The sequence below is a fragment of the Saccostrea echinata genome, unplaced genomic scaffold (genome assembly GCF_033153115.1).
Source record: "Saccostrea echinata isolate AGI-Se365-2 ecotype Australia unplaced genomic scaffold, CSIRO_AGI_Sech_v1 ptg000043l, whole genome shotgun sequence".
In the NCBI taxonomy this organism is placed as follows: Eukaryota; Metazoa; Mollusca; class Bivalvia; order Ostreida; family Ostreidae; genus Saccostrea; species Saccostrea echinata.
In genome coordinates, this window is record NW_026889792.1 from 1,722,271 (window position 1) to 1,794,359 (window position 72,089).

Sequence of the window (72,089 nt, forward strand, 5' to 3'; positions counted from 1 at the left end):
GGTTATATTTGCTAACAAGGTTATTATAACGACCATAAAAATTTACTGACATTATATAATTTATAAAGAATTGATGACTTTAAACATGGTTGTTGAAATCCCTGTAACATCGACTTATGTCAGTAGGGTACCTCGGTTTAAAACCATATATGGCGTACTTTTGATAAGTTCAGATAACCAAAACTAAAAAGATCTTTCTATTTGTTTTATTACTTTATATAAAGATAGAACTTTTCTGTAAATTGCACAATTTAAATCAATCGCGTTGCAAAGATATCAAGAATTTAAAACGACAACTGATCTACTTACCGAGTCCACATTAAATAGCAGACAAATTGAGTCATTTTTTTAACTACAGAAACTTGAGGTTATTCACGTTCAAAATCGGTGAAAATTTAAATTTGAACATAAATAACATTTAACATGTACATATGTATATCTACATTCAATCTCGTATTATTATTTTTTTTAGCTCAGTTACGCCATATATAGCTCTAAAAATTGATCGTACTCAGAGTGTGCTTTTGAGTAACGAGTAAGATGGGAGATACAAACACCATATGCAGATGATAGCGGAATATTACTACATAAATAAATAAACTTATCGTTGGCAATTAACGCTACTTATTGGTTGGCCCTTAACATCTATAGTCAGTAAAACATGAAAATTTGAAAATGATTTGGCAGATTCTCAGGTGTCTTCAATCTAGAGTTCACTGGGCTATATCGAGTACATTTTGACAAGCAAAGAAAGATTTTAAAAGGTTGGATGTAGCGTCAAGTACGTGTTATAAGTTGAGTTTTGCTACGAAACAGTTTTAAATGCATGGAGAAGATAACCTAAATCAGGAACAAATATTTCCTTAAAAATACTCCTGTCTACCGCCTTGTTCGTCCGTCAGGAAGATTCTTTTTTTCTTTTTTTTTTAACGGATTTAATAAAAATATACAAAACGTGTGGTCAGGACATCGCAATGATTGACAACTCTGAGACAGAACAAAAACAAATATGCAGAGCATGCAGGGCCTTCCCCAACAAACATGTGTCTTTGGGAGTCCTCTAATTAATTTAAAATGTGGACATGTAAGACGTATATATGACAACCAGAGTGTGTATTTATATCTTTATTATAAACTTAACAATCTTTAAGCAATATGTTTATAAAAAGAAAAACAAAGTATGGTTATGAGTCATGAACGGTGCATTCTTCAAACGTTAATAAATAATCACAGTAGAAATGGCGTTACCCTAAGGGTTCTAGTGAAGAGGAAAAGAAAACGTGTCCTCAATATCATCTAAGCCAATGGCGTTGGCATATGGTGATGCAGTACTGTGGAGACCAAGTTCTGGTGCAGTACCAGCACAATATGGCCGCTACCCTGTCTTTTGTTCGCCAACCGTTTTCGTCTTTTTCTGTAAAAAAAAAAAAAAAAAAATCTAATAATGATCTTATGGAAAATTACTATTTGAAAAAAGAGCAGGCAAAACAAAAAAAAAATGTGAAAATACATACACACACACACAAAATTACTTCTACGCTTTGCAAATGTTTGAGTGATCAATAAATTTCCAAAAAATTTCAAAAACGCAGGTGTAATCGACAAAAATACGTGATTAACAAAGCTGTTTGAAGGAAAATAACTCCCTTTAGTAGTATAGTGTATGTTTAATTTTAGATGTTGTTTTTTTATTACTTTTAAATACATGTAGCTTACAAATAGCAACATACTTATATGTTTTAATTAACAAGGACCAAGTAATTTTTATTTCTTTATTCGACTATTTTTAAGAATTATAAGCGTAACTATTCCTATCTTCTACAATCCTCTTCCCTCCCCTGTTCTCTACACTCTGTTTTCTCTCTTCCTTGCTCTCTAAATATATTTCTGTACATTCGTAATCTGTACATCACGTGCAGTTATAGCTCATTTTATTTGTACTGGAGAGGAAAAACTTGTGTCCAATTTGATTGATTATATTAAATAAAATATGTTTAAATCAACTTATTATTTTTTGAAATCCCGTAAAATGGAATTCTCAAACTTACGCTTCAATTCACCTTATACTCATTGACAGTTTTATTTAAACGAAGTGACTTGAAGTGACTTAAACATGACCAAACCCACAAGTTTCCTCTTTATGATTAATAATCATTTGCACAATTGTAAAATAATTCCATTCTGCAGACAAAAAAGGCAATTAACGCAAGATTAATTGCTCGCTCGACCCTATGAATAAATAGGTCGTTGCAGTGTTGTACGAACGTACATTCCACTGTTCTACATTAATAATGAAGCTTCGTGTCATTTCAGTCTTACGGAATGCACATTCCTTCTTTTCCTTTACTTTTACAACGAATTTCACATATACAACAATGTTAACCCCCCCCCCCCCCCCCAAGAAAAATGTGCGATTTTGTATTCTATTTTTTCAAATCATCTATACTTATAAATTAATAAATTTTGCAATTAACTGACAACAAGCAATCATTTATTTATTTCCAAAAACGTCATTAGTGATTTATTCAATCAAAACTTGATTTAAATGATATAAAAAAAATAATTTGTGATAACCGATTAAAAAGGGAAATGTGCAAATTATTTTCGTCATTCACCGATCTTACTATTGACGGAAGCTTCTAGAACATCATATAGCATCGAGTCCGATGTTAAAAATGAAAACGAGGCGATTATAGCTACATAAAAAAAACAACTTTTGTGTCAATGGTCATTGAAATAATGGTAAATCATAGATAACACTGTAAGTTGTGAATATATTTATACATCGAAAGACTATTAAATATATGTTGTAGGTTTTCCTAATAAATTTATCGGTAAAATTTGTATATCTATTTTCCTTACTGAGAGCATCGTGGCAACAAACCCGAAGTACAATTTGTACTTCGTAATAAACTTGCTTACATGAAAATAGAAAATTAATGAATAAGTTATTGTTCAAATACATTTAAAGCTGTGAAATTTTGTGCTTTAATCGATACATTTAAGTTTTTTTCTGAAAACAGTATTTTGTATCAAATACTCGGCCTATTCATAAGGCGTTAAAAGCTAATTTTTACAGATGGTACTTGGATCTTGGTTTATAAATATGTATGTACCTTATTGGTATGTTAAAAAAGTGAAGTACATTTTTTTTACATATCAATAAGGTACATACATCTTTATAAATCAAGACCCAAGTACCTATGAATTTTTACCCCCCCCCCCCCCAATCAATTTATCAGTAAAATGTGCATATTCGCTGCTTTTATCCTTGGCGGAAATGAAATAAGAGCATCTCAAGTACAATATCCATAACATAGCATAACAGGTCTCACATTAAACGTGAATAATGAAATTTTTATTTTTCAAGTTTTTACAAAAAAGGGGGGATGGGGTGGAGACGTAAATCTACTTCATTTGCTTATCATATCAATGTACTTTGTTTAAATAATACCCAGGAGCAGAAACAGAAGGAGATTTTTAAAGAATTAATGCATTTTCACTATATAATCAAAAGAGTCCCGCCCTAACACTAGAACCCCTGACCCTGGGGCCCTGAAATTCACAATATTTTGGAAGAGACATTCTTGATCATCATAACTATGTACGTAGATTGCTTGTCTAATATTTAGTTAGTTTAAATCATATCCAGGAGCAGAGAAGATTTTCAAAGAATTAATGCATTTTCACTATATAATCAATAGAACTCCCGACCAATGCAGGGGGGGGGGGGGCACAAAATTCACAATTTTGGAAGAGGCACCCTTCCTTATCATAACTATGTACTTAGATTGCTTGTTTAATACCCAGAAGAAGAGCAGATTTTCAAAGTAATAATGCACTTTCACTGTATGATCTATATAGCCTCGCCCTAGCACCAGAACCCCTGACCCTGGGGCCATGAATTTCACAATTTTGGTAGAGGGATCAATGCTTGTTACAATCATGCGAACAGTTTGACTGCTTGATGTCCTGGAGTAAAGAAGAAGATTTTTAAAGATTGCATTAATTTTGGTGGTTTTAGCCACATCCTTCAGGCCCAGGGGGCAGGGACCATGAAATTCACAATTTTTGTTCCCCTTCCCCATAGATGCTATATGCCAAAATTGATTGAAATTGGTTCAGCAGTTTATGAGGAGAAGATGAAAATGTTTAAAAGTTAACGACCGACAATAAAGGATAGCAATAGGTCACCTGAGTGACTCAGGCGACATAAGTGCGTTAATATCGACCATATTAACAGACTTTGAAAAAGAACGTGCATGGCCTAGTCAATATTCTTGCAAATTTTAGGCATGATAAAAAATTATTTGAATCTGGTTGGTTAACTTTTCGGTGATGACGTTACTTCCGGATCTGAGATCCGGACGTTTAAAAGATTTTTAGGAATAATCTTGTTCACAAAGGTTCTCGAAAATGTTATAAAACGGAAATCGGTCTTACAGAAATAATGGAGGAATGATTGTTTAATAGCACAATTTCGTTTTTTTTTTAAATTTTATCCAGTCTGTAATAAGTTCGGTAGGTGTAGGACTTGAAGCATCGCATTTTCTTAGGGAAAAGGGAGCAATTATGATTTCCACTGAAAATAATTTCCCCGCACAATATGATGGGCTTTTTATAGTAATTTGATAAGTATTTAGAAGTATGACAAAAATTGTTTATTCTCGTTCAATATGATGGCCTTTTCTACAGTTATTTGATTAGTATTAAGAGGTATGAAAAAATTATCTATGCATTTTATACAATTTTTTTTAAATTTGTATTGCATTTGATTTTGTAAAGCTTCTTTGGCCAAAGTATAGTCAGTTGGCTGTTGTTGTTTAGATCAGTGACATGACCTTTGAGTTATTATTTTTTTTAGGAGAGTTTATCTCAATTTTTTCATCTAATTTACGTAAACTAAAATATTGAAAATATCAATCTCATTCAAGATATGTTAATACATATATATGGTTAGGAAAGATAAATAGTTGAACTGAAGAACCTTCTACCTGTCTTCTACTCGTTCTTGATGAGGATAGATTAATTCATCAGTTTTCGAAAGAACTACATGTATAACAAACTAATACTGTCTATTACTAAGACCTAGAAGTCCAGAATTTTTGTTTTGTTTTGTTTTTGTTTTTTTTTTTTAACAATTTTTTTAAAGTGCGTTAAGTGTCTCCATGGTAAAAACTGTTGATGTACACGCTTAACACACTTTGAAAAAAAAATTTCAAAGTGCGCATTTTTTATCGAAGTGCGTTGCCACACACCGCACTACAAAATCTTTAAAATAGAAAAATAAGATAAATAATTATTTTAGCTTGTGATAGTGTTCTGCAGTGTTGTACATATGAACATTTTACCAGTGTATCTCACACAAGGAACTATTAAAGGGAACGTTTATATATAAACAGACTAACTCTCTTGAATAGAGAAAGTATATTTTCATTTGGAAAAATGAATTTGAATGAAGAAATGCTTATTTAGTTGTCAACAGAAAGATGAGAACATAAAAATTCGGTTTCAAGTTTGCATCCGAGTGCATCGCAGTCTGCAGAAAGTACAAGAACAAAAATTGTTAGGAGTTTCATATTGAAAATTAAGGGCAACTCCGCTAGTTCTGAAACTGTACTTGTTTTAATTAAAATTTTCTTGTTTGACTAAGTCAGAGGAGTTAACAATAATTCTTAAGTACAGTTAAGTACAGCTACCTCGTAATTTTACCAGTGGTCATAACTCACAACAAAATTACACTGTTCCTAGTAATTGTCAGATTCGCTTTTAAAATAGAGACCTAAAATGAACGAGCCATCAGAAAATGCAGATAAGTTGTATTAATAATGCGACATTAAAATTAATTTGAAATTATTTCAAAATATTGGTCAATTGATAATTAATATTGGCATTTCATTTAAATGTCTGCATGCACTGATGAGGGCCAGCCCCTCATTGAATAATATGCAGAGGAACACTGAATAAAACATACACTGAATAAAACATTTTAACAAGAAAAAAAAACTTCTCTTCATCATTTAAAATCAGGATACACGTGCTTAACAGTTTCACACAAGTTGCACAAAATGGCACATTTTACCCAAACTTCTCGTCGCTCGCGTGGCGTATTGGTTGAGGGTTTGCTCTAAAGAGTTGATCCCTAGTCGCGGGTTCGAATCCCACTGCGGGTCTTGAATACCGTTCTTCGGATAAGACCGCGAAAACCGAGGTCCCGTGTCGCAGTATGTGCTGGCCGGAAAAAGTTCCATCACTGCTAAAGGCCGGAAGTGCAGAGTACAGGCCCAAATTTGCAGCCCTCCACCGGTAAGTGGCGTCGTCTCAATATGAGTGAAAATTCTCAGAGGGACTTAAAACAAACAAGCTTATAAGTTCAAATGAGGCATAACTCCGAGATTTTTTTTTCTGAAAATTCCTTTGAAAATGCAATGTACATATGTTCTTATTCACTACAAAGTTTCACGAAATGCTGTTCAGTGGTTTCGGAATAGTTCTGAAGAAAGACAAAATTCTAATTTCAAGCATTCTGAGAGTATTGATTTGGCAATACTAGTCCCCTACCGGCAAGTGTAATCTGGTTCCCATTAAAAATTGAAAATGCCATAATTCCGTCGAAAATCATTGAAGCGAAACGAAATGCAAACTTGATCTGTAACTCATCAAGATACACTCACATACCAAAAATCAGCTCAATATCTCCAAGCGTTTAGAAAAAAATCGCGGAAAACCCTTAAAAATTGAAAAGGTCATAATTCCGTCAAAAATCAATAGAGCGAAACGAAATGCAAACTTGATCTGTAACTCATCAAGATACACTCAAATATAAAAAATCAGCTCAATATCTCCAAGCGTTTAGAAAAAAGGGCGGAAAACCAAGTGGTACAGACTGACAGACAGACAGAGGGACAGACAGACCGACAGACTCAGAGGAAACTTATACTCCCCTCCGGTTTCACCGGTAGGGGACTAAAAAGGGCATAACGCCCAGAAAAAAATGAGTAAGAATTTTTTGCAAATTTGCACATCTACACATTATGTCCACATGAACTACAAAGTTTCAAGATATTCTGTTGAGCGGTTTCAGAGGAGTAGCTGCCCTTTTATGGTCAAGATTAAAGTTTTTCAAAAGTAAGACATTGTCCAAGCTCAAAGTCATGAGGTCAAAGATATTGGTACATGTACCCAAGCGAAGATCTTGTCACACGGAATACACGTGATATACATGAAAGCACTATCAGCAATCGTTCAAAGCTTATGGCCAAGGTTAACTTTCAAAAAGTAGGTCAAACACAAAAGTCAAAAGTGTTGGTGTCAAAAAGAATGTCTTGTTACAAGGAATACACATGTGAAATATGAGAGCTCTAGCACCAACCGTTCAAAATTTATAGACAGGGGTAAAGGTTTTTTAAACGTAGGTCATACTCCAAGGTCAAGAAAAATTGTTGGTACTCAATGGTCTGGAAAAGGATAGTCTGCAATATGATAGCCATAACACTAACCGTTCAAAAGTAAGTTATATCCAATGTTGGAATTTTTCAAAAGTATGTAAAATTCCGAGGTCCAGGTCAAAGATGTTGGTACCCAATGGAAGGCCTTGTCGCAAGAAATACAGATGTGAAATATGAAACCCCTAACACCCAACGTTCAAAAGTTAAGGCCAAGGTTAAAGTTGTTTAAAAGTAGGTCAATTCCAAGGTCAAGATCTTAAGGTAAACAAGCTAATTCAGAGACTTTGTGTCCCCCGCTTAAGGAAAAAAGAAGAGCATGCGCAGATCTAGGGGTGGGGTCGGACCCCTCCCCCATCCTGGATTTGCAGAATTGTTAAATGTATACATGTATAATGAAGCAAATAAAAAATGCCAATTTGATTTAGATTTGATTGTTTATTCTTTAATATGTGTACAGAAGATTCTTTCTATATTAAATATTTATTACACTGTAATGATTATTTGAGAAGGTTGTACACGCCAGATGTCGTAACTTCTTCACTTCATGTGTTGAATAATGAATACTATCATTTAGTAAATCGAAAAAAAACTTTTTCAAAAAAAAACAACAACAACAACAACAACAACAAAAAGGTATCTTCTAGAATTTGAACCCGGGACCTCTCATATGCTAAGCAAGAATCAAACCCCTAGACCAACGTGGCTCTTAATTATAAAGCAAATTAAATGTAAACATTAGGTCACATATACATGTTTATATTCACGTTCGATATTGTCAAAACACCTGGTGTTTAATTTAGCCTTTACTAACAGCTCTTATAGATGTAATTAGAATATAAAATCCGCCGACAACCTGCATTATATGTAATAACTCTCCACATGCTCCTGTGCTAAAAATAGTGCCACGCGACATTTATTCTAAAAAAAAAAAACGGGGCGGGACACGTTGAGAGGGGCCATAGGGAGTTATGAAATAAAATTTACTTGCAAAAGCTCAAAAGCTTCTTGAGATATCGCCCGGAAACGAAAGTGTTACACACAGCCAGAATGTATGAATTTACTACCTTAACCTTTGGACCTCAAAATCAATAGGAATCTTCCTTAGGCCACAGTAAGTTGTTATAAGTTTTTATTGCAAAAGCTCAAAGGCTTCTCGAGATATCGCGCGGAAACGAAAGTGTTAAACAGACAGAATTTATGACCTTGACCTTTTGACTTCAAATTTTTAGGCTATAGGGAGTTGCTATATAAAATTTCATTGTGAAAGCTCAAAGGCTTCTCGAGATATTGCGCGGAAACGAAAGTGTTACAAAGAGGCAGAAATACAGACAGACGGACGGACAGACAGACCGAATTAATATCCCTCACTTTCAGTGAAAGCGGGGGACAAAAATGTTAGTACCCAAGAGAAGGTCTTTTCACAAAAATGCTTGTGAAATGCGAGAGCCCTAGCATTAAGCGCTTAAAATTATGGCCAAGGTTAAAGATTTTGCGGACAAACATACAAAAAAAACATTGATAAGGGGGCATAAAAATAACAAGAGATGTTTGTGAAACACTAATCCCCCCCCCCCCCCCCCAAATAATTGGAATTTTTGTAAGTCAAAGGGACATAACTCTGTCAAAAATTGTTCGACCGATCCCAAAACAGAACTTGACCTAGATATTTTTATGATAATTCTGTATACCAAATTTCATTTCAGTATGTGCAACCTCTGCAAAGAAAATGAACGGAAACTGCAAATAATTGTCCAAGAAGCATAAATCTGTCAAAAATTGCTCGATCTTAACCAAATCAGAACTTGTCCTTGACATTTCTATGATAAATCTGTTTACCAAATTTCATTTCAGTATGTGCAACCTCTGCAAAAAAAATGAACGGAAACTGCAAATAATTGGAATTTTCTTAAGTCCAAGGGGCATAACTCTGTCAAAAATTGCTCGATCGTAACCAAAAACAAAACTTGACCTAGATATTCTTATGATAAATCTGTATAACAAATTTCATTTGAGTATGTGTAACCTCTGCGAAGAAAATGAACGCAAACTGTTGGTAGACCGACAGACAGACCGACCGACAGCAGCAAAGCAATATGCCCTACCTTCTTCGAAGGGGGGTGGGGGGCATAAACATCCACTCTTACAAGCAGAAAAAAGCATTTTGTGGAAACACCTTCGAGGTAATCTTAGTGTTTTAACAAACTACGCTCTGTTCAGTTATTAATTAATATGTAGCAGGTTTGTACTTAGTTCTAGTTCGTTGTTATGTATTTTTCATTTTTATGTCCTGAATTACACTGCACCTGAATGATGAATTTAAAATGTCGTCAAAATTGCTAATAAGCATAAAGCTAATTATGGTTAAAACACTGAATAAAAAATATCTTAAACAGAAGCCATGTGTAAACTGAATTAGACTAATAAAGTCCCTGTCTCTTTCTACGAGATTTCCGTTAAGAAAATGTATGAAGCCTTACCTCGAAGAATGAGCCTGTCGGGAAAAACAACCCGAGGAGTTGTAAAACTGATTCTGTTTGATTCTGAAAATGAGAACTGTGTTTAGTTATGTTAGATGCATGCAAACTAGAGTTTCATAGAAATATTTGTAATGTCCGAGCTGAACTTTTTTTTTCTAAGCTACAGCTGATAAAAATGAGTCCACGTGTTCGAAGCTATTCATCATGAGAACATGTATTTGTCATTATATACATATATTCTCATTCCAAATGTATTTTGCTTGTAAACCGTGTGTGGATAGCTACGGCATTCAAAATTCCAGAACCCGAAAGGTGAGGTCAAAAGAATAAAGTTTTTGATTTGACGTCACAAACGTTGAACGCCGTTCAAGTGCAACGTCATCAATCATAATTCACGGGCACATTGAACAGTTTAAAAGTAGTAGCTGTTGCAATGGTTCTTCCATGAATTGTAACTTACCCGAAGGATAATATAAGAATTTTTATGAATGATATTTGCAAACGAGGCAGGAAGTAAAAAAAAATGTATATACATGTATAAGAAATGAATTATTATTTTTAAAAGATGTAGTCTCATAACCGCAACAGTGTGTGCAAACAAATCTTCATAACGCGCTTACATGTACATACACAATTTGTTTGCGCACACTGCTTAAATATCTGCAATTCCAAATTTCAGATAATAAATTCCTGGGGATTTTCTACATTAAATTTATTTTTTCCTTACTAACGTCCAAACAAAATATTGAGAACAGTACCTCTTTGCTGTAGGCTCTTTGAGGTCGCTTGTCCAGCTAAATTGTTAATTCCGTTTGATTCTCTGGTTTCTTTACCTAAAAGACAGCCATTTCTTGACACACCCACACCCATGCATATATATATATATATATATATATATATATATATATATATATATATATATATATATATATATATATATATATATTAGGGATGTCAAAATATTTATTTTCCTTAGTCGATTATTCGATTGCATTATTCGAACGATAGTCGAATAATCGGAACATTTTCTGAATATAAAATTTTATTTCAAACTTCACTGGTACATGGCGTACTTATAACTCAAAAACCTTTTTACTTAAATCTATGTAAAAAGTAACATCAAAATTAATGCAACGTAACGCGTGAATAGCATGATTATATGAAATAAATTAAGAAACCTACCCGGTAATTTTCCAAAATCTGTGATTTACCCGTCAATCGAATTCATAAATCGGTTTGTACATGCAGTCAGTTTTTATTTTAGTAACATTTGCCAATAGTATGTTTATTTGAGCTTATTATGAAATAATGAAGGGGGGGGGTGTTAATCTCACACTATCCACATGTCAGGTGCTTTTGAAATTGTTAAGCAGTTAGATACTGTTTATTCAATTATTGATTGCTCTGGCTATCAAATTGTCCTTAAATAGTTTAAAATGTAAGCGATTTGTTTTAATTATTATCGAAATGTCAAAATATGACACAGCCATGATTTGTTCCTTGCATTTGAGCAATCTTAAAATAACAAACGGTAATTGGTACATGGTATGAGATCAAGTTCAGTTCACTATTTTACAAACAAAGCCCAATATATTCGTGGGTAATTTATTACAAAAACAACACAGGCAGTTACTAAAAAATAATTCTCGCAGTAGTGAATCGAAGCACTTATAATTACTGTACTTTCTATACATACATGGAAAAATCAAGCGTTTTTATTGAGGAAAATTATCTTATCGACTGTCTCTGAGGAAAGACGGTTTCTCAATTTTGTGATGAGGATTCCATCTCGTTATCACTCTTTTATTGCATTTAATTATAATAATATTCGAATGTTGTTACATTATTCGATCGTCGGTCTATTCGACTGATAGTCGAATAGTCGACTATTCGTTGACATCCCTAATATATATATATATATATATATATATATATATATATATATATATATATATATATATATATATCTCGATCGAAAATTACCTCAACTGAAATTGAGTAAGGTAACTTATGTTAAAAATAAGCAAGGGGTGCCCTGTATACAAATTAGGTGCCTGTGGTTGGACATTGCCTGAGAATTCATGATACTTAGGCGATAGTCTTGCCTCTCAATAAGTTTTTACAGAAATACTCATATTGCTAACAATAAAAGCCTTTGTCTAGAAGCGTTTTGACATCAGCGTGTGGATAATGCGCCATTAAAGAAAGTAAATTAATTAAAAATTACGATGTAATTGCCAAGACTGTATAAGTAATGAACGGAGGCTTCTAACTTCGTCGACAAAATAGAAAATCAGACTGTAGCTTATTCAGTACCTTCATATCAATCTAAGTTAAAAGTTGAACCAGCCTTTTACCAGTTCTTTTTGGGGTTTACATTTACAAAACATACCAAAACTAGAGTAGAATTGTGAAAGAATTTAACAAAGCTCTCTTCATCTAGGGTAAAATTAAAACGATTTTTTTCTGCTTCTACGTGTGTTTTTGTCCCTTGGATAATATTTCACATATAGGACGTGGTGGATGGCTGCTAATTTAGACCTATATTCGGCACTTACGGCCATTGAGCGATGAGGGATCCATTTTCGTGCAATCAACTTATCAACTTCTCAACTACGAATAATGGACATCAGTTTATACGATATCATCTGGAGGACAAGTCTCCACGTTTTAGGATTCAATCCTGCGACGCTTGGAAAAAAGTAACAAATATAACTAATAGTACTAGTTACCATAGTGTCAGGTTCATCGAAATCAAAATCCCATGGTTGAACGAATTCGCCTACCATAAATAATTTTATATTTGCTCAAGCTTCAAGAGAGATCAGATTGAAATAAAAAAATTTATTCACCTAAAATGTATGTACCTTGATGTAGTCAACTTGTATATACATACATACAAACATATATATATATATATATATATATATATATATATATATATATATATATATATATATATATATATACGTGTGAGGGGGTGTGTGTGTGTGTGTGTATACCAACTTTTAATGATGTGATTTAATAGAAATGTAAGATTTTGAATCATATTTATAAGTGATTTTTTAGATAAGTTGTCAAACTCAAAAAGCAAACATGGACCTCTAAAAACATCAGAAGTGGTGGGATCAGGTACCATGGAGAAGTAAGCATTCCCTCTCGGCCGGTCACACCCGTCGTGTGCTCCTTTCATGATCGGGCAAGCATCCTACGAGGAAGCATCCTCAGGTAGGGTAGATTCACGTTTGTTCAGATCATGACCCCTGAGGGTAGGGTGTGGCAACACTAGGCGATTAAACTTCAAAACTCTTTTCAAGAAAAGATAGTATATGATTAGTCATACTATCATCTAAAAGGGTTGTCACATGTCATGTACATGTCAAATATGAAAGGACTATTTTCTCTCAGTCATACTTTATTACCAAGTTCCAGCTTTTGAGAAGTACTAAACACAAAGATTAAACGTCAAGATGAATAGGTAAAAAACATAGTACATTCTCAATTCTCAAAGATATGGTTACAATTAATATACATGTCAAATATTGATGCCCTTCTTCTTTCATTCAAAAGTTATCACCAATGTTAATCTTTTTGAAAAGTAGGTCAAACTTCAAGGCCATGGTCAAAAATCATACTTTTTAGGTAAAAAAAAGTATGTCCTCAGGTAATCAACATGCCAAATATGGATGCCCTATCTTTTTTAATTCAAAAAGTATCCCTAATGCTATAATTTTTGAAATGAAGGTCGAAGCCAAGGTCATGGTATATTTCAAAATGTTTTGCCACAGGTAATATAAATGTCAAATACGAACATCCTATTTGCTCTTTCAAAAATAGTCGGCCGCGTGGCGCAGTGGTTAGAGCTTTCCTTACGTCGCAGTTTCGAATCCCACTGTTGGACGTGTAGACCGGTTCTTCGGATGAGACCGAATAAACCGAGGTCCCGTGTCGCAGTAGGTACTGGCACAAAAAAGATCCCTCTCTGCTCAATGGCCCTAAGTGCCGAATATAGGTCAAAATTTGCAGCTCTCCACCGGCAAGTGGTGCAGACTCCATATGAGTGAAAAATGCTCGAGAGGGACGTTATACAATAAACAAACAAATACTCAAAATTTATCGCCATGAATTTTAAAGTATTTGAAAAGAAGGTCAAACTTCAAGGTCAATGACACGGGGTAAAAAATCACAGTACTTGTCAAAGGTAATGTACATTTGAAATATGAAAGTCCTATCTTTTCTCAATCAAAAGTTATGACCCGGGTTAGAGTATTGTGACAGACAGAGAGAATGACTGACGAATGAGATTTAATGTCCCCTCACTTTCGCAAAAACAGAGACAAAATATCTGCTGAAGAATACCAGGACGAATGTGCCACAGGTGAGCGTTCTTCACCCAAAGAGTTTGGTTGAAATTGGCCCGGTGGTTCTTGAAAAGTTGAAAAATGAAAAGTTTACATACGAATGAACAGATCAAATGTGATCAGATAAGTTCACTTGAGCTTTCAGCTTACGTGAGCTTATAACACTTAAGCTCCAATTGATCAGATTGAAGATACTGGTAACTGCATTGAAAGCCCAAGGTAAAAAAAATTACAACTAGAACACATACATTAGCATTAAGTTAATTAACACAATTTGTATACTGCAACTGGTACACTGTACATAAATTAGACAATTAAAATGGACCGACATACCTACTGGTCGTGTTGGTATGCTTCGGCTGATGTTGTCTTGAGCGTAAATCACCACTAATGATAAGCACACGCTAACGAGAATTACCCACACCGAGAAATAAGTCATCTTCTCACAAGTCCTCAGTGGAATCTGAACATCGTCCGAAATATGACAACTTTAATATATTAACAAATAAGTTATTATCGTCGAGGTGTATACACTATAAATCATCAAATCAAATTTAAGTAAATTATCTGTTTTGATCATGGAATAATTTATCTCTCTTTGAGCAATCGCCATGCAGGAAGGCAGAACAGACACTGGATCCAAACATCATGACAGAAAAAAAAACGCGGGAAGTAACACCCCTGTCGTCTGATACGCAAGAAATCACTGTCAATTCATTACAGACCAAAAGTTTCACATTCTGATCTGTCACGCGTCATGTCTTTATCATTCATAAATTAATTTTAATGTGACAGAGGAACAATGTTTTCTTCCTATCCTGCCATATATTTTCACAATTTTCAATATACTTTAATTTTTCTCAAATCGTGTCGTTTAAAAAATTTTCCTGTCTAACGGAAGGTGTGTAAAACTCATAAGAACGCAAACTTAACCCTACTCCCCTCTCCCATCTTTAAACACACAACTAGCGAATAGCACAAAGTACATTTTTATGAATTTCAAAACAGATTCGTGACCCTGTTTCAGTTTAAACTCTGCTATCCTCTCACTGCTCTAATTTTACTCCGCCTCATTAGCGCATGTGGTGACGAACTGATTTGCAATTTTAATGGTTGTTTATGGTCTCGTATGACAGTTATTTTCATTATAATACGTGAAAAAGTATTTTCGCTTATTTTACATTGAAATCTAAAGTAAAAATCCTCTAAGCAAGATGTCGAAAATGACAGATATACTCATCTTTTGATCTACTGAGTGCATAAGAAGTCTCAGTAAAATTTTATACTTATACTGGCATTTGTCAAATTTTCGATGACAAAAAACAATTAAATTGTTAAATTTTGCCGACTCTGGCAATTTTACCAAGGCTATTAAAAAAATCAAACGTATTCCGGCCTGATATGATTGAAAAAGACACAATATTCTCCAACCAACTTCTTAATTACAAAAGAAGCTAATATTGATTTAATGAGTGGCGGATTTAACACCCTTTCAAGTAAGGCTATTTTTTCTGGAAATATTTCGCAACAATTTCTACTTAGAGAAGTCATACAACAACCTCATTCTAAAATAATCTTTCATGGACGTTCAGTTTTCGTGGACACCCTTATTAACCACAAATTTAAACTCTACACGAATTTTGAATCGTAGGTGATATAATTATAAGGAGACGTTTATCCATGAATTCATGTCCTAACGAAATTGTGGACGATTCTGAAGAAGTTCCCCTTTCTTCAGGATCGACCAATTTTTTGTTTGCAGTTATTCAAAATTTATATTTAAACATCTTTCATTACTAAGAATAAAAAAATTGCTTGCTCTAACATTGCTTTTAATTTTGACAGCTGCTTTGCATTTTCCCTTACTATCAAGTGGCCCTCCCACTTCTGGAGTCTTATTGGTTGAGATTCAATTATATATGGCATATTGTCTATCCATCATGCTAAAAAAGTTATACATTAAAATACTTTCAATGTTCTTGCGCAAAAGTTACAGCCAACCATTTGAATGTCAGACTTCGAAGTGTAGGTCAAGAGTCGAAAATGTGAAGAAATACGAAAGTCCTGTCTCCTCAGGTGCAAAAGCTAAGGCTAAAGTTAGATATTTTGAATAGAAAGTCCAACTTTAAGGTTTCGCACTCTTAGGGTATTCGGAAAAGTATCGAGACAGATAATGTACATGTGAAAAAAGAAAACCTTATCTTCTCTCATTGTAAAGTTATTGCCCACCTTAATTTTTTTTTTAAAGTAGTCCAAACATGGTGGTCGAGAGGTCTAAAAGCATGGTAATTCCGAAAGGTCTTGACACAGGTAATGTTCATGTGAAACTTCTACCTTGAAAGCCCAAGCTTCAAGTGTTCAAAAGTTATGGCTAAGTTTGAAGTCTCATAAAATTTTTCAAAAGTGTGTCAAACTCCAAGGTCAAGATCAAAAGGTCAAATATGATGGTACCCAAAGAAAGGTCTTGTCATAAGGAATACACATGTGAAATATGAAAGCCATAGCTCCAACAAATCAAGTTATGGGCAAGGTTAAAGTTTTTCGGACAAACAGACAGACGGACGGACAGGGCAAAAACTATATGCTTCCGAATCTTCGATTACGGGGGCATAAAAAGCAGGTCAAGCGTCATTGTGTAGATGTTGAGGAAGCGGGGGATAATAAATGAAAGTATTGTACCATTTATCAGACCTTAAATCAATCCCTCCTAAAGGAAAGGATGCATAGATCTCGAACTTAAAAGAGATTTAAGGAAGTGTTAGGTATGATGTCGAATACTAAAAGCTGTCTCTAGAATCATTAATGGTAAAGTGCTGGTATGATTTACGTGTGAAGAGTTAGAATGCCCATGAACCTAAAAACCAATCAGTCCCTCTATGTCATAAATTGATTTATAATCCCCAGCTTGCTATGATTTCCTGATTGATCTCGTCTAATGGGCTCCATATTTCATTGTTTCATCTTCTAATATTCAAATTAAGTAAATTGATACATTTTGGCATTTTATCATGCTTCCTTGAGGACACATTAAATTTTACCCTTTTTCAAATACTACGATCTTAAATTTCAAATCGATTAATATTCTCTTCTTGCAGTAAGTCATTTTTTTAAAATTTCATTTTTAATGTGCAGATGAAAAAACTTTGCACTTTTGTTTGAACAAACTGAAACCTGATAGATAATAATTCGGGGTTAATCAATACTCTGTATACACCTCTTTATGTATACTCTTGATATGTAAACCCTAAAAACTTTATCAATCAATGGTAAATAGTAAATTAAATTAAATAGTTATTTAATTTTTAGGTTAAAAAACAGATTCCACATATTTATTAAACTCTTTTAAAACGTTCCTGGTGATCGGAAGGTAGTGTGTTCGATTCACGGGCGCGACTGACCTAAGTCGTTAAAAAATAGGTAGCAACTGTTCCTTCGCCAAACGCTCGGCACTTTGAAGTTGCAGGTCTTTCGGATGAGACCTGAAAAACTATGGCACCGTGTCACGGTAGGCGTTGGCACGATAAAGAACTCTCACTGATCAATAATTAGCATCATAATTCTACAATGGTGTTGCCATAGTTTCAGGTTCGAGTGCCATTTTTCTCTTTGATTGAAGTAAAATCCAATAAGGCTACAGTTAAAGACAGAGGCGTTCGGCTAAATTGTAAACCTGGCATCTGTCGATGTTGATGCTTCGGCCTAATAGGAAGTCTTTCGGAAGATGTGGTTGACAACTATATACATCAAGTACAAGAAGAGTAACCAGTCGATGCGTTTGGTGTGGCACTGTAATAAAATACTAACTCCTTTATGTACTCTGGCCACTTCCGTTTCCTAGCTGGCGGTAAAGAGTGAAGTAGGTCATGTAGAGTTCTGTTAAAACGCTCACACTGACCATTGCCTTGAGGGTGATACGCTGTAATTCTCGACTTCTTGATATTATAAAACGAACACAGTTGTTACATTATTTCTGCTTCAAAGCACTTTCCCTGACCAGAATGAATTCCCTTACATGCACCAAATGTACAAAATAATTCCTTCACTAACGCTTTAGCCAACGTTTTATCCTCGTTGGAATTGCGATGGTCCATTTACTGAATACATTTGTTATCACTAACACATTCTCCTATCCCTGAAAATTTTCTAAGATGGAAAAGTCTAAAGCAACACATTCCCCTGGTTCTGAAGCACTTAAATGTTCCATGCTAGTGTGTATTGTTGGGGTGTTGCTAAAACGCGGAACGGAAAGCGGAACGGAACGGAAAGCGGAAAATTTAATGTCAAGTTTTCACTAAGAACAGGTATAATTCAGACTTAGGAAGCAATATTCTTTATCTAATAGATATAAATCATATCTAATTAAAAGTTATCGTAACAATGTGATTTATTCATGATTTTTTTTCCTCAAAACATGCGGCATATATACATGCAGTGGTCAATAAAATACACATTAATTAGACTCACATCCCATTATCTATCAGAATGTCTCACTTCATGCGCGGATCTAGAGGTGGGTGGGTTCGGGGGGTCCGGACCCCCCCCCCCTTGACATTGACAGTTATTAAATGTATATACTAAACCAATTAAAGTGAACTTGGACCCCCCACCCCCACCCCTCGAAAACGCGGACCCCCTTTGAAAACACGGATCTGTATAAAGTTGGTACGAAAAGTTATAAGTATTGAGCTTTAGAAGTCAACGACTACCCCCCCCCCCCCCCCCCGAAATAGGTTTTTTCATTTCACGTTTGGGAAAGGACTTTACAGTTTTGTTTTTTTTTTTTTTGTTTGTTTGTTTTTTTACTTGTCAAAAATTTTCTAGGTTGGAATTTTTTTTTGACTGGGGTGAACCCCCCTGGAAAAAATTCCTGGATCCGTGCCTGCACTTATCACTCATCCAAGGCTGAATTTAAAAAATGGCTTATTCGTCAAAGACAAAATCATCATTATTGATTATAAAAGGGTTTTGAAACAGACAGTAAGAAAGCGAAAAACAGAGTATATATACATTTGTGTTAGAGACAACTATCACTGGCATTAAGGAAACAATTTTTATTACAACTACAGGAGTGTTGATGCAGTCCACAGGGACCCGAAACGGGGATTTAAGAAAGATGGCATACATGTATATGGCCAAATTGTGCAAAACAGCACAAACTGATTGCGCAGAATAACGTCAAGATGAAATTGATGGGGAAGTTACATATTTTCGAGAAAACATAGAGTTGTTATTTATATTTTAGTAGGGGGGGGGGGGGGTTGCAGAGATGTAGGTTATCCACACCTATCTTTCACATTTGCGGCCAGTAGCATCGTTTTCTGAAGATGTTGAAAGTTAAATTTAAACTAGTTGAAAATCCAGATGCAGTTCAGAGTGATGAGGCAAAATTCAGAATCAGGTCAACAACGTAAACGATGTGCCTTTGATGTCCTCATGATAGCCTACAGAAATCAAAGTACTGAAAATACTCATGGGAGTTGAATATTGTAATGTACAAGATAGCACAGGAAGTGAAAGTCTATAGTGTCGGAACATTTCATGCCTTTAGATACTGGCGTCAAAATTTCATAAAGATTATAGATTCTGTGGAAGATTACGCCAGGCGATGGGCTAGACATGAAAAAGAAGGCATTGACACGTTGTCTGAATGGATTAAATGTTTGCTTGTTTGTATGGTGTTTAACGTCCCTCTCAAGAATTTTTCACTCATATGGCGACGCCACCACTTGCCGGCGGAGAGCTGCAAATTTTGTCCTATACCTACGGCCACCGAGCAGTGAGGGATCTTTTTCGTGCCAGCAACTACTGCGACACGGGACCTCGGTTTATAGGTCTCATCCGAAGGACCGGTCTCCACGTCCCACAGTGGGATTCGAACCCGCGACGTAAGGATCAACTCCTTACGCCGCGACTCTAGAGCAGACGCTCTAACCACTGCGCCACGCGGGCGACGAATGGATTAAATGTATCGGATGTATGTTAAAATCTCGCATTAAGCGATTGAGTGGCAAAATGAAAACAAAGTATCCTTCTGTGTTCAATAATTCAGAAGTGAAAAAAAAGAATTAAATAGATTACCGATCAGTATGCACTGGTCCCTGCTGACAAAGCAGGTAACAACATTGTCTTTGTTTGTAAGGCTCATTATTCAAATTGCTTTTAGAGGAACTGGAATTTAATTCAACAAGTGGTAATCCAACATATACCCATAGTACCCTTTCTAAGGAGGAAATTCTTCAAAATCATATGTCAGTTTTAAATATTTTTAATATTCCCAACAATCAACATGAATTTGAATTACCATATCTATATATTGGATTCCGAAACTTCATAAAAATCTTTACAAACAAAGATGCATAACGAGTTCCAGTAAATGTTTTACCAAGCCTCTTTCTTTACTCCTCACTAAAATATTAACAGTAGTGAAGGAGAAACTTCAAGAGTACTGTGCAACAATATATTCGAGAAGTGGTGTGAGTCAGATGTGGATATTTAAAAATTCCAAGGAACTTTTCGAAAATTTGAAATCCCAAAATTTTACAAAAATCAACATCATCAAAACTTACGACTTTTCAACTTTATATACAACCATTCCCTACGATAAATTAAAGTCCAAGCTTTTTGATATCACTGACAGCTGCTTTTTCAATAAAAATGGAACTCGTAAATTTACTTATCTTGTCATTGGTCATTTGCAAAATTATTTTGTTAAAAATCATACTGATTGTACACACAAGTACTCTGCAGTTGATATTAAAATGATGCTCGAGTTTCTGATTGACAACATCTATGTGGTTTTTGGAGACCAGGTCTCCCAACAATCTAATGGAATACCCATGGTTACCGATTGCGTCCCGCTATTAGCAGACCTATTTTTATATTCATATGAAGCAGAATTTGTTCAAAATCTTTTACGTAAAAGAAGAAAACACTTGCTGTTAGATATATCGACGGTGCATTCTCAATTAACAATGGTTATTTCCATTCCTTTGTCGATACGAAAATCCCAGTGAGCTTGAAATAAAAATACCACAGAGTCTGACACATCTGTTTCATATTTGGATTTTTTACAAGAAGACGTTGATGGTAATTTCATAACAAATTTCATGATAAACGTGATGACATTAACTTTACAATTATTAACTTCCCTTACTTATGCAGCAATATACCTTCATCACCTGCATACGGGGTTTATATCTCTCATTTGATTCGATACGCCAGATCATGCTCTACGTATGAAGAGTTTCTAAAACGAGGCAAGTTATTGACAAACAAGTGGATGAGACAAGAATATCAGCAGTCCCGTGTAAAGTCGTCATTTCGTAAGTTCTATGGTCAGTACAATGACCTTGTCAGCAAATACAATCTATCACTAAGTCAAATGCTGACTGACTTTTTTCACACTAATTGTTAGGTCATTATTTACGCAATGAATTGTCCACGTTTTTTCCCGTTATTTCCCCATCATGACAAGGAGCACACGGCGGGTGTGACCGGTCGGCAGGGGATACTCACTCTTCCATGGCGCCTGATCACACCTCTGATGTCTTAGAGGTCAGTGTTTGCTCTGCTCCTATTTTGTAATGTTTAATGGACTTTTGAGCTCGAATACTGTTCGTTATCTCCACATAGTTCAGTTAATTTAATGCTTAAAGATATGAAAATATCATAGCATAGTAAATTCTTGAAATTTACACGATATCAGACGTGAAAGTGACGCATGTGCACGTGAAGCGTGCCAGAGGTGAAAAATTGACGACAGTAGAATTGAAATAGTTGGGAGATTCACGTGTAAAAAATGTGTATAATACAGGCGCGAATTCATAGATAGGAACGAACCACTTCCCCAAATGAGAGAGAGAGATTATCCAGTATGTTTCTTAGATGGTAGACATCAGTTACATTTTAGGGTCTACGTACTGCATGTATAAAAATATTAATTTTAAATTTCCAGTTTAAATAGTTTTCCATGGCTTTCATTACTTTTTTGGAGGCAATACTGATGCTTCCTTAACCTGGATCACTACAAACCTGCTCTGGTCTAAAAGACTGAAGTGCGGAAAGTAGTTGCAGAAAAACATATAATGTACGGGCGCGTATTCAGACAAAGGTGCATCCCCTCCTTTCCAAAGAGAAAAAAATTACATAAGGTGACACTAGTGTCACACATTTTTTGTTTGTTTGTTAGATGGTGGTAGGGTACAATTTATTTGATAATGCATAAACTAAAATGTATGTCAAAACTTGGTAATTGATTTAAATATACATGCAGTATGTAACCCCTTTGAATCATGCATTGCCTTGAACCAACTCGATTAAAATCTTTCAATTAACTAAAAAAAATTCAAATTAATCTTCCTTTAATGAATTATAATTTATATAATTTACAGATTTTAAAGGTAAAATGAAAATGTATACATTTGTCAATTTTCAACCATTGGAATCTGAGAGGCTTGGGTCTTTGCTGAGACGAAGTTGCATAAATACCGTATAGCGCTTTTTTTGCGGGGTGCTATAACTTTGGCTTTTTTAGTGATTTGATAGTAGCCCGCTTAAATCTTAACCCCTTAAGTATAATACTGAACGCAAGAAAGGTTACTCCGAACAGTCTATCATTAAACTTATAGTGGAGTTATCCTTCTTGCGTATTTACCTGAGCTCTCGCGTAAATAGGTATTCAGTGATATGTATTCACCACACAATACTACGTACTAGTATCTGAAAGAAGAATGAGCATTTAGAATTTTTTCAAGTTAAAATCCACAGTTCAAAAAGGAAAATCTGCAATCGCTGATCTGATTGGACCAAGTGATTTAAATGAGGCTAACAAAAATGTTCGAGAATTGGGTACAAATGTCACGTTGTAAATTTTGAATTTACCGGGTGGCAGAAAATACAAAATTTAGTTGTCATGTTGTAAATTTTGTATTAACTGCCACTCGGTAAATTCAAAATTTACAACATGACGCAAAGTTGCAGCGGTTCACCAAAATCAACTTCGAAAAAAAGGATTCTCCGAAAAATCGTGCCGATAGAGGGAAATATTCTGGGAAGTGGTCCTGCAGCCACAGTTCGAAAATCCAAAGATGACTTTCCAGCGCTAAATGAAAGCACCATGCGAGGCATGAGGCAGAAATATGAGGAATCAATGAAAATTCGAGTTTGATTGTGAAGTTACAGAAATTCATCCAAGGAAATGCGGGAGGCCATTCCTTGTCGGTAGCAACATAGATTCCAAAGGTCAAAAATACATCCATGTTTAACTGGAAAATGGAGCGATTAATAACTCACAAATGAGCCGTCCCATGAGAAAAGGGCCCTTATGGTAAAAAGTTTCAAAATTGACTTTTCAATGGACAAGAAATAGCTTTTCAAAAAGCTTGCCTGGATAATTAATCAATATCTATGGAACATATAAGCAAGAGAGGTGCTAAACGTTTCCGTCATCAAGGAGCGACACAGTTGCGATACTTCATTACACAAGATGTACAATTAACTCTCTCAAATGTCATAACCAAATACTACAGAATATATAAGACATGCCACTATTTGGTCATTTATTAGTTAGCCCACGAGCTGACTAGCTACGTTGGGATAAAAATGCATAGAAACCATGGAAACTGCGTAGATTATAATTATGGGGAAAATAAACGATTCGTTTTAAAGAAATTCATATTACATGTACTCTCATATTAGAGGGCGCGCTTCTTCATGCACACTCTCTGGTCAGTGATAGATTGATTTGACGGCCTCTATTTATAGACTGGTCCGTCGTTCTCCACCAAGTAAATCATGAACAGTTTTAATTGGGAAAGTTGTTCTTGAAGTGTTTGAGACAAAAATGCTTCAATGCTGCTCTAGGACACAAAGTAAATGGCCGGTACACTTTATAGCTAGAGCAAAACAAGATACTAATAACACCCCCCCCCCCCCCGGACAAAACTCACGCGATAGATTGTCTTACCATACACATGTACATGTATTATAAATGAATTTAAAATACATCTCTATGTACAGTTTTAAAATTGTTTAGTTTTCCTTTTCAATCGATTTCAGGACCTTTCTCATAATTATAGCTTAATAATATGCTTTCTTATGAAATGAAAACCAATACAGACCATGATGTCTTCTTCATTTAGCCGATTTTTTACTTAGAACCTTACGGGAGTGAAGCCCATTCCTCTACGGGTACTGACCTGCACTCTTGTCACTTTATTTAAAGGAAACCCTTGTTCATCACAAAGTAAGAAATAATATGCTACTGGTTGACTTTCTAAGCTTTTTTTTAAAAACCTAACCTTGTAAAGTACAAGGAAAACAGACTGAATCAAGAAGGGATGTCCCATTTACTAGGTGGAGGGAGTTTGTTTATGATTGGACTAGTCAACTTATGGGATAAATAGTAAGAATAATCAGCAAATCTGCCTACCCATATACAATGTGTTCTTTTAAAAAATGAGAATAAAATTTACTGTTAATAAAAAAAATCTGAAGCTTAAAGCTGAACACTACTCGTAAAAGGCATTGTCCGCCATATTTCTATTTCATCGGCGCTATCCCAATAACCCCTATATAAGCCGGAGACCTTTTAACAGTTCAAAGTATTACGCTGTAGAGGTCTCACCTTAGAAGACGTACATCTTACATTGCCGTATTACTCGGTCGCGATGAAATTATCAAATTTTACACACTTTTTCCGAGCTAGGAGAAAAGGAACATCAAATATACATTTACAGACAGAAAATGCACATAAAACAAGGAATAAACTCAAAAAAATCTAAGACCACGAAAGGAATACTACATGTCGGCCACGAGTTTCAAGTGTGCAATCGGGTGTAACGAAATCGAATGGTTTATATACCTGTGTGGAGGTGCCTATTTATGAGTAGTGTTCAGCTTTAAGAAACATGTTAAAAGAATAAACTTTATTTATGCACCAATATACCTTCATCACCTGCATACGGGGTTTATATCTCTCAGTTGATTCGATACGCAAGAGCATGCTCTACATATGAACAATTTCTAAAACGAGATAAATTACTGACAAACAAGTCGATGAAACAAGAATATCAGCAGTCTCGTTTAAAGTCATCATTTCGTAAGTTCTATGGTCGATACAATCACCTTGTCAGCAAATACAATTTATCATTGAGTCAAATGCTGACTGACGTATTTCATACTAATTGTTATAATGTAGGCCATCATTTACACACTGAATTGTCGACGGATTTCCCCGATGTTTCCCGATCATGACAAGGAGCACACGGCGGGTGTGACCGGTCGGCAGAGGATGCTCACTCCTCCATGGCACCTGATCCCACCTCTGATGTTTTGGAGGTCCGTGTTTGCTCTGCACCTATTTTGTAATGTTTAATGGACTTTTGAGCTTGAATACTGTTCGTTATCTCCATATATTTCATTTATTCCAATAGAAGTTATCACATCCATTTAATAGAACAATCCAAGAAAAAGGTGCGAAGATAATTTACATGCGACATTTAGCGCGAAATGATTATGTCATCCCTTTCGTAGAAGGCAAATGGATTGATCCAGTAGTTTAGAAACGCAGAAAAAAAATTTAGACAGACATGTCCGTACAAAGAATCGCAAAGAATAAACATGTGCATGCAAAGAAACTGAGGGAATTAAACACATCATTATTTTGCACCAGTAATATGATTCTTTCTTCTGCAAAATGTATTTGTTTAAATGCAGGTAACAAATTCCGATGTAAATCAGCTTGCACAAAATCTAGTTCATTAAGAATGATTGTTTAGTTTCGGACCAGGAAAATATTAATCCTTATACTTTATGATAGATTATAGTGTAAAATAACCAAATATAAAGTTTGATTCAAATATTCAGAATAATTACTGAGATATAGGGAATCAAAGGTAAAGAAAATGTTAAAATTGCATTGTAAAATGACGTTCAAACTGACGCTTTTATATCCCTCTCAGAAATATTTGAAATATGTATCTGACTGAAAATACCTTACTTTATCACACGAAAACATACATGAAAAATTTTTGCATAAATCCCCTGCCTTTATTTTACATGCAGTATTTGATATTTGGTTGTTTTCGTTAAAGTATATCTAAATTATATACTAGTTGTCGAAACCCTTTCATGGTCATTGTTTACTTTTATAAAGAAGAGGTGTTTTGGACTCTGTTTTTTTTTCTTCTTTTAAATAATAACGTTATAAACTCGCGACGTCATATTAGACTCGAATATTGCTCTGATATACGGTTCAAAGAAAAGTATATATGAAATAAAAAACAATATTTGCCCCGCCTATTTGCACTTTACCGACTTATAATCGGGTCAATATTCGTATGACTTGCAGTGAACATGTAATCTCACAAAAACTGAGGATAAGGATATAGTTTTCATATTATCATTATATCCTTATAAGTTCAGAATATATTTTGAAGTTTTTTTTTTTAATTCACATTGATTCATCATGTAACCCCCCCCTTTTTTTTTTACTAAATTACCGCTTAGTTTGGGTCTTATAAGATATATCGTTGATCAGGAAAGAGGGAATGTTGGCGGTGAAATGAGTGGCGCTGCGGGCCGGAAGTAGTAGTGCTGTATTCCTAGGGCTCTTCCCGAAATCACATTATAAATCGAAAGTCACGAGTAAATCAGTTTCCGAGTTTATTAAAGCTTTTAACGATGGACAGTAATTTTAACATTCAAGAAATAATTGCGGGGACACAGACAGAATTATCTGTCCAAATTATGTTTTGCTTAACAAACAGTTCAACTCAAAATCTGGTTCCTCCAGAATAGCTGCTACATGCGGTATTAGCGAACACGCCTGCATGGATCCTCCCTGGACTTCTGGAACACAGAACACCGTCTGACATCTGGATAAGGACACCGAGCATCAACTTAAATGAGGTCACATGATTAGCCCCGCTCAAAAAGCAAGGGGCAGGAACCTTCTCATTAGAGTGGTGGAACCAGTTTCCCCAGCCCTGCACAGTGAAATCTTGTGGTTTTGAGCCTCTTTTGCCCCTGGCCTGCAGAGGCCTGGGGTCTGTTAAGTGGCTCTGACTTGTTCCTATTGCTCCAAGTCTGACCATTTTCATTCGAAGAAGTTGAGAACTCAGACTTGAATCTTTCTGGTCACTCATGACGGAAATGCCCAGGCTGAAGGCATTTGAAGCATAGACCTGACCGTTGTGTGACCTTGGGAAAGAACCCCCATGCTTGATTTGAGAGGTCTTTTGCTTATTACTGTGTACTGAGTCAGACTCATGAGAACTTAGCTTAGACTTCCGCAAGTTCTGGCCGCTGCAGGTTTTATGGGACGTCTTGTATGGAGCTGGTCGTGTAGACCTTCACCGCTCTGCACCTGACAACTGACTGTCTAACGAGACAGAGCGCACCCCTATGTGAGGAGGGGTAAGGGCTTGGCGGCTTAGCTGATAAGTCTTTACACGCCGAACAGCCTCATCTAAATTAACAGGAGGATTGCCTAACAGTCTCCTACCAGCTCGTGCATCCTGCCAGCCCATCGCGAACCGCAGGACTGCCTGCTCCTGGAGCACTTGTCCAGGAACTCTCACCCCTAGAGCACGTTGCGCGGTCTCCATGACACGATCGCTCCACTCCTCTAAACTCTCCTCGGCCTGCTGAGTCATAAACTCAACCTGTGAAGCTACTTGATGTGTGCCCTTCCCAAAACGCTGCTCAAACCGGGACACTATTTCGCCAAACGTCATATCCTCACCATGCGAGGAGAGAAGGTGAAAGTATCTGAGTGCAGGCCCCTCTACCGAGATGCTAAGAGCTAACAGACTGTCATCATCGTTCCACCCATAATACCTAGCCAAAGTCCTAAACTAAGCATAGAACAAACCCCACTCTAAGCTACCAGTGTACCTTAGACTCTTAGCCTCTGCTGGGATTAGGGGTGCAACGATACACTAACCTCACGATACGATACGTATCACGGTATTCAGTTCACGATACGATACGTATCACGATACATGACAAGGTTAAACAGTCTTTCAAGTTTGTCATCATAAATTTTTTAAAACTTGACAGGGTTATACAAAATGTTCATTTTTTTTTTTAAATAATTAAAATAACATTTTGTTAACTTGAATTGGATTGTTAGGTAGATCTCTGAGTTGTGACAACATTCTAAACCAATGATGAAGATTTACAGGGAACTACGGGAACCTTACCTAATAATCTTCCTTTTAAATTGGAATGAAAAAGGAAAATATTCATTCTTTCATTCCTTTTATTTACGTAGAAAACCAGTTGTCATATTTCTCGTGATAATACGTTTTAGTCAACAAGACAGCGAATTTTCATCGAAATGCACACGTGATGAAATATCGTGTATAACTAAAGAATACGTTTAGATCAAAAGGGTTTATCATTTGTCTTAACATCTATAACTTATAATCACAAAAAGTCCTTCTCCGTGTTAAATCTGAGGTCTGTAAGATGCTGGAGAGGAGTTTTACTGCCGTAAATGCGTAATCGGCGACCTCACGTTTTGCGAGGAAGCCATTTTGAAATAGTAAAGAAGGAAATAAAACGCACGAAACGGATAATTCTGGACCGATTGAATCGAACCGCGATATCAGTTTAACGTATCGTGAATTGAACCGTGGAAAAATATACCGCGATATACCGTTAAACGGTTTATCGTTGCACCCTTAGCTGGGATATTACGTCCAAACCTTATCGAGTCACTATGAGATGACCCCAATAGTCTTCCTGGGGTTCCTAGAGAAGTATTTTTTCTACCGCATAGAGGCACACCTAATACATTACTCTCTTTTGGTTCAAGCTCCACAGCTGGACTCTCCAAACTGACTGGCACAGCCCCAATTCCTGTCTGACCCCTAAGATACATCTGCCCCGATGCAGAACATGAGTGACTCTGAGTCCCAGGGGATTCCCTACTTGTATATGCATATGCCTCCTGGGGTATAGAGTCATCTGACATACATGGACGTGATGGACCTAGGATACTATAATTGGGCTCCACCCAGGACACTGCCCCCTTATTGTTGTGTGACTGTGTCCTAACCCTGTTTATGCCTGAAGCACGGCTAACCCCACTCCCCTGACAACACTTTGACTGGGAGGAATTACTGGGTTACCGCCATACCCATCTGAAAAGGAGACCCTGCACTGTCCCTTTTTACTCCTCTGCTCAGATTGACCCCCATGTGAGAAAACTACACTAGTGCTGGTACATGTAACCTGAGTATTGCTAGGTACACTAGTCACGCAAGTGAAGACTCCTGACCCAGGATTCCCTGTGGTGCTACTCAAGGTGGTTGTATTGTGCCTGTTCACTGCAGCACTATGGCTATCCTCCCTAAAACTAGATTCCAGGGAGTGGCTATCCCCTGACTTCCCTACAAGTATCTGGGTCAATTGGGATAATTGGGTCTGTACTTCCATTAACCAGGTCAGGACCTGATCATTGCTCGGTATAGCCCCAGAGCTCTGATGTTGTCCACACCAGTTGTCCCCATGTCAGTGGTTGTATTTATTAGGGCCCCGCAAGGATTTGCGGGTGCCCTATAGTAATCACTCTGTCTCTGTCTGTCCGTCTGTCTGTCCGTCTGTCATTCTTCCGTCCACAAATTTTGTTTTTTTTCTAATAACTTTTTTTAGGGTTGACCAATTAAGCTCAAATTTGGTATGTTGGTTGAATAGGCAGTAAGACATATTTTGATGCCGAGTTTGGTTCTCTATGTCATCCGGTTTGGAGCTGGGGTGGTGGGGTGTATTCCTTAACTTTATATAAGAGTGAATGGGCAAAGAGAGATAACTGCTGAGAATGTTCCTATTGTAAACTATGAAAGGCTGCAATGAGTCTCTTGGGATTAATTAACTTTCCTCTTGAAGAAAATCCAAAGCATTTATCTTTATCTGCCACATTGAGATTAATTAACACCTCTGTCTGCAAATGAAGTCTGTTTTGAAATTAAGGTCAATTCTGAATGATGTTTACATTCTCTGAAATGTGGATTTAAATAATGTTCATACTTTATTTTGGTAAAGTACACAATGAGTTATGATTTCATTGAATTCTAAAAACAAGATATAGATAAAGATATCGTTTTTATTATTATTTTCTTTTTTCTTTTTTTTTCTGCCTTATGCAAATTCAAGAATACCAATTATTTTAACAGGTATTCAGATAATAACCTCATTCTATCATTGCTGAAGAAGTTCTTATTGTAAACTTAGAAGAACAGGTTGAGAGAGCAGTATAATTAATCCTGTGGGTTTGATTATCTTGCTGGTTTGCAGAATATTTTAGAGGGTTATCTTTCTGTCACTTTAAGATTAATTAACACCTTTGTCTGCAACTGATATTTGTTTTGGAGTTCAGGTCAAGCCTGGGTGATATTTGCATTCACTGAAGGCTGGCATTTTTGAAAACAGATGCTTCATTCATTTTTAAATATACATTTAATTGAGTTATAGATATGGTGTTTTTTACTGCCTTATGTAAATACAAGGATGCTATTTACAGATTGTTGGATATTTAGCAGTTGCTTATTCTTTATATATTTTGAAATTTTTTGGAATCAAGTAAAATTCTCATCCCCTTATCTGCACCCTTATATTTCTAACCCTTGGCGGGGCCCTTGCTGACTGGTCAGATTTCTAGTTACAGGCCTATCATTACTCCCAATGATGAGGGGCATATCTACTTCCCCAACTACAGTACTATTCTCACCCCCTCTAATACCTGGGGTACTAAATACTGGTGGTCTAAACGGAGTCAACAGCCCGAAAAATTGGTCTACCCTGTCAAGTTGAGAGCCACCATATGCATTAGCATCCTGCCCCTGCCAAACCACCCGGCCTAGCTAGCTCCCCCCCCCCCCCCAGGACACCCATGCCACTCATGCGCTCGGGACTCTCCTTACCTCGAACAAATAACATTTTCTTTTCACTCATAACTCATATTTGGGCCAACTGACAACAGATTAAAGTTTGGGTTGACCTACTGCCCTGGTACACAAAAACATCACAACTCAACAGAAAAATCAATTCACATAAATACATATCCAAATCACTGATTTCTTGCAAATTTCATTACTTATACCTGATTCTATTCCGCCGACATAAAATTAGAACATCATCAACTACACGTGGATAGACCACGCGGTGTCCCCTAGGCACCGCTTCGGTCTCACAAGACCGTCAGAAATCCTACCGGTGACGCCAATAAAGTGATTTCCCAAAAGAACAAAGATTATCACGTCACTTTAAGTAAAAATAATCTATTAATTAGGAACAATTGATTCGTTATCTTACAATATTACGCAGCTCTCATATCATGGCCTGCACCCAGCTTGGCGGAAACGCGGGAAGAGAGAGAGATAAATGGGCACCCGAGCCCGACCTTAATTTCAGAATAAGAACACCCCAAATACACTACACGTGTCACTCATTTATTACAGTTGTGTATTTTCATTAGCTGAGACAGTCTTGCATTCGTTCACTTAACTATGACGTTATACGACGTAGTTCTACAATAATTAAAAAAAATCATTGAATCTTCTGTATGACTTAATGGATCCCAAATCAAATGATCAGTGAAATTTTTAATGGTCCAAGAACAGTTAAGTCATTCAACATCATAATGTATAAAAAAAAATTCAGAAAGAGAAAGATTGGCGCAGAATGACCTGTGCATTCTTATTCAGGTGGCAGAGGACAGTTTTTTTGGCAATCAAAACGTTTGGCTGACGTTTTTCTTAATATTGAGCTGCTTGTAAAATGTGCATTGGAAAATTTTAAATTCTCTCTACATGTAACAATAGTATGGTCTAGGCCCTTGAGGATTTTGAAGCTTTTAGGAATAAAACATGTATAACTTACACAATGAGCCCTAATGATGGCACAGGGACAATCTTAAAATTTCATGAAAATTTAGCTTATTTTCACTATTTCGCCAGATCCGCAACAGCTTCCAGGCCCGTGCTAATGCCCTACGCTACCACACAAAATGCAGACAAACACCTGTACATACCACTGAACAGCAAGAGATAATGGCTCAACCACCTCGTTCTCAAGCTACAATTCATCCTATGAACCCACCCCGCTTTTCTGGTGAAATACCGGAAGAGTGATTTTTGATCTTAGTTTCGTATTTCTAGTCCATATCCCATAAACAGTGGTAGTGACACTAAAGTGTCATATATCGATACAAGCTTATCTTTTAAAAAGATTGGTGAGCTAGCGCTGTAGCATAATAAAATACAGAAGAAGATATCTAAACCATTTGTTAAATTTGCTGAATCAATTAATTATTAATAGGAAGGCAGATTGGTGCACTGGGGGTTGAGTTTGGGGGGGGGGGTCACAATTCAGAAAGGTGAATCTAAGGGTGTGCTTCACGTCGGCAATGGCGTAACTCCTAACTGTGCTTTAAGCATTCTGTATTTTACTGTAATTTCAATTGAAAAGGTGAAAAATAAAAGGTCAGTAGTACCAATGCCTTATGAGCACCTTTGGGCCTTTCCGGCAAGCTCGGAAAACATATCCGAGGTTGCCGCGGTTTTCGGAGCTTGCCGGAAAGATCTATGAAGGTAGATTAGAAAAGCTATGTTTTCATTACAGCTTTAGAAATAACAGTCTTGGTTTTATAAGACCCGTGTTACTGTTACTTTTTGTTCATTTACGTGCAGGTTAGAAAACAAAACACGAAACTTCAGATCATATGTATTTTCAGATGATAAACACTAAATTGACATGTCTTTCCGACATACTCTAAAAAGATTGTTGTTGTTTTTTCCGAGCTTGCCGGAATTATCCACTAAAGTGGTAAAACTGTAAGGAAAGCTAGATGTCTAGAATTTTGGCATTATATGGCCAAATTTTTTCTTGTACTTTTATGTGTAGGTTAGACAATAAATTAAAAAAAAATTCAGAATCCGGATCTGGACTGGTATTGACTCTCTCTAACCTACGAAATGTATTTCGCGCATATCAGACAGGAAAGGTCAGTGTAAATATTCGGATCATTTCTATTTTTGTATGACAAAACGAAACTGTTATCGTACAGTCTATCTACAGTAGTTTTCCCAGAATCCCCGACCGTGAAATCGAGCATGCGTATTTCAGAAATATAGACTAACGTAGTTGCTAGCGCTCGAGAGCGCTAGCAAAAATATACAAGGCCACCAATTCCTCCAAATGCACACATAAAATATTCTAGCAATAAAATCACATATAATATGCTTTCAAACCTTAGGTTTCTCTATTTTTTATATTTTTTGACCGGTACTTAATCCGAAACTATCCTCTGCCACCTCAGTCTCTCCAAGAGTATGCTGTTGTAGATAAGGAACTGCCAGCAAAAAGACAGAATAGTAAATAGCCAATTTGTTGTAATGAACCGTGAAATCAAGAAAGAGAATTACCTTTTTTATATTCTTAAAGTATCATATAAAAATATCTATATATATATTTTTTAATTCCTGTCCATATCTTCATGAATGACAACAGGTGTGAGTAGTTAACAGGATGTTTTCGGTTAAAACTAATTGTCTATATTTCAATATGTCCCAATGTTAAGAAAACCCCTTTAAGAAAGCAACAAACTAATGAATGCAGAATGGGGAAAACTGTTTACTAATAAATTATAAAAAAAAAAAAAAAACAACAAAAAAAAAAACGGCATGTATGTTTAGAAATTATTTTTTTTTCAGGAGTAGGACCTCAGAAGAAATAAAGAAGAAATATAGAAGATATTGGTAAGAAACTATTCTCTAGTTATCATCAATGCAATCAAAAGGGAAAAAAATGTTCTACTAACAAACACCACTTACATGTAAGTATAAAAATTGTTTTTTTTTTCATTCAGAAGGTGCCCCATGTATCCTCCGCCACGGGACTGTTTTTTTTTTTCGCCTCCCGACAAAACTCCGAGTTTAAAGGGAGATAATACCAAGCTGGTAAAAAGGTGAAAAAGTTGCACTTCTACTCCTATGGTTTACGCTAATATGACGGGTTCTGAAAAGATGTCTCTTCGCATTATCGAGAAGTCAAAAAACCTGCCATGTTTTAAAAACAGCAAAACACTGGCTACGTCTTCTGAGGCAAATGAAAAAGCCTGGATCACTTCAGAGCTTTTTTGTCAACCTAGATAAGAAAATTGGAAATTTCAGAACCAGAAGAGAAAATTTGCAAAGGTCCGATATATCCATTCCACCCAAAAGATGCTGACTTGAAAACCACCCGCCTCTTCTTCCTGTCGCCGAACACAACGAGCAAAACGCAACCACTGTATGAAGGCATCACAGAGAACCTTAAAGTTTACTACAGAAACCAAGTCACCTTTATACAGCTAATGATGTCTCTATATGAGTGAAAAGTTTTCAAACGGAAAGTAAAACAAAATACAATCAATCAATATACAGCAAAAGGCCATACTGAGGAATACAGCGCTACAGATAACAGTGTTGGATGCCCGGGGGACAAATCACCGAGAAAAGCTCACAACCAGAAGTCTCTGATGAGACTGTAGCTCTACTGGTTGTATTTATAAAGGAAGATAAAAGTAGCACTTTGACTTGAAACTTTGCAACAGCAATAAACAGAATAATGATCCTTGGTTTAGTCTCTTTTGTGGCAAGATTTATTATTATATCAAACTAAAACTGTAGGAGGAGTAGCCTTTTAAAACAATTTTACAGAAATTTTGATTTAAGTAACCATGGCAACATCATTCAACAAAAAACAATAACACCAATTATGTATCTCTGTAGTCTACTTGTATGCCACATTATACTGAAATCAGACAAAAAATGTAGGAGGAGTAGCGTTTTGAAAGTATTTCAAGAAATTTCTACTTTTAGTAACCATGGCAACACCGTTCATTGAAATCCAAAACTGGTACAGAGAATTATGTATCTTAGTGTAGTCTAATTGTGTGCTAAGGTATACTAAAATTAGACCAAAACTGTAGGAAGAGTAGCATTTTGAAGGTATTTCAAGGAAATTTCTATTTTTAGTAACCATGGCAACACCGTTCATCAAAATCCGAAACTGGTACAGAGAATAATGTATCTTAGTGTAGTTTACTTGTGAGCTAAGTAATACTAAAATCAAACCAAAACTGTAGGGGTAGCATTTTGAAGTTATTTCAAGGAAATTTCTATTTTTAGTAACCATGGCAACAATGTTCATCAAAATCAGAAAATCAATATAAAGAATTATGTATCTTAGTGTAGTCTACTTGCTTGCCAAGTTATACTGAAATCAGACCAAAACTGTAAGAGGAGTAGCATTTTGAAAGTATTTCACAGAAATTTCTATTTTTAGTAACCATGGCAACACCGTTCATTGAAATCAAAAACCGATACACAGAATTATGTATCTTATTATAGTCTACTTGTGTGCCAAGTAATATTGAAATCAGATAAAAACTGTAGGAGGAGTAGCATTTTGAAAGTATTTCTCAGAAATTTCTATTTTTAGTAACCATGACAACATCGTTCATCGAAATCAAAAACTGATACACAGAATTACGCATCTTAGTATAGTCTACTTGTGTGCCAAGTTATATTGAAATCAGATAAAAACTGTAGGAGGAGTAGCATTTTGAAAGTATTTCACAGAAATTTCTATTTTTAGTAACCATGGCAACACCGTTCATCGAAATCAAAAACCGATACACAGAATTATGTATCTTAGTATAGTCTACTTGCGCGCCAAGTTATACTGAAATCAGATCAAAACTGTAGGAGGAGTAGCATTTTGAATGTTTTTCACAGAAATTTCTATTTTTAGTAACCATGGCAACACCGTTCATCGAAATCAAAAACCGATACACAGAATTATGTATCTTAGTGTAGTCTACTTGTGTGCCAAGTTATACTGAAATCAGACCAAAACTGTAGGAGGAGTAGCATTTTGAAAAATTGTTTACAGACGGACAGACAGACAGACGGACGGACGACGGACACCTTACTATCGCATAAACTCTTCTGGTCTCTGACCAGTAGAGCTAAAAAGTCACAAGAGTTGCTTTTGGCATGCCAAATTGTCAGAGCTAGAAGCAACAACAGATGAAGACTATGTAGAAGATTATAAATGACTCCAAGCTGCCCTTCCCCTCCAATTGTCCTTTGCTCAGCATAGCCTTTTCCCATATTCCTGAGAATCCTATCTTCTATGCTGCTGCAAATCTGCATCACACAGTTTTTTGGTGACAGTCACAGTAATACTTCAAGTGTAGTGCTGCGATTCCTTTCAAGTTTTTCAGATTTATCGTAGTTTATCGTAGTAATGCTCTGTTACATATTACGCTGTAAATAATATATAGAGTGCGAGTTCAAAAAATGATACCCCGTTCCGAAATGAGTATAACTGCAAAGTCCATTTTTTGCTAATGGCCGGAGACCCCTAATTTCTGTCCGATCAGAACATAAAATAGGAGGCAATAGAAGATTCTTTTACAGTCCCTTTAAATTTTATTCAGTGGTAAAGGAGGACTTGCAGATAAGAGATGGGCATCCCAAATATTATAGAAAGAATGACAATGACCATGTTTTGCTATAGAATTCCCAATCGATCAAAACGTTAAATTAGGAGATGCGCATTGCCACTATCTAATAAAAATTCTGTGAAAACTTCATTAGACTTAAAACAGCTGTGTAAGAGGTGTGCAGATAAGAAAAGGCTATCCAAGTATTACAGACGGAAGGACGGACACCCCATCACTCCCCCTCCCCCGTTTATTTTCAAGGGGGATAAGAGGGACGAGAATAAAGCTCTACTGGTTTTTAATTTTAAAAAAAGAGAGAAAGGTAGAACTCAGGCCTAAAATTATGGCAACAGCAAAAAATAAAATAATGATCCTTAGTTTAGTATCTTTTTGAGTCAATTTTATTCGCAATTGGACAAAAATTGAAGAAGGTGAAGTAGCATTTTGAAAGAATTTCAGAGAAATTTCTATTTCAAGTAACCATGATAACACCGTTCATTAAATCAAAAAGTGGAGTACGTTATTACATATCTTAATAATCTAATTGTATATCAAGTTAAATTGAAATCGGATGAAATTGGTCTCATCCAAAGGAACCGTAACTATCAAAGTGCCTAGCGCTTGGCGAAGGAACAATTGCTACCTATTTTTTTTTTTATCGACTTAGGTCAGTGGCGGCCGTGATTCCGATCACGGAACGAGCGCTCTACCGAATGAGATACATGACGGTCGAATTTCACAAAATTATAGTTTTAGTAGTCATGGAAAAACCGTTCAAAGAGTTATGAATCTTTGAGTAGTCTATTTTTGAATCAAGGTATATTGAAATAGGACTAAAATTGTAAGAAGTCGCCTGCGTGGTGCAGTGGTTAGAGCGTTCGCTCTAGAGTTAGGAGTTGATCCTTACGTCGCGGGTTCGAATGACACTGGGGGACGTGGAGACCGGTCGTTCGGATGAGACCGTATAAACCGAGGTCCCGTGTCGCAGTAGGTGCTGGCACGAAAAAGATCCCTCAGTGCCGAGTGTAGGTGAAAAGTTGTTTATGAATTTCAGTTTGCCTTTGATCTTTTTTTGAATTTTACATGGATTCTCACATGGCAGCCCATAGCGTTAAAGTAAAACAAGATGTGTTTGTGAAACACTGATGCCCCCGTATGGCAACTTATAGCAAAGGTTAAACTTTCTCAAATGCAAATCAAATATATTGGTACCCAAAGTAAGGTCTTGTTTAGGGAATAAACCTGTGAAATATGAAAGTCCTAGCAGCAACCATTGAATAGATATGGAAAAGGTTAACGTTTCTTCAAAAGTATGTCACCATCAAGGTCAAATTTGTTGGTATCTAAAGAAAGGTCTTAACTTTTGAACAGTTGGTTCTAGAGCTTTCATACTTCATCTATGTAATCCTTGCGACAAGATCTTCCTTTGGATAAAAACAACTTTGACCTTGACCTTAGAGTTTGACTCAGTTTTGCAAAACTTTAACATTGGCCATAACTTTTGAACAGTTGGTGCTAGGGCTTTCATACTTCACAAATGTAATCCTTGTGACAAGACCTTTCTTTTGATACCAATTACTTTGACCCTTTGACCTTGGAATTTGATCTACTTTTGGAAAACTTTAACCTTGGCCATAACTTTTGAATGGTTGGTGCTAGGGCTTTCATATTTCACATATATAATCCTTGTGACAAGACCTTCATTTGGATACAAACAACCTTGACCTTGAAGTTTGACCCAGTTTTGCAAAAACTTTAACCTTGGCCATAACTTTTGAATGGTTGGTGCTAGCTTTCATGCTTCACATATGTTATTTTGGTGACAAGTCCTTCATTTGGATACCAACAACTTTGACCTTAGAGTTTGACCTACTTTTGAAAAACTTTAACATTGGCCATAACTTTTGAACAGTTGGTGCTAGGGCTTTCATACTTCACATATGTAATCCTTGTGGCAAGACCTTCCTTTGGATACAAACAACTTTGACCCTTTGACCTTGACCTTTGATTTTGACCTATTTTTGAAAACTTTTTACCTTGGCCATAACTTTTGAGCGATTAGTGCTATGGCCTTCATATTTCATATTTGCATTTCTTGTGAGAAGGCCTTTCCTTGGGCACCGTCAATTTTGACCTTTACCTTCATGTTTAACTTACTTTTGAAATTTTTTTTTACCTTTTCCATATCTATTCAATGGTTGCTGCTAGGTCTTTCATATTTCACAGGTATATTTCTCGAGACGAGACCTTATTTTGGGTAGCAACTCATTTGATTTGCATTTGAGAAAGTTTACCCTTTGCAATAAGTTGCCATACGGGGGCATCAGTGTTTCACAAACACATCTTGTTTCTTTATATTTTAACTGAATACATATTTTTAAATTTTGAGTCCGTCGGATGGGAAGTTAAATGGTGCCCCGTGTCAAGGATAACAAGCATTCTGAGAGTATTGCATTAGCAATACTAGTCCCCTACCAGCAAGTGTAATCTAGTTCTCATTAAAAATGCCATAATTCCGTCAAAAATCAATGAAGTGGAACTAAATGCAAACTTAAAGATACACTCACATACGAAAAATCAGCTCAATATCTGCAAGCGTTTAGAAAAAAAGTGCGGAAAACCAAGTGGGACAGACAAACAGAGGGACAGACAGACGGAGGGACAAACTCAGAGGAAACCTATAGTCCCCTCCGATTTCACCGGTAGGGGACTAATAACCCCTTGGCACGTAAAAGATAGTTTCTCTGGTTTTCGAAAAAGAGTACGCTCTCTGGGCGCCGCCAGAGAAACCAAAAACTTCATAAATTGGCATATACACTTAAAGATATACACGCTATATAAACGCGATTTTTTTATGTGAAACAAAATGATTAAATGATTTGAGAAACATGGTGTGTAATAAAAAATAATACTTTCCACAAAGATTTACTAAATAAGTCTTTGTAATTACATAACAATTAAGCAAGATCTGCAATTAAGAATTCAGCCTTTTCATGAATATTGATGAAGGAAGTGCGTAAACAATATATAAACACGCATGTCCGCGGGAAATCATAGACAACGCGGTACGTTGCATTTTGACTACAATTATGAGTAAATGGTCAATATCTGTCATTACAGAGTAGATGCTTAATACTAGTTGTTTTAAAGGATAAGTATCTTTAAGCATTAGACGTGTGCCATCCATTTCAAAAGTTATTTGTATACCAAACAGCCTACCTCGTTTTCTTGACGCCATTTTTGTTTACCGTTCTAAAAGTAGCGACGGTGTCACGTGATGCATGAATTTAAATATACAGGCATTACTTTCCTAGTAGGATAATAAATAATTATAATTTGAGATCTTCCTAACGCGTTCATTTTAATTGTTTAATTTACAATATTTTCGTAACTTTATTTGGAAAACAAAATAAATAAATTTCCAACTTTATTTTTATCTGACGCAAGTTATAGAGTGTATATCTTTAAGGAACCTCTATACACTAGAGAAAAATATTTTTTGGAGATTGAGAAAATTATAGTGTGTAAAGGAGTATGCACTGAGCTTATCTATCAGATTTTCATCATAGGTGCCTTGCATTTACCCCCAGGAAAAATGTTCAAAGACAATGAAGTACTGATGAACATAAATCATTTGTTTACTTAAGTGGGCAAAATATCTGCAAATGGAGTGTTCAATCTTTTTATCTTGCCCTATTCAAGTGTTATGAATGCTTGATCTGATCACAAATTAAATAATAAACTGTGCATTTCAATTTATTTTATTCTTGATCAAAGGGCAGATCATTCTATCCGCATAAAAATACCACAAAATCAGAACTCTCTAGTGTGCAGTGTATAGAGGGCTCTTAATTGGGCTGAAATATTGCCGACTCGGCGTTAAACAACAATAATCAATCAATCAAAGAGCACAGTATTGCTAAATGTCCTCAGAGTGACATCAGCAGCATCAAGTCAAAATTTATCAGAAAACTTATTAAGAATATTGAAGCAAGGTACAATTAATATTTTTTAAAACATTGCCTTAAAATCAGTCGGCCAAAAAATAAAGAACTAGACATAATGAAAGATTACATTGATGTTTATTGTTTTCTCTATAAATTTAAAACTTAATTTTGAAGGTCTTTAGAAACTTGAAATTTAATTCATACATTTTAGTGCTCATTATATAAACTTTTTTAAAACAGATGTAACAAATTGCATTTAAGTAATGTAAATATGTCTTGAAGTTTAGATTTCAAGATACAGATCTTCTTTCCTCATTCGGCATCTTGTCAATGCGACCAATATCCTTTTTAAGCCAAGATGAGCTAGATGCATGGGGAAATGATGAGCTGGATGTTCTTCTAAATCATTATGGGACAGAAAAAAGAACACAGCTTGAAAGAGGGAAAGGAGACCAGATCAAAGAAGAGCGAACCTATTGTTAATTCTGAAGCAGCTAGAGTGTAAAGAGCTGGAAAAAAAAACAGTTGTTCAGAAATATCCCAGAAACTCTATGTCTAATCAGTACTTACGACAAGGATGATTTTCCAAATAACACTAACTTAGCGTTTCTTGCTTTGACTTGCCCTGTCAACACAGCTGGATGCGAAAGAGGGTTCTCTGTACAAAATCAAACCCTCACTCCCCTTACAAATCGTCTGAACACTGACACTCAAGATCAATTAATGAAAATCCAAATAATTGGAACAGATTATGTTAATTTTTGATTTTCCAAGTGCATTGCAAATTTTCAAAACAAACACCCAGGAAAATATACTGAAAATAAAACGCATCATTCAGCTTTTTACATGTGTTTTTTTTTTTAAATTTATGATTACTGCATCTTGGCCTATAGTTTGAAAGGAATTAGAACAAAATTGCCTATAAATATTCTGGTAAATATGCCAATTGTCCTAAAGTTACTTATTTCAATCTGAAACCCTGAATGAGCATGGATGCCTCTTCCAAAATTGTGAAATTCATAGCCCCTGGGTCAGGTATTCTGGTGGTAGGATAGGGCACTGTTAATTATATTCTGAAAATGCATTAATTCTTTGAAAAATCTTCTCAGCTCCTGATTATTTAGCAGAGAAATTTAGTGCATAGTTATGCTAATCATGAGTTCCTCTTCCAAAATTGTTAAATTTGTTGTCAGGGGTTAGTTTGAGGCTGTATAGATGATATAGTTAATTGATCGTATGTTGTTTTACGTTCAATTCGAGAATTTTTCACTCATATAGAGACGTCACAATATACTGGTGAAGGGCTTCAAATTTAGACCTACGCTCGACACTCAGTCCCATTGAGTAGTGAGGGTTCTTTATCGTGCCAACGCCTACCGTGACACGAGGCCTCGGTTTTTAAGGTCTCATTCGAAACACCCGTGACTCTCGCTTCTTATGCCGGGCGCTTGGCGAAGGAACGGTCACTGCCTGTGTTTACGTCTCTATTGACGCAGATATATCAAAAGACGATGAGTAGGATTTCCTACCTCCTAGTATGTCTCATCCGAAGGACTGGTCTCCACGTCCCGCAGTGGATGATTTTATCTAGAAATGTAAAACATCAATTGAAGACAGCTGAAAGCCTTTATGCTGCAAAACGAAGGGCTTTTGGAAATAATGGAACATTTTATGCTACATGTACAGCTGGACAATGGTCTGTGTAATGCTGCGTTGCAAGGAATTTAGAGACGGACACAAAGCAGAAAACATTAGAACAGAGTATGAAAGGAACTTTTCAGCATATAATATTGCTGAGAAAATTCTTACAGTGGTTGGTGGCAATGCTACAAATATTGTTAATGCTTTTAGTTTACTAGGATTCATCCATGAAGAGATTTTGGATGATTCAAAAGATGATGAATGTGGTGATGTGTATTTGTTTGTTTAACGTCTCTTCGAGACTCGTATTGAGACGCCACCGCTTCCCCGGAGGGCCACAATTTTAGACCTGTACTCGGCACTCGCGGCCTTTGAATAGTGATGGATCTTTTTTGTACCAGCACCTACTGCGACATGGGACCTTTGTTTAAACAGTTTCATCCGAATGACTTGTCTCCTCGTCCCGCAGTGGGATTCCAACCCGCGACGTAATGATCAACTCCTTACTACGCAGCTCTACAACAAATTCCCTAATCACTGCGTCATACTGGCAACGTGTTTTTTATGCCAACAAAATTTGCCTTGCATTGCACAAGAGATATTATGCCCACAGTCTACAACTAGTCGTGAAAGATGGCATGAAGGATGCATTTAAAAACTGTTATTACGAAATGTTCAAACACAGTGTCAATCGTAAAGAAATTACTTACAGTGAACAACTTGAAGGATTCAACGTCTTCAAATATGCTACCATATGGAACCCAGAATTTACTATGTTGGGCGATTACTGTGAATTCCTGAGGATAAATGAAATAGAGTAGGTTGAGTACATAACAGTGAAAACTTGTGAATGAACTTGTGAATGTGATGTACTTTAGCCATTTGAGAGATCAACATCATATCATGAACATGGAGAAAAAGGCACAAAAGCCAAACTGGACGGACACAGAAATGGAGGTGCTGGCCGAGGCCTATGCTGATGTGGTAAAAATCCGTGGTAAGCTTTCCCCATGCATTGCTGACCACGGATTCGAAGAAAAAATCCTGAGAGGAGGTAACAAATAAGTACGTTCTAAGCTGTCGTAATCGTTAATTCATTTGTACCGAACTTCTAAAACTTCAGCTATATACAATACTTATCATAAGAATACATCAACATTTAATTAATTATGATGTTTACATAATGTAATTTTTTGTATGTTCTTTCAACAAGATTAATCACCACAACAGTGTGCTGTGTATGAGTATTGGGTTTCACTGCACTGCATGCTTAGTTGTACCCCTCCCTATTACATCTTTATATTGCGCCTTTCATAGCCGTAAAGTTGACTACTTTCACTAAAATTATGACACCACTTGTGGTTTTTTTTTTATCATCGATTTCTTTAATGAAATTCATGAGTTTTTTATTCAGCTTCAAATGTGTACAAAAATGGATATTAATTTTCAACAAAAAAAAAACAAAAACAAAACAAAACAAAACAAAAAAACACACACACAGAAGTCTCTGACGAGACTGTAACTCTACTGGTTTGTACTTTAAAGTAGCACTTGTACATGAAACTTTGCAACAGCAATACATAGAATAATGATCCTTGGTGTAGTCTCTTTTTGTTTTATTGAGATTTTTGTGTTATTAAGATTTATTGCAATCAGACAAAATCTGTAGGAGGAGTAGCCTTTTAAAAGAATTTTACAGAAATTTCAATTTTACTAATGACATCATTCAACAAAATCAAATAACAATAGAGACAATTTTGTATCTTAGCGTAGTCTACTTGTGTGCCAAGTTATACTGAAATCAGACCAAAACTGTAAGAGAAGTAGCATTTTGAAAGAATTTCATGGAAATTTCTATTCTTAGTAACCATGGCAACACCATTCATCGGCAAAAGGATTTAGTGCAGAACCTAGCAGTGAGATTGATTCTCGTTATGTTCTTTTATTCATCTTAAACGAAATTTTCTCTTTAACTTTCTTAATAATGCCAACGTCATCCTCCTTGATTTCAACAGCATGAAGGAGTTTTGCAACCATTGGTAGGACCTTTTGAATGGTGGGCTAATCGAAGTTCCAAAGTGTTTACTATAGTAAATCAAAGTTCTAATTTTTTCCTATAGTAAATCAAAGTTCCAAAGTTTTTACTTTAATACTTTAGTTATCTATAGTAAACTATAGTATTTTTATTAGGGAGTAGCTAACATCTGATACATGGACTCATATCAGAGAGATAGAAGATAGGTCAAAGTTTCTAGACTGCAAAGACAACACAGAGCTTACACAAAACCTTATCAAAGTCCTGCAAAGACATGGACAGAGAGGTAAAAAGGAGGCAAGGGTTTTAACATTTTAAAAACTTAAGGAGGAACATCCGAGGACATTATATCAAGAATCAATAAAGCCTGTCACGTGTTTGCCATCTTCAAATACTTTTGGACCTTCTCCTATATTACAATTAGAACAAAGCTCAGGATCTTCAATAGTAGTGTAAAATCAGTATTACTATACGTATCGGAATGCTGGAAGCTCCGGAAAGACCTCAGAAGGAAACGGAGGATGATTATGAATCTTAAGCCTAAGGATAGTGTCCAACAACGACCTCAGGTAGATGTCAGGACAGGAAGACTTCGTTGTGGAGATTGCGAGAAGGAAGTTGAGTGGGATCGGCCATCTGCTCAGGAAAGATCAGCTAATATCACCAGAGAAAGCATCTTCTGGATAGCGGAAGGCAAAAAAGGGGTTGGCCAAAAACAACATGGCAAAGAACAGCAGAAAGCGAGCTGAAACGGATAGGGTTGTCGTGGAGCACAGTGAAACCAACAGCAATGGATCGGACAGGGTGGAGGGACAGTGTGGCTACCTTATGTGCTACTGGCATTAAGAAGACTAAGTAAACTTAAGCAAGTTCAGTTAACTTTCCCAATAGACGCGATTATAACTGTGCAATTCTCGCATACCCAATTCATTTCTCCTGGTAAGTTAAAACCTCAACAAGGTCTTTCTAAAAGATTTTTCTTTCCAGCCAAAGCATACACAATACACTGGATGCAATTTAAAATAAATTTATATTTCATTCTAAATCAATTTCTAAATAAAATTAAAACAATTATGTCAAAATATACATGTATATTGAATGAGATTACCTGAACAAATGCTGATTTTAAACGCTGAACAACTTTGATGGCTGTCACTTGGTAGAATACAGCCAAACGTATTACTTGTTGGATGTTCTTGCCAGTCGTCATACACAGGTTTCTTTGTGTTGAAAAAAATACAATCATTTTTTTTTGTTCTCATCACTCTAAACAAAATAAATAAAACTAGTCTCTCACCCAACCGAGAGAAAAGGTTAAGTACTCTCATACCAACAATTACGATTGTGTCTCTCGCAGCACCCGACTGATTATTTTTCAGATTAGCCTCGCACCCACCGATTTGTTGTGAAAAAGATCATAGGCATTCCCCAGCTTAATTGTTAAAAAAATATATATACTATACTATAAACATAACAAGTATTGCAAATATATATTTATTAACAATTAAGCTGGGGAGTGCCTATCGAAAAGATCGGAGTTGAAGTTGCTTAATTCTTTGAAATTACGTTTAGATTCATTTCTGTGAAGGTCCATTTCTTGATGGCGATTTTCATGGATTGTCTGGATTTTCATCTTCGTGAATTTACTTACGATTTAGAAATAAGGCGGGTAGTGATACAAGTCATACTCTGTAAAATAATTTAGGAAGGAAATAAAGCAGCAATTTTTTTTTTTAGAATTTTGGGAAAACAATAAGCATGGCAACATTTCTCCAAGTCAAATAGATTTTTTTCCAAATATATGGTAGAAAATGGGATTTTTTTCCCCGATTGACTGATAGATGAAATATGAAGATAACGAACAGTAATCAAGCTCAACCTCAAAAGTCTATTGGAGCAATACAGATTGGGAGCAGAGCAAAGACGGACTTCTAAAAATATGGGAGGTGGGATCAGGTGCCAATGAGGAGTAAGTGCCCCTGTCGACAGGTATTGACCGCTGTTTGCTTCTTGTCATGATCGGGCAAACGGTTGATTGTTGTTTAATGTCCAACTCAAGAATTTTTCACTCAATTAGATACGTCAACCGCATGCCGGTGAAGAGCTTCAAATTTAGACCTATACTCGGCACTCAGGGCTACTCAGTGCACAGTGAGGGTTCTTTATCTTTCCAATGCGTACCGTGACACGGAACCTCGGTTTCTCAACGTCTCATCCGAAAGACCCCGTGACTTTTACTTCTAGTGCCGGGCTCTTGGCGAAGGAACAGTCACTACCTGTGTTTACATTTTAGGTTTGACGCAGCGCCGCGAACGAGAGTCGAACCCGGGCCTCCCGATCACGAAGCGTGCGCCCTATCACTAGGCTACCGTGACCGGTCGGGCAAGTGGAAAAAATGCCCATACAATATAAATGAAAAAAGTTAATCAGCATTCGACATAACGATAGATTGTATTTGGTAACAAGGTCACTGTGTTAATCATAAAATTTGCGAAATGTTGACTTAAAACGATTATATCATTGTATCAACACTCTATTTGTCAATAGCTTGCCTCGGTTTAGAAATTGTTCGTGGTGAAACATGCTCTTGCGTATTGAATTAGCTGGGAAACATAAACTCATGACCTTGTTAGCAAAGATAACCTATCATAATGTTGTATTTTGGCTGACGTGTTTTATACCAATTCTTAGGCCTTTGTTTTTATGCTAAATTTACTATGGAATGTTCCGACTACCTGATCAAAACATAAGGTTCACAGTGACTGGTCAACAGGGGATGTTTACTCCTAAGGCACCTGATCTTTCTTTTGGTATTTCCGAGGTCCGTGTTTTATGTCCTGTTTACGGATTCTGGATTGTTTGTTTTCATCTTTTTCAAATGCAGGTGATAATGGTTTATTGCTACCTAAATAAGGGAAGGTGAGGATAGAAAAGTTGAGGTTATTACGTTCATTGTTAGTTTGTCATAAATGTCTTTTTCGCAGTAGAAATATGAAAGAAATATGCCAGACTGTGTGGTGTCTTTCGAGTTCAAAGGAATAAATACGAATCGACGTAGGTATGAAAATAAACATTGTTAATTTATAAAACGTCGTCTATACATCAAGTTTAAGGCCACAGTAAGATGCTTCTTCTTTTCATGAAGGAGTTTTTAAATAAATTCTGCTTCATATGAATACAAAAATAGGTCTGCTTATAACGAGGCGCAATTAGTATCCATCTGAATTCCAACAAATTGTCGGATTGATTGTATATTGTTTCACGTCCCGTTCGAGAATTTTTTCACTCATATAGAGACGTCACCATATAAAGGTGAAGGGCTTCAAGTCTAGGGTGTTGCTAAAACGCGGAACGGAACGGAAAATGATTCAAGGTTAAAGCACTTAAGATAAAAAAAAATCATACCAGAAACAGTATACATATAAATGTTTCATATTTAATCCGTTATTATTAATAAACGAGTTGATTTAGTCATGTTCTTTCTCTTAATCATGAAGATCTCTGAACATAGACAAAGCACAGGGTACAGAAAAAGGAACAGAAAATATCTAATGCTGTACATATATACATGTAACATGTGGTAAAATATGGATGAGTGGGAAAACTTTATTGAAGATCACTCTGATCTACATGAACGGCAGGTGTTCGATATCCTTATGAGCCGTATGAAGGAAAAATTACATAATTTTCAATGCATATGTACCAATGCACCTTAAGCATGGATAACGTACCTCTTTGCATCCCCCTACTAAAATATAACTAACAACTCTAAATTTTCTCCGAAATATGTAATTTCTCCATCCATCTCTTTACGTTATTCTGTGCAATCAGTTTGCGCTGTTTTGCACAATTTGGCCACATACATGCATGTTATCTTTTTTAAATCCCCGTTTCAGGCCCCTGTGGATTGCATCAAAACACTCCTGTAATTGTAATAAAACTTTTTAAAATTTTTCTTTAATGCCAGTGATCGTTGTTTCTAACACAAACGTATATTTACTGTCTGTTTTTCTCCGCCCGTTTCAAAACAACACAATCTGATTAAAATCAGATCCTTTGGTCCGCTCACATAGATCGCTACACAAGGAGATCCTTGTGTAGCGATCTATGTGAGCGGATCAAAGGATCTGATTTTAATCAGATTGAAAACATCATTACCCCTTTCATAATCAATAATGATGATTTTGTCTTTGACGAATAAGCCATTTTTAAAATTCAGATCTGGATGAGTGAAAAATGAGACATTCTGATAGATAATTGGGATGTGAGTCTAATTAAGTTATATTTATAGTACTTTCTTTCGTTTGTAAGGGATTTATTGTGCAGAGAGGCGTGGCAATTGAGTCGCGCAGCGAAGAGATTGTCACGCCTCTCTGTACAATAAATTCCTTACAAACGAAAGAAAGTGTCTGTAAATGCCTGTGACATGGTCATTTGCAGAGTCACTCCTTCAGCACCAAACTGCACGCGACATAACGTCATAGACCTAGGTCCATCGTAAGTGAATAGGGTGTTCAAACAAAGCAGAAAGTACGAAGGAGATGGTTGCATTGAAAAGTCGAGCAATGTTAGAGTGTGCAATTGTATTTGATGGATTAATTTAAGCAGTATGAGTATTTCAAGAACCATAACAAATGCAGGCACAATACTAGAAACCTGGATCCGCCCGCACTATGCATTGCTATGACCCGCTACATTACTGTTATTAGGGATATGCTTGCATGTCCTGAGGAAATCCGAGTCAAGTACTGTAGCCAAAGGTATCAAGTGTGAAATAGTCCAGATACATGTACATACGAACATGTATCAGTTTGCATGTAACACAAAGAACTTAGAAAACACTTGTTATAGTATTAAGGGAATCATCGAACTGCGCGTTTTCAATATTGTTAGATTTCAATAATTCGTTTTAATTTGAATACATGTATTTCATGAAATTCTATGTATTTTTAAAATTTTTGAATGTTTACATGTAATCCTCATGAAAATGGTTTTCACGTATGCATTTTCAGATTGAAGGGGTGGGGGGGTGAATTTTGTGAGGTTTCTCATTTTTCCTCTGGATAGGTTGTATATGCTTACAGAAATTGAAAAAAAAATCAAAAAGTATTGAGTTCTTTTGGAAGTTATTGTACAGTACATTGGAAGTTATTGTAGGGCTAAGCTCCGCCCCCTAGAAGTAATAGTACTTTGGAATTCAGCTAAAGGTTTTCTATCTGATTTAAAGTATGGCTAACATCAAAAGAAAAAGTACCGCACCATGACACAATGTGCATTTTATTGACCATTGCATGTATATACCACATGTTTTGAGGGGAAAAAAATCATGAATAAATCACATTTTTACGATAACTTTTAATTAGATATGAACTACATGTTATAGTTAAAGTACATTTTATCGAGTGTATCATGGATAATCAAGGGGGCGGTGACGAGTTTGCGAAGCAAACGAGTCTCCGCCCCCTTGATTATCCATGATTCACGAGATAAAATGTAACTTAACTGACTTGTATCAACGAACCAATCAGAAAGCTCGGAACACTAGGGCGAAAATTTTCCATAAAACAGCGTGGGAATGTATCATATCATATGAATGTATCAGGGAATGTACCCGCGAAAATATCGGGGTTTTTTGTAATACAGCCGACAGCATTCGATAGATTCCGTTATGTTTTCCCGCTCTGCAACCGGCATATTATTGGTTCTATAGACTATCGGGACATTTCGAAGTAATTTCCCGCTAATTCATCGTTATATTCTTGGAATATTTTTGCGCAGTTAGTCATTTACTTCGATGAAGTTGAGGAGGATGGACGTATTAGACGATTTGTCGACCATTAACCTGGGCGATTTAGGTGTTTTAGACATTTTTAACATATGCGGATTTACCGAAGAAGATACTGAACTCTCGCAGGTATGTGATGAAATTGAAGAAGAAAATGCCATATCAGAGGGTCTGTGTGAAAAGCTGAATTTAAATCGTGCCGAAAATATGGACAGTGAAATTGGTATCGAGTTTGGTTCTTTCAACCTAGATACAGTGGACCCAGTAGCTGATATTTCCGATCCAAAGCCTCGACCAGTGAAATCGGAACCCGGTGATAATGGTGAACGGTTTGGAAAACCGGTGACGGATGATGAAATTTCAAAATTGATTGCGTCGAACGAGAATGCTAACACCAAGAAAAATACCACGTGGGCTCTCAAGGTCTTCGAGGAATGGTGGGAGAAACGTAATGGTAATTCCGTTGATGAAATACCACTCTTATATTTAATGACGGAAGAGCAGTTGAATTTTTACTTGGGGCGTTTTATTGTGGAAACTCTGAGAAAAGATGGCATTGAATACCCTCCCCGATCTCTCTACCTCATATCGTGTGGGATATTACGCCACCTCGGAAATAAAAACATCTTCGACAAAAACATTTTGGACAGTAATGACCCAATGTTTCGTGAATTCCGGAAAATTCTTGACAGCAAAATGAAGCGCGGGTTTGGGAGGGCGATTAAGCAAGCAGAGCCGATTATGCCACAGGGTGAGGAAAACATAACATTTTCAATTTTTAAGAATGAAGACTTGCTAAAAATAAAGTACGTGAAATGTAAAAACATTTACGGGCCAAAAAAAGTTCAGTTTAATGTTACAAGAAATAATAAAAATGTTTTTAAAATTGATTCATTTATTCAAAAGGAGGTGGAGCTTCCTGTGATGTGGTAAGAAGTTATTGTACAGTTGTGTACTTTTTCTGTACAATAACTTCCTGATATTGGAAGTTATTGTACATTTGGATGCTCCACCCCCTTGGTGTATAAGAATTAATGAACTACTACCAGTAAAGGAAGAAAACAAGGGTTCGTGATACAAGTATTAGATAAGGAATAGTGCTTCCTATGTCTGAATTATATCTGTGCATAGTGAAAAACTTGACATCAAATTTTCCGTTCCGTTCCGTTTTCCGTTCCGCGTTTTAGCAACATCCTCAAATCTAGACCTTTTACTCTGCACTCAGGGCCATTGAGCAGTGAGGGTTCTTTATCGTGCAACGCCTGCCGTGACACGGGGCCTCAGTTTTTAAATCTCATCCGAAGGACCCGCAACTTTCACTTCAAAGTGCCGAGCGCTTGGCGAAGGAACAGTTGCTACCTATTTTTTATCGACTTAGGTCAGTCGCGGTCAGGGCTCGAACCCACGACCTTCCGATCACAGAGCGAGCGCTCTACCGAATGAGCTACCGTGACGGTGGCAGATTGTTGGAAGAATTGATCTCAAAAACTACTAAGCATTTTTTTGTTATCAACCTTGGAATATTTGTAAAAACTTGTGTAGAAAACTCATAGACTTCATTCATAGATTTAAAAAAAAAAGGAATATGTAGAATTAGAATTACAGTGTCCAATTCCGGGACAGCAAATGCGAGAAATATTAAAGAGTCAATTACAGCGTCATTTGAAGCTGAAACTGCGAATTGTCCATCAGATTTCTAGAAAATACCTTTAAAATAAAAACAAAAAGTAAGGAAATTCTGTGTTTACATGATGGATTGTATGTTGTTTTACGTCCCGTTCGAGAATTTTTTTTCTCATACAGAGACGTCACGTTTACTCAGCACTCAGGGCCATTGAGCAGTGACGGTTCTTCAGCGTGCCAACGCCTACCGTGACACGGGGCCTCGGTTTTTAAGGTCTCATCCGAGGGCAAATTTCACTTCAAAGTGCCGAGCGCCTGGTGAAAGAACAGTTGCTACCTGTTTTTTTGTCGACTTAGATCAGTCGCGGACGTGATTCGAACACAAGACCTTCCGATCACGTGCTTAAATGAAGAAACCATATTAGTAATGGGAGAGAGAACCCCTAATTACATAACATGATTTAAAAATATAACTAGCTACAGCAAGAGAAATGTCCAGTGAACATTTTTAATTCACTGATGTATTAAAACAAATTTTGATTGCGAAAGAGTAAAATATCAAAAACTTTCGAAGTAAACAGGAAAATAGAATAAGTAGAAAAACTTTTAAGGGGTCAGCCCCTTTTTCTTAATATCAGTTGAAAGGTATTGTTGTTCTGAAGTCGTTCTGTTCAACAATTTTTCAAAAGTTTCTTTTCGTTTTCGAGATAGGTAGAATAGAAATATTCAGGGGCTAGCCCTTCAAGTTCTTAATTGGTCCATTTTACAAGATACTGTTAAGAACATTATTCTGAACATCTTTTGTTCACCATTGCTTATCAAAATATTTCCCCTTTTGGAGATATATGATTGATTGTATGTTGTTTTACGTCCCGTTCGAGAATTTTTCACTCATATAGAGACGTCACCATATACCAATGAAGGGCTTCAAATTTAGACCTTTACTCGGCACTCAGGGCCATTGATCAGTGACGGTTTTTTATTGTGCCAACGCCTACCGTGACACGGGGCCTCGGTTTTTAAGGTCTCAACCGAAGGAGCCGCAACTTTAACTTCAAAGTGCCGAGCGCCTGGCGAGGAACAGTTGCTACCTAATTTTTATCTCTACTGGTCAGAGACCAGAAGAGCTTATGCGATAGTAAGGTGTCCGTCGTCCGTCCGTCTGTCTGTCTGTAAACAAAACGCTACTCCTCCTACAGTTTTGGTCTGATTTCAATATAACTTGGCACACAAGTAGACTACACTAAGATACATGTACATAATTAAGTGCATCGGTTTTTGATTTCGTTGAACAGTTACTAAAAATAGAAATTTCTGTGAAATTCCTTTAAAACGCTACTCCTCCTACAGTTTTGGTCTGATTTCAATATAACTTTGCACACAAGTAGACTACACAAAGATACATAATTTAGTGTATCCATTTTTGATTTCAATGAACGGTGGTGCCATGGTTACTAAAAATAGAAATTTCTGTGAAATTCCTTTAAAACGCTACTCCTCCTACAGTTTTAGTCTGCTTTTAATATAACTTGGCATACAAGAAGACTATACTAAGATACATAATTTAATGCATCAACTTTTGATTTCAATGAACAGTATTTCCATGGTTACTAAAAATAGAACTTTCTGTGTAATGCTTTTAAAACGTTACTCCTCCTACAGTTTTGGTCTGATTTCAATCTAATTTGGCACACAATTAGAATACACTAGGATACATAATGTCTCATCAGAAACTTCTGGTTTATCAACTTAAGTCAGTCGCGGCCATTGATTCGAACACACGACCTTCCGATCACGGAGCGAGCGCTCTATCGACTGAGCTACCGTGACGGCTTTATGAGATATAAAGCGTCAAAGATCTAGTATTCTAGTCTCTTTTGGCCCATTAAATATATCAAATATATGTATACTAGCATTATCAAAAGTTTATAATATATATATATAGTTGTAAATTGTAAAGATGAACATTTTTGCTTCAGTAATTAGTAACAAATTATTGAACGTTAAAGAGGTATAGATGAATGAGTTTTGGCCCCTTTGAACCCTTAAATTGAGAAGACAGTCCATTTTTCCTGATATCAAACGAAAGGTCTTGTGATTTTGAAGACTTTAGTTGAACAAATATTCAATGTTTCTTTTCGTTTTCCAGCTATGTAGAATAGAAATATTTAGGGGCCAGCCCTTAATTATGCCGCTTTGCAGAAATTGAAAGGGTGCTATTGTTAAGAACATTATTCTAAACATCTTTTGCTAAATTTCTCTTATAAAAATATTTATCCGTTTCGAGATATAAAGTGTCAAAGATTTAGCATTCAGTTCCCTTTTGGCCCTTTTTTACGTAATATATGATGGAAATTTTATATTACATTGTTGCTAATCGTTAAGATGAATATTTTTGCTTTAGTAATTTATAACAAAATATTGATCGTTAGGGGCAACTGGGGTAAGTGGACACATTAAAGGTTTAATTGGAGTCTGAAAACTTCTAATCTGAACTAATCTTTCTTGTAGTATACTAAACTGATAGTTCACTCTTATCTCTTTGTAGTGTAAAATATTTCTCAACTTAATTCAAATGGTTTGAAATATATGGGCTAAAAAGTTAAATTTTAAAAAGTGTTCACTTACCCCATAGATTTGGGGTAAATGGACAGTGTTGAAAATTATGAAATAACAGTACACATTGTCTTTGAAGATACAATTACACATCTTTATATTATCGACAAAAAAGTTAAAATTAATGAATTTATTTTTTTTTCTTTTTTCAAAATTGAAATTAATTTTCTGAGATCGATCACTAACCGTTATCTTTACCCTTTTTCAATTATGAAAAATTTTGAAATGCATATATGTTTTTCTAACTTTAATGACATAAAATCATCGATATAATTCAGTGACTCAAAACATCCAGTATATAAGGTATTTCACACAAGTAAACATTCTCCAACACACAAGAAAGTGGAAAACCAAATCAAAAAAATTATCGATGCTTGTCACATACAAAATGTTCTAGCTGGCGTCCATATTTTCCAGTGCAAGATTCGTGGTACCAATCATCACAACTAGTACATTTAACCCAGTCCTCATCATCTGAATCTTCATCATAATAGTACCCCCCACAGTAGGAGCAGCAATTAATGGTGTCAGTGTGAGAAGGGATATTTTCCTTTGACTTTGATGTAGTCTTCTTTGATTTACTTGTAGGCTTAATAAGCTGTTTCTTCAATTTTTCCATCTCTTTCTTTTGTTTCTTTTCTTCACGCTCTTTTTTTCTTATTTCTTTTTCCATCTGGTCTTTTTCTCTTTTTTCCTCCTTTTGTCTGATTTCATTGATGAATTCATTCTCTGTTACACATCTTGCACCAAGAACTTTCTTAGTTTTTCTTTGAGCTGGTTCTTTGACAACTGTTGGAAGTTGAAATGCTTCTGTAATTTCTTCTGAGACAGACAAGGAGCTCCTTGGAACCTGGGTTGGTTGACCAATAGAGACTGCCATGTTCCCAGCTGATGCAATTTCCCCCTCACTGGTAGTGCTGGTTACAGAAGCTAAGACAGAAGTTTTTGATGGCCCAAATGCCTCTGCAGGAATAGCCAGAGGGTTGAAGGGAAAAATACCTGTAGCTCTAAAACCTCCAAAGATATTTACCATATTCATTTTCTCATTATATGCATGAGAGAAAATTCCGCAAAAGTCATATCTGGATATTTGTCTGCCAGGATTTGATTTCAAAAATGATTCACAATGCTTGTAGTATGCCTTCTTTAAGGGCCCAAAAACACTTCTGTCCAGTGGCTGTGTCCAATGCGTTGTGTGAGGCGGCAAGCAGAATATTTCAACGTCATTTGTCTTCGCTGCTTCCAGAAGATGAAGTGTAATATGAGAGGCATGGCCATCTACTATCAGCAACACTGGTCTTTGAGGTGAGAGGTTGGACAAAAAAATCTTTTCAAACCATATTCCAAACAGTTCTCCATCAATAAATGAGCTTTTACTGCATGCAAACAGTGTGTTCTTTGGTGCACTGCTCATTAAAGCTTGACTGATTCTTTTTCCTTTGAAAATCACCATAGGTGGCAAAACATGGGCCTCAGCATTTACACAACACAAAACTGTAATGTTTTCACCCCTTTCACCACTTGTTTTCGCATGAATGGCTTTCTTCCCCTTCCTCCCCACAATTTTTGATGTTTGATGAACTGTACTAAATCCTGTTTCATCTGCATTAAATATTTGCTGGGGTTTTGACTTTACATTGAGTTTATCCATAAGATCTCCTAGCTTGGTAAAATGGTCTGAAATTACATTTGGATTAAGCATAGTACCACGAGCAGCACTTAGACCTTCAGGTTTACAGAGAGATAAGCATGGGTGCCGGTCTCGAAATCCCTGCCACCAGTCATATCCTGCCATTTTCTTGTCTGCATTAAATGGATTTTTTCTTCCTGAGTGTGCAATAATTGAATATGCAAGCTTACATACATCTGATATTGTCAAACCAAACCCACGTTCCTCCATCTCCAAAATGTGACTAACAAGAGAGTTTTCTTCCTCTTTAGACAGAGTGGTTGGTTTTGATGCTGGAGACTCCAAATCCATTGTTGAAAGTCTCCTCGACAGGGTTATTCTTGGAATGCCAAATATCTTAGAAGCTTTAAACTTGGTCATTTTCCCCGTTTTAACACACTGAACAGCTTTACTTAAAGATTTTCTGTCCCATTTTCCTTGTTTGGGCACCCAGTCTTTTTTCTTTCTGGCCATTTTACAATGTTTTCCGTTTCTGAAATTAAAAAAAAATATTTTAGTTACATAAAAACACAAAATCTCTGTGCAAGAAAATATTTACCATCAGAGATACCTTTACTTTTCTTTTTTTTTTTAATTTAATTTGCAATTATTTAAATTTATGTTACAGAAAATCAATTTATGTATTATTTTCATGATTAGAAATATCATTTAAAAATTAATTTGATACATAAAACTAAGATTTATACCGATACAATTCAAACTGAATATCTAAAGATTAAACCTGAGACTGCTGTTTAAATAACATTGTCACGGTTTTGCACTGTCCACTTCCCCCAACAAACTTGGGGTAAGTGGTCACAATATGACATTTTGACATTTTTAAATTAATCTAATCAATTATTCTAACCAAATAAATATTTGTGTTTGCAAATTATTAATTTCGAAGAGTATGTTGCCATTCATTACATTTTTTTTTTAATAAATCTTGAAAATTGTAATAAATCCATGAAGGACACAACGTAATTTTTTTTCATTATCACGTGACCTTTCTAAAGGGTAAACGTAAAAAGAAAGCTTACAATTTTCCCTTCCACTTGAACAACAAAACATAATAATGTGTAAATTAATATAATATTTGAAAAACTAGTATCTAATTATTATCAAATATTAACGCCTCTAACGGACTGAACTTGAATATTTTGTTATCAATACACAAGCTTTTATTATGTTTGTTTACAGATTTTTCAAAGGGTAGCCATTTTTTATGTGAAGATTATATATTGTTTACAGGAATGATGCGATAAAAATAATATAAACTGCAAAAATACATCAATGTAAACACTCCAGACTTAAAACTGATGCGTCATTGTATAGATTGAAAACAAGTTCTTTTGCTTAAAGGCGAACAGTTTTTATTTAAACAATGGTTAATCTCTGCAGTATTTATGACAATACTAAGAAAATGGCTCTGTGCAGTTTACTTACGGATCGAGTCACAGTTTTCTCCTTTTTTTCAATCGAAGTCGTTGACCTTGAATTTTCCCTGTCTTTGATGTTAACACATTTGCTTCCTCCTTTACAACGAGAGCTGAACAGGTTTGATAACTCTTGTTTGCTTTAATTTTTAAGCAATTTTTTAAAAATGTGTCCACATACCCCGAGTGTCCACTTAACCCAATTGCCCCTAAAGATGTTATTAAAAAGGCCATTCCGAGTCCCTAATTTGAAGAGTCAGTCCCATTCTCTTGATATCAAATGGAAGATATTATGATTTTGAAGACTTTTTATTCAATAAATTCAAAAGTTTCTTTTCATTCTCGAGATTTGTAGAATAAAAATATTTAGGGACCAGCCCTTCAAGTCCTTAATGTGTCTGTTTTGCAGAAGTTGAAAGGATGCATATTGTTAAGAACATTTATCTGAACATCTTTTCGTCAATATTGCTTATCAAAATATTTCCCCTTTTCGATATATAAAGCATCAAAGTCTTCTGGCCCCTTATTATGTAATATATGTTCAAAGTTTTATAATATATAGATGAAATATATTTTAAAGCCTTGTGTGAAAAACTACATATTAAATTTTGCAGATATATTCTCGCAGTTCATATGAAAAGTACAAAATATGCAGTTCTTGCTCAACTGGGAAGATTTCCCCTTGATTTTAATATAATATAACACATGTTGAAGTATTGGCATCGATTAGAAAATCTAGATCAATCATTTCCGATTTTGAAAGCAGCATACATTGCAGCTAAGTACAATTTTAAAAACAAAAAAACCATCTTGGTTTGTAAGTATAAATATATTATTTACATAACCTTCCAAACTAAAATACTCTCAGCACTCACCAAATTTTCATTTACATCACAGTGCAAGAAAAGCTTTAACAGTTTCATATTTTGGACTATTGGTGCAAGAAGAGAGATTGTTTTAATCTTTAACTGGAAAGCTTGATACATACTGGAAAATTTAGCAAATTTTTGATTTTAAAAAATATTTGACAATAATGAGTAATTTTGATCAAAGAAAGAAACTCACTAAATTTATAATTCCTGCACACAAACTTAGAATTGATACAGGCAGATATTTAGGCTTGTCTACGATTGCGAGAAGTTGTGTAACTATATATATATATATATATATATATATATATATATATAGTATTATATAGTTAAATCTATTTTTAGTATTAAAATAATTTTTTAAATAAATTTTCAAATAAAATTTTACTTTTATTTTTGGTAAAATATTACACTTGATTGTTTACACAACGTGATTAAAATATGATCAAATTTATTTTTTTTATTTGAAAGAAAGAACTTCGATAATTAAATTATGAGGATTATTAAAAATATCACAATAGTAATGAATATTAATTAGTAACGGTCAATTGATCATTAATGTATGAATAAAGTGTACAGCATTTCTCCGTATGGGTTTACAAAATTAATGTACGTACACTGCTATGAATTGGTTATACCATTTAATGAACATGCTTACTAAATTATTTTTCATAATCGGACAAATCATTAAATCAATTGGTATATATGTTTGTTTCGCTTTGAAAAAAAAATTAATTGTAAGGGGAAAATGGCGTGTACATGCACAGTACATTGTAAGCGGATCTCGTAATTTCTTGTTAACTAAACAAACCGTATGGCTTTCTTCCTTCCTGCTTTTCGGCATTTTATTTACAAAACCAACAGTTTACTCCGCAAGTAACTGATACTGCTTTTCCGTTGCCAGTTTTATATCAGTTTACCTGTCTCTCTACCTATTGTAATATTTTATTTACGCTGTCCAGTTTGTATTTGTTGGTTGCTTGTTTATTTTTTAAATTCAGCAGTTTCAGAAATATTCCAACAGCTTCACAATGTCAAGGTTTTGTGAATTCGTTTTCCAGCGGGAGTATGATTTTTTTTTAATTTCTCCGTATGTTGATGAACACTCTCCATGACTTAAAGCAATGTCAGCTGTATTTTTGTTATTAAAATGTGCTATTAAGCCTATGATAATTTTGTATCCAACTAAAACCTTTATGATCAATGAGACTAAAAATTAATGAGTTGTTTTACCAGGATATTTCGTACTATGGAATATATACAGTATTTCCTAAATAAATTTGCTCAGGACTACTAAAAAGTAATTTTGCATCAACTGGGGCTTAAAAATTATTTTCGAATTTCAATCATAAGTAACAGAAGTTAAAAAAAAAGAAATTATAAAACTTCAGTGTTTTTTTATTGTCATTGAAATAGTAAATTAAAATTTTACAACAACAAAAAATTCCTTCATATTGCTTGTAAGAAAATAAAAAAAATATTTTAAATCTGTCAGTTCTTTGTTACAAAACAACGTGGATTTGCTCGGTGTAGGGAAAAAAATCAAAACGAGCAATTTACAATTTAACTCAGAATTGTCTCAGAACTCCGATAACACATATTTTAAAAGTACAAAGGAAATTCACTTTGCCTTCAGCTTCATTCCTAATCTCTGCTAGATAAAATGTCCAGATATCTGTTACTAGCTTGAATGTATACAAGAATTCTATAATTGCTTTAAAACACTAGCCACTAGTCTATTTTGCATTTTGGCATATCTATCTGCTCGTGAAGGATATACATACATTGCTCCGAAACGATAACAGCCGATTGAGCAGTGACGAGTACAGTATGGTTAATGTCACTCTCGGTAAATATATGCATTGATCACGTCTAATGCAGGCATGCATCGAGAACCTTTGTCCCATATAATTGCAATGGAGAGCCTCTGTAGCAAAGGGCTAGGCTCTTTGTTTTATGGTTATAATGATGGTTGATGTTTTACTTTGGTTAATTCTATTATTTAAAAGTGAAAATCTGCATACACCCAAAAAAACTGAATTGTTTGAGAGAGAAAATGTATGCGAAACATCTGATAATGCTGCGTTCTGGCAATTCCGGAATGACACGAGTTCAAATTTCATGCAGTGAAACGTGCACAAGGGGAATGTTGTAAATAGATTGTATTGAGCTGTGTAATTTTGGGATTGGTGATTATAAATTATAAAATCCACTCGAAAACTGGAAATGTCACAAGGAAGAATCCTTCTATGCTGGGTGTGTGTCATAGTGAGTATTAGTGGAGAGATTGACAGTTCGCCAATACTGCAGCAGGTGAGACCGGGGGACACAACGAAGTTAAGGTGCACGGTAGGGGAACTGGGAAACGAAAAGGTAATTTGGAGTGGAAAACGCGATGAACTACTGTTTATTGACGAAAATAGAGTGACATCAGAGTCAAGATTCACTTTGAAGCGCCCCTATTCTAAAAGCTGGAATCTCATCATTGAAAACATTAAACTTGGAGATGGGGGATCGTACAAGTGTAAAGTCGGTCGCTCGGTAATTAAAGAGTATACGTTGGAAGTGCAATATTCACCTCGAATTTTACCGTCGGAATCAGGTGGAGACAGCCTGGTTAAGGAGGGAAAAAATGTTACCCTTACTTGCGAGGCAAAGGGGGTCCCGCCTCCAAAATTTGTATGGCATTTGATAAAAGGCAACCAAGAAATGCAGATGGATAAGGGTCCACAGTTAGTAATACCAAATATTAGGCAAGAAGAGTCGGGTGTGTATAGATGTACAGCGTTTAATGGAATCGAACCAAATGGTACCATGGATGTAACAGTGGGAGTAGAATACGCACCTGTAGTTACTGTTTACAACCCCAAGTTAATGCGAGAAAAGGGTAAGAGTGCAAAGTTAGAATGCATTGTTGTCAGCTTTCCCAAGGGTCGATACAACTGGACCAAAGATGGTGAAGTCATAAAAAAGGACTGGAATCACGATACCCAGAAAATTGAACTAAACTTGACTACCACGGTTATGAGTCTCAATATAAAACAGGTGAGGCAGCCATCAGGATTTGGATTGTACCATTGTGAGGCAGAGAACCAGTTTGGTAGAGCTGTCGGCAGTGTCACACTACAAGAGATTGTCACAACTTCCAACAAACCGTCTGCTGGGACAGGTAAAGATGGAAGTGTGCAGCTTTGTTCTGATCGCATCTTGTTTTACCTTTTAGTTTTAACATTATGTGTAACTTTCTAAATGTTCTGAATGTGGGTTTTTTTTTTTGCAAGTCTGAGAAGATATTCATCGAATATTACTCCAGAATTTGTTTACATTTTAGTTCACCTGAGCTGAAGGTTTAAGTGAGCTTTTCTGATCAAAATTTGTCCGTTGTCTGTCAACGTCGTTGAAAACTTTTCACATTTTTATCTTCTTTTAAAGAGCCAATTTCAACCAAACTCAGTCTCCTTAATTGAAGAAAAATAGTTTATTCAAACGAGGAACCACGTCCCCTACAAAGGGATATAATAAAAATGCCAAAATAGGCTAGAGTAAAAAAAAAAAATTCAACAACCACTGGACCACATAATATGAAATGCATGCGAAAGCTTCCTGACATAGGTAAGATTAAAGTTGCTCAAACCATGGACCTCAAAATGGGAACAAAGTTCTACATAGAAATTTATAGCGGAAAATCTGTAGAAACTATCTAAATGAAACCAGGGCCATAGTTTGGCATAAATATATGCAAACACCCCCAGGTGTTGGAGATTCAACCCTACTCAAATCATGGCCTCCGGGGTAGGGTGGGGCCCCATTTTGGGATCAGTTTTACTAAGGAATATATGGGGGAAATATTCTCAAGAACAAGGCCAACTTGCGTTGGGTTGGACTTAAAGTTGGGGATCACATTAACATAATACATGTAGATGTATGGGGGGTCTCTAAAAAATCTTCTCAAGAAATGCAAAATCATGTTTGTCACATTGATATTAAAAAACCCAGTGATAGTGGATTCAAATTTGGTGAAGCTATGGCCCACTGAAGCTAGGATGGGCCATGTATTACAGTGGGGGAAAGTCTTTGAAACATCTTTAAAGAACAGCGTATACAAGGTGAATCGGGTGAGAATTATGGCCCTAGGGCCTCTTGATATTGCATCAAGTGATTCTCATTAATAAGGTCATAGATATCTCTTGATTCTTATTATAGCCCAAATCGTTGTAATTCAGATATCTAAGATCCAAAAGTAAGATGTCGTTACATGTGTTCTATAGCAATAATAATATTGTTCTGAAAATTAGTAATTTTAAAACTAGATCTTTTCTGACTATTTAATTTGTAATGAAAATGTCAATTTATTTAAATTTGTACTCTCTTAATAGAGCTTCATGAGAGTGATCAATTGTATGTATTAATATTTAATTGTGAATTATAACAAGATCAGATTTTGCAATGGTTAACTATTATTTCCTCAACATTTTAGTAACGCAATTTCGTATATGTATGCTGTTCATTCAGCGCATGCAAGAACATGCAAACGGATGGGAGACCTATTGCTTTGTTATTACGTATTTTTTAAAAATATTTTAATTTCGATGTTTGTACGTTTCCACAAATATCTTGATATCTTAAAAATCTGTATTAATATGGTCGATTTTACAGAGTATCATTCTTAAATTTCTGTCATTAATATATACATGTATATTCTTGAAATACTTGTGAGAAAAGTTTGGTAACTGAATAATTGATAAATACGTTGCTTTGAACATTTTGCAGGCTTTGTGAACATTGTCTGCACTGAGAGGGACATTAGTATATATAAGTTTTGCACGCCTTTCTAATAAAGAATGGTTTATCAAGCATATATTGTGTTAGGAAACATATTTTAAGGATATGCATTAATTTGGTTGATTTTACAAGGAGTTCAATCTCAAATTTCTGCTTTCCATAAATATTTTTTTCTACTGTTCGTAAGAGTTTGGTGGATGAATAATTGGTAAATAAGTTGCCGTGAACATTGTCTGAAGCGACATTAGTGTAGTAAAATCTTGCATGCCTTTATAATAAAGTGTGATTTATCAAGCCTATGTTGTGTTGGAAAATCTTTTGTTACCATATCCACAAAAGGGTGAGAGGTAATATTGCAGAAAAATGTACACAAAAATATAAGTAACTTCCACAAAAGAAATTTGCACACGCATTTTTTAGTTAATTTATCCAACTAAATACCTTGTTCGCAAAGCGTGTCCTTGACTCCGAACGCCATGCGCATTTCATCAAATTGGCTCCCGCCGAACAGAGATTCAGTGTATACGCTGTGTTTATCAGAATCCTAATAAATTAGTTTTGTATCGCCTGCTTTTCTCTGCCTAAATTTGTTTAAAATTTAAAGAACTACGTGGTGCAATTCCCGATTCAATTTTATCTTTTTTTACAACCTTATATTAATGAAATCATTTAAAGAAATGAGGATTTACGGAGGTAAATATTTACTGTGTATTCTAATCATTCAATGATTTTTTTTTAAAGTGTTGGAATCTGCATTACTGAAAGCTATCGTGCAGTCATTAACCTATTATACGACCGTCACTGTAGCTCAGTCAATAGAGCGCTCGCTCCGTGATCGGAAGATCGTGTGTTCGAATCAGGGCCGTGAAGGCGAATAGTAAACAATTGTTAGTAACATCTGGACATTTCCGTTGCATGAACTGCAGCAATACCAGAAATGGTTGATGGTTGGGCATATCCATGGTAACAGGCTGCGGCGGGAAGCCCATACAGTGCCTGTAGTTAGAACGCGTGCAGTAACCTTGAATCAATTTTCCAATTCAAAAGTCGAGATCCAAAACCCTCTGGGTGTAAAATCCATGTCCGGCTTAAAGGGTGTGCAATGATTTTGAAACAATTTTCCAATCAAAAGTCATAGTCGAAAAACGCATATAAACCTTTGTAAAACTCTCCTCTAGGTCCAGTTGGGCTAAAACCTCACCCTAAAGTAGGGTGTGCAATGACCTTGAACCAACTTTTCAAGGTCAATATATGAGTGTCATCACTCAACGCAACGCTATTTCGGTCGTAGAGTATACTTTCAAGCGAGAATAGCGATAACAATGAAACCGATCATTTCCCAAATTTTCATATACTCTCTGCAATTTTAGTCTTTTAGTGTCACCGTCAAAATTATTGGACTTGAACTCTTCTCTTAGCAACCACGAGAAACGGTCTGTTTTAAACTCGTCGTAATTGTGAATCTAATCAAATTGTACTAGTCTTGACAAAATCCTGAAACAGAGTGACCGGATTTGAGACTATAAAAAAAAACCGCCAAAATTGAGTCCACACATGCGTACAAACACAAAAATATCGATTTAAGGGTGTACGAAAACTGCCAGTGAAAAGGGCTGGAAAATATGGCGATCATATCAGTACTCTGAATACATGCAAGTACTTTGAAATTTAAAATTTTTTATTCTATTTGCAAAGAAAGAAAATTGATGTTTTACAAGAGATCAATTACATTGAAAATAATAGGATCAAGAAGTTAAAAAGCGTAATGAAAGGGTAAAATATGCATAACTGAACAATATAGGTTGCAACTGTAAAAACTGGCTGAATTTTACACATAAAATAGTACTTGGGGTTTTAAACAGTACACGCTACACCTGAATTAATTAAAAGCGTGAGTTCTTGCACTCGTTATCTACCTATGATAATAAAGTCAAATGTACAAAAAAGAGCCATTATGCAGAAGCTTATTTGGAGAAAGCAAACGACAAACCTTTGTTTGTTTACATCTGATATGCCATGAACACCATTTGCAGCAATAAATGATGGAGACTTGGACTCGTTTTTTTGGTCGTTCCATGGCCATAGGAACCGGGGGGGGGGGGGGGGCGTGCCCCCCCCCTCAATAATTTTGCCGACATATAGATTACTATAGAAAACATAGATACTATATGCTTGTGCCCCCTCAATAAAAACGTCTTATGAGCTTTTTTTTTTCTTTCTTTTTTTTGCTGGTCAAGTAATTTTGGTAGTTGATAGTGCCCCCTCAACTGAAAATGTATGGCTGTGCCCCCCCCCCCCCCCCAAAAAACTGAAACTGCTTCCTACGGGCCTGCGTTCACTCCATGTTAGGTCGTTCAGACTGTTGTACATCATTGTTTTAGACTATATTTACCTGTTTATTATGCCCCTGGATCGAAAGATCCCGGGGGTATATTGTTTTTGTCTTGTTTGTTTGTCTGTCTGTTGTCAACATTAACCTAGCCCATAACTATTGCGCTGTCAAGGGTAAGGCTGTAATATTTGACACGAGTGTTCATTATGACAAGACCTTTCCATTGGTACAGAATTTTTTCATCATGTGACCTCAACTGTGACCTTTGACCTACATTTGAAAAACTTTAACATTGGCCATAACTATTGCACTGTAGTCTACGTCCCACTCCAGAATTGTGTTACCATCGGGGGCATAGTGTTTCACAAACACATCTTGTGTAATTTTGTTGTCTTTGTTTGTTGTTATGCCCCCGTATTGAAGATTCGGGGGTATACAGTTTTTGCTCTGTCCGTCCGTCTGTCTGTCTGTATGTTTGTTTGTTTATCTGTTTGTCCGCAAAAACTTTAACATTGCTCATAACTTTTGATTGGTTAGAGCTATGACTTTCATATTCCACATATTTATTCCACGTGACAAGACCTTTCTTTGGGTACCATCATATTTGACCTTGACATTGAGGAATGACCCAATTTCGCAAAATATTTCCCTACTTTAACCTTAGCCATAACTTTTGAACAGTTGGTGCTAGGGTTTTCGTACTTCACAATTGTAATTCTTGTGAGAAGACCTTCCTCTGGAGACAAACAACTTTGACCCTTTGACCTTGTCCTAGGAATTTGACCTACTTTTGAAAAACTTTAACCTTGGCCATAACTGTTGAACGGTTGGTGCTAGGGCTTTCATACTTCACATATGTAATCCTTGTGACAAGGCCTTTCTTTGGATACCAACAACTTTGACCTTGAACTACGAGTTTGACCTTATTTTTGAAAAACTTTAACCTTGGCCAGTACTTTTGAACAGTTGATGCTAGGGCTTTCATTCTTTACATGTGTAATCCTTGTGACAAGACCTTCCTTTAGAAACCAACAATTACAGCCCTTTGACCTTGACCTTGGAGTTTGACCTACTTTTGAAAAAGTTTAACCTGGGCCATAACTTTTGAACGGTTGGTGCTAGGGCTTTCATACTTCACATATGTAATCCTTGTTACAAGGTCTTTCTATGGATACCAACAACTTTGACCCTTTGACCTACTTTTGGAAAACTTTAACCTTGGCCATTACTTTTGAACAGTTGATGCTAGGGCTTTCATTCATCACATGAGTAATCCTTGTGACAAGACCTTCCTTTAGAAACCAACAGTTATAGCCCTTTGACCTTGGAGTTTGATCTACTTTTGAAAAACCTTAACCTTGGCCATATCTTTTGAACGGTTTGTTAGGCCTTTCATATTTTACCCGTGTATTCTTGTGAGAAGGCCTTTCCTTGGGCACCATTAATTTTGAACATTTGACCTTGACCTTGATGTTTGACTTACTTCTTAAAAACTTTAACATTTTCCATATCTTTTCAATGGTTGCTGCTAGGGGTTTCATATTTCAAAATTATATTCCTCGGGACAAGAACGTACTTTGGGTACCAACATATTTGATTTGCATTTGAGAAAGGTTAACTTTCGCTGTAAGTTGCCATACGGGGGCATCAGTGTTCCACAAACACATCTTGTTTTCTAAAACTTGTTATTTTCTCTTAAAATGTTTCGACGAAAACAGATGTTACAAGGACGTTATCTATAGACCTATAATAAACACGTCCTAAAACCACATTGTCAAATAAAATATTGAACGCTCGAGGTATCATTAGAGAGTACCGTATCATACCAAAACTACCGGTATGGTTTGGTATGGAACCGTTTTATCCTTTACGGTATCAACCCTATTTAATATCCCGTTAAGCTCGAAATAAAAGACACCATTTAGTCTGACATCTGTTTCATATTTGGATTTTTTTTTTTTACAAGAGACAGACATTGATTGCAAACTGACAACTTTATTAGGAACGCGATGACTTCAACATTTATATCAACAACTTCCCTAGCTTTTGTAGCAATAAACCGTTATCACCCGCTTATTGAGTTTGTCTCCCAGTTGATTCGATAGGCAAGAACATGTTCTACATACGTCGAATTTCTTTTAAAACGAGGCAGGCTGTTAAAATATAAGTTGACGATACAACGAAATCAGCAATCTTGTTTAAAGTAACATTTCGCAATTTCTATGGTTGATATAATGACCTTGTTTAAAAAAAAAAATCCGTCGTTCGGTCGATTGTAGACTCTAGTTTTTTCATACAAATTGTTAAACCATTTATTTTCACACTGAATGTGTTCGGATTTCCCGTTTATCCGATCATGACGAAGAGCACACAGCAGGTGTGACCGGTCGGCAGGCTACTCTTCTTCCATGGCACCTGATACCAGCCCTGTTTTCAAAAGTCCGTGTTGGCTCTGCTTGTAAATATTATTGTTTATATTGACTTTTGAGATATATCACAGTAACCATAATCCAATTTCTTGTTGAAAGTCTAGTACAGTCTAAGTAATATTCTAGGTTTTCCCCGTTCTTGCAGTTGGGCCATTTCGATCATATTTATCTAATGCTACTCGGCATAGGACGAACAATGACCTTAAACCTTTCAAGGTCGCAGGTCGAAGCATCCTTGTTTAAAATATGTTCATATACATGTTTATTACCTTCCTTTGGAGAGGTTTATCTTACAATTTACTGACAGAGTACTTGGAGTAAAGGTTGTGTACAAAGTGATTTCCATGTAAGCTCCCAACAGCATTCCCATCCATTAATATTCTTTTACAAGATTTATTATCCCAATATCCATTTTTAACAGCAGGGCCTTTGAGACAATCACCATTTCAAATCTACTAGAATTTTTATGTGGTTATTAAATTTTCTCTCGTTTTTAAAATCTTCTACCGGTTATTTGCAAACAGAATTATTACTAGTCATTGAGTGGACATTTAAATTGACACTAATGATATACTGTAAACCAATTTTTATTCGCGTGCGAGAAATTTTTGCGAGGTTCGCGATAGCCTCGTCGTGTATTTCTTGCCGAGAACCGGTCCTAAAAGTCTCCGTTTTTTTCCCCAGGTAATCTACCTTGATGTGGCTTGTAGTACGATATCAACAGCAGATGGTTATTTTAAATATATTCAGAATATTTACAATTCACTTTGATTCATATTAGATATGTATTCTTTTTCAGGGTTTGTTTTAAGTTTTAAAAATCCTTAAATTTCATATCAGTCACATGTTCATCAGTTACAAGCAATTCAAAGCTAAAGTTCTGTTTGGATCATTTGTTTTGAAAATTGGGTTACTGCCCTTTTTTGTTTACCGAACAGGATCGTGTTTTACATTTAAAAAAATATTCCAATTTAAAACATTTTATTAAAGGCCCACTTAGCGATCTTGGCTCTATTCTCCGGAGTGTAATGACTATAGTTTCAACGTTTACATTTTCGGGACTTTTCAATTATCTACATGATACGTTCATTGGCAACCTGAACGGACTGTGTTTTATTCGGGTGTATCTTCAAAGGTGTGGTCAGGCAACAATGTCAATATTTCTGTTGTGATGTACGGACCATTATTAACGCGTTTTGGAATCAAATATTTTCGCAAAGACATTATAAAAGAATGTTTAAAACAGTCATATCTTGAGTATAAAACACTTGCTGCCATTCTCATTAAAATTCCCAGGTTAAAAATGATTGAAGTCCGATAGCTAGATACATCTGAATTACACGGTCCGGTGCCTAAAAATAATACGAAAGAACAGCTCACTACCGTACAAGTGTAATTACAACACGGGTGTGGATCTTTAATTTTTTAATGCGGAAGGTGTTTATTTTAAAAAAAGGCTTTATCGCGTTTGATTGTCGCGAACTATTCTAACCCTGGTAAATCCCGAAATAAAGTCGTCGCGAAAAAAAAGTTGGTTTTCAGTAATATACTGACTTAACATACATGATAGAGTCATAAACTGTGTCATTAGAAGTGACTATGCATCGTCTTGTTAGTTTGGAAGCATATTATTGTACAGCAATTACAATGAACTTGAAAATATCACATATGAAAATATCTGTTACTTCAGAATGATAATTTTAAACGAAACAGTTGCAATCCGCCTTTTCTTATCCAAAAATATCTTTTTTAACGTAGTCGAATGTGCCTCTGTCAATTTGATCCCTTCCGGTGTACAATAACAAAGATTCCAACAATGGATTGGATCTGGCGGGAATGGTAGTTAATGGCTGACCAGGCAACGCAACTTCAAATCCGTTATAACCAAGTCCTGAAAAAAGTATTCCAAAGTTAAATTACTTAATCCTATAGAAATCAAGAAAACTAAACCGGCTTATTAACTTATATGATTTTTCATTAAAATTTTTTTTCCCAAACTTTGTATTTAAGTCGAGAAAAAATGTAATGTGCAGAATGGAACTGCAATACTTTACGCAAAAATGTCATATAGCAATTCTTGCGTCGTTGAATAATACATGTGCATGCTTACATAACATAGATGCCAAGGAAACTACTAGTATAGCAGTACTTAGTCATTTACACGAGGGGGGAATCTTCAATACTAGTATGTCATTACTTACAGTCATTTAAGATGGGAGGAGTCATCCGCGTGGCGCAAAGGTTAGAGTGTTTCCTCTATGGTCGCGGAGTTAGGCCAATATATCATAGTAATGCCTTGGTAATAAATGCTCACATAACAGAGATGCGAAGGAAGCTGCTAGTGTATCAGTACTTAGTTATTTACAGAAGGGAGGAGTCTTCAATACTATTGTGTCATTATAGTCATTTACCGGAGGGAGGAAGCTTCAATACTAGTGTATGATTAATGAAAGAAAAAGTGAGCAAGTTCACATACCCCAACGCTCCCCCAAAACTCGACAGTGCAACACGCAATGAATGAATGGCACAGTCCATTTTAAATACACAGTATAATTCAAAAAGGGGCATTACTTGCAAAAAATCATCACATGAAACCTTCTTGCATATAAGGACATTCAAATCTTTGTATGTTACAAATTTAATTGGGCTGAAGTTTCTTGATAAATAACGGAATCAAAATTTCTTTGTAATATACAAATCTATACACTATGTTTAAAATACCTACAAAGTTTTAGGAAATTCAGTGCAGGAGTTATGCTGACAAACTGTTATTTAAATTCCTCAGTGATTTCGTTTTGTTAATGAGTGTAAGTCCATGTCCAACACATGACAATTTACACATTTAAATAATTGATGGAAACAAAATGTAGTCATATGAATTTGTTTATATAATGTACTTATGAAATTATTTAAGGCAAAGCACCAATTTGAGGGGGAGGGGGGAGAACTATTCACGATTTTGTGTGTGTGTTAAATCGTTAATATTTTGATCTCAAAATCGATAGGGGTCTTTTAAGGTCATAAAATATTTCACATAACATTTCATTACAAAATCTGATTCCAGTGGATTTCCTTATTACCTAGCTGGAAAGTTTCTTCAATGATAGGCAAAACTCTTAGTGCAAAAATAATGGAATCGGAATTTCCTGGTAATATGCACATCTACACACTGTGTACTAAATATCTGCAAAGTTTGACCAAATTCTGTGCAATGGTTTAAGAGGAGTTGCACTGACAAACTGTTCATCACTATATTCAAGATATGGCCAAAAAACTAAGCTGAAAATAGCCGAAATTCCCAGAAAAAATAAAGGAATCAGAATTTCCTGGTAATATGCACATCTACACACTGTGTACTAAATATCTGCAAAGTTTGACCAAATTATGTGCAGCGGTTAAAGAGGAGTTGCGCTGACAAACTGTTCATCTCTATATTCAAGATATGGCCAAAAATCTAAGTTGAAAAGTGCCTAAAATTCCCAGAAAAATAATGGAATCAAAATTTCCTGGTAATATGCACATCTACACATAGTATCCTAAATATCTGCAAAGTTTGACCAAATTCTGTGCAGCGGTTTAAGAGGAGTTGCGCTGACAAAAAAACAGGACTGACGGACGGGTCAAAAACATCATACCCCCCGCAACTTGTTGCATGGGGTATAATTACAGTCGTTTACAGGAGGGAGGAATCTCCCGCGTGGCGCATTGGTTAGAGCGTTTGCTCTAGAGTCGCAGATTCGGAAGTTATCCTTACGGCGCGGGTTCGAAATCCCACTGTGGGACGTGGAGACCGGTCCTTCGGATGAGAACGTATTAACCGAGGTATCGTGACGCAGTAGGTGCTGGCATGAAAACGATCTTTCTGCTTAATTGTCCCAAGTGCCGAGTATAGGTCCAAGTTTGCAGCCATCCATCGGAAAGTGGTGGCGTCTCAATATGAGTGAAAAATTTTCGAAAGGGACGTTATGCAAACAAACATATAGAATGGAGAAGCTTCAATACTAGTATATCATTACTTACAGTCATTGACAGGAGGGAGGAATCTTCAGTACTTAGTGTATCATTACTTACAGTCATTTACGGAAGAAAGGAAGCTTTAATACTAGTGTATCAGTACTTACAATCATTTACAGGAGGGAAG

The 72,089-nt window shown here is 35.9% G+C and overlaps 3 protein-coding genes across 3 annotated transcripts; 2 read left to right on the forward strand and 1 right to left on the reverse strand.

The window, feature by feature from the left end:
• Positions 1-1,125: 1,125 nt before the first annotated feature.
• Positions 1,126-14,938, reverse strand: LOC133201270 (uncharacterized). The gene is made up of 4 exons (XM_061337066.1): positions 14,620-14,938; positions 10,684-10,758; positions 9,926-9,988; positions 1,126-1,414 (listed from the first exon to the last, which is right to left on the reverse strand). The coding sequence occupies exons 1-4, from the start codon at positions 14,723-14,725 to the stop codon at positions 1,293-1,295; spliced, it is 366 nt and encodes a 121-aa protein (XP_061193050.1). The 5' UTR covers positions 14,726-14,938; the 3' UTR covers positions 1,126-1,292.
• Positions 14,939-50,201: 35,263 nt separating this feature from the next.
• On the forward strand, positions 50,202-51,125 carry LOC133201228 (uncharacterized). The gene has a single exon (XM_061337020.1). The coding sequence runs from the start codon at positions 50,202-50,204 to the stop codon at positions 51,123-51,125; it is 924 nt and encodes a 307-aa protein (XP_061193004.1).
• Positions 51,126-60,333: 9,208 nt separating this feature from the next.
• LOC133201271 (protein amalgam-like) lies at positions 60,334-63,486 on the forward strand. Its single transcript, XM_061337068.1, has one exon. It carries the CDS (start codon positions 60,632-60,634, stop codon positions 61,652-61,654), a length of 1,023 nt encoding a protein of 340 aa, XP_061193052.1. The 5' UTR covers positions 60,334-60,631; the 3' UTR covers positions 61,655-63,486.
• Positions 63,487-72,089: the final 8,603 nt, after the last annotated feature.

Bases quoted from the DNA above. Each gene is read 5' to 3' on its own strand.
- LOC133201270 (XM_061337066.1), bottom strand. From the start codon at position 14,725: ATGACTTATTTCTCGGTGTGGGTAATTCTCGTTAGCGTGTGCTTATCA. The intron at 9,989-10,683 runs GTACTGTTCTCA...TCTCATTTTCAG, and splicing joins AAAGAGCCTACAGCAAAGAG to AATCAAACAGAATCAGTTTT. The intron at 1,415-9,925 runs GTAAGGCTTCAT...TTTTTTTTACAG, and splicing joins CGACAGGCTCATTCTTCGAG to AAAAAGACGAAAACGGTTGG.
- LOC133201228 (XM_061337020.1), top strand. From the start codon at position 50,202: ATGAAGTTGAGGAGGATGGACGTATTAGACGATTTGTCGACCATTAAC.
- LOC133201271 (XM_061337068.1), top strand. From the start codon at position 60,632: ATGTCACAAGGAAGAATCCTTCTATGCTGGGTGTGTGTCATAGTGAGT.